This window comes from Bubalus kerabau, chromosome X, assembly GCF_029407905.1.
Source record: "Bubalus kerabau isolate K-KA32 ecotype Philippines breed swamp buffalo chromosome X, PCC_UOA_SB_1v2, whole genome shotgun sequence".
NCBI lineage: Eukaryota > Metazoa > Chordata > Mammalia > Artiodactyla > Bovidae > Bubalus > Bubalus kerabau.
Window position 1 is genome coordinate 90,063,026 of NC_073647.1, and position 72,089 is coordinate 90,135,114.

General features: G+C 40.2%; 1 protein-coding gene and 2 long non-coding RNA genes across 5 annotated transcripts; 1 reads left to right on the forward strand and 2 right to left on the reverse strand.

Moving 5' to 3' along the window:
• Nucleotides 1–9,423: 9,423 nt before the first annotated feature.
• On the reverse strand, nucleotides 9,424–13,871 carry PBDC1 (polysaccharide biosynthesis domain containing 1). Of its 3 annotated transcripts, XM_055563528.1 has the most exons (6): nucleotides 13,677–13,868; nucleotides 13,521–13,586; nucleotides 12,231–12,290; nucleotides 11,344–11,484; nucleotides 10,273–10,384; nucleotides 9,424–9,962 (listed from the first exon to the last, which is right to left on the reverse strand). In XM_055563528.1, the coding sequence occupies exons 1-6, from the start codon at nucleotides 13,704–13,706 to the stop codon at nucleotides 9,712–9,714; spliced, it is 660 nt and encodes a 219-aa protein (XP_055419503.1). In that variant the 5' UTR covers nucleotides 13,707–13,868; the 3' UTR covers nucleotides 9,424–9,711. The 3 variants fall into 3 exon arrangements, with proteins under 3 accessions (XP_055419503.1, XP_055419504.1, XP_055419505.1); XM_055563529.1 differs by lacking the exon at nucleotides 12,231–12,290 and having other exon boundaries at nucleotides 13,677–13,871; XM_055563530.1 differs by lacking the exon at nucleotides 13,521–13,586 and having other exon boundaries at nucleotides 13,654–13,851.
• Nucleotides 13,872–15,315: 1,444 nt separating this feature from the next.
• Nucleotides 15,316–24,056, reverse strand: LOC129638826 (uncharacterized). Its single transcript, XR_008708043.1, has 3 exons — nucleotides 19,359–24,056; nucleotides 18,499–18,743; nucleotides 15,316–15,426 (listed from the first exon to the last, which is right to left on the reverse strand). It is a non-coding gene; the product is annotated as an uncharacterized LOC129638826 (long non-coding RNA).
• Nucleotides 24,057–25,613: 1,557 nt separating this feature from the next.
• On the forward strand, nucleotides 25,614–37,090 carry LOC129639576 (uncharacterized). Its single transcript, XR_008708478.1, has 3 exons — nucleotides 25,614–30,311; nucleotides 30,927–31,171; nucleotides 35,915–37,090. It is a non-coding gene; the product is annotated as an uncharacterized LOC129639576 (long non-coding RNA).
• The last annotated feature ends 34,999 nt before the right edge of the window (nucleotides 37,091–72,089 follow it).

Consider the following 72,089-nt stretch of genomic DNA (forward strand, 5'->3'; position numbering starts at 1 on the left):
AACTAGGAAATCAAGAGATAGCTGAAGTAACAGAGTAACAGGCAAGTTTGGCCTTGGAGTACAGAATGAAGCAGGGCAAAGGCTAATAGAGTTTTGCCAAGAGAACGCACTGGTCATAGAAAACACCCTCTTCCTACAACACAAGAAAGGCTCTACACATGGACATCATGTGTCATCTACATGTGTCATGTGTCATCTACATATGGTCAATACCGAAGTCGGGTTGATTATATTCTTTGCAGCTGAAGATGGAGAAGCTCTATACAGTCAGCAGAAACAACATCAGGAGCTGACTATGGCTCAGATCATGAACTCCTTATTGCAAAATTAAGACATAAATTGAACAAAGTACGGAAAACCACTAGGCCATTCAGTTATGACCTAAATCAAATCCTTTATGATTATACAGAAGAAGTGACAAATAGATTTAAGGGATTAGATCTGATAGACGAGACTGCCAGAAGAATTACTGAAGGAGGTTCATGGCTTTCTATATGAGGTGGTGATCAAAACCATCCCCAAGAAAAAGAAATGCAAAAAGGCAAAATGGTTTTCTGAGGAGGCCTTGCAAATAGCTGAGAAAAGAGAAGCAAAAGGCAAAGGAGATAAGGAAAGACATACCCATCTGAATGCAGAGCTCCAAAGAACAGCAAGGAAAGATTAGCCCTCCTAAATAATCAATGCAAAGAAACAGAGGAAAACAATAGAATGGGAAAGACTAGAGAGCTCTTAAAGAAAAGAAACATTTCATGCAAAGATGGGTACAATACAGGACAAAAGATGTATGGACATAAAGTAAGCAGAAGATATTAAGAGGAGGTGGCAAGAATACACAGAACTATACCAAAAAGATCTTCATGACCCAGATAACCACAATGGTGTGATCACTAACCTAGAGCCAGACATGCTGGAATGCAAAGTCAACGTTTGTAGGAAGCATAACTACAAATAAAGCTAGTGGAAGTGAAGGAATTCCAGCTATTTCAAATCCTAACCAAAATATGATGCTGTAAAACTGCTTCACTCAATATGGCAGCGAATTTGGAAAACTCAGCAGTGGCCACAGGACTGGAAAAGGTCAGTTTTTATTCCAATCCCAAAGAAAGGCAATGCCAAAGAACGTTCAAACTGTGGCACAATTGCACTCATCTCACATGCTAGCAAAGTAATGCTCAAAATTCTCCAAGCAAGGCTTCAACAGTACATGAACCAAGAACTTCCAGGTGTTCAAGCTGGATTTAGAAAAGGCAGAGGAGCCAGAGATTAAATTGCCAGCATTTGTTGAATCATAGAAAAAGCAAGAGAGTTCCAGAAAAAAAAAAAATCTACTTCTGCCTTATTGACTATGCCAAAGCCTTTGACTGTGTGGATCACAACAAACTGGAAAATTCTTCAAGAGATGGGAATACTAGACCACTTGACCTGCCTCCTGAGAAGTCTGTATGCAGATCAAGACTGGTGCCAAACTGGGAAAGGAGTACATCAAGGCTGTATATTGTCACCCTGCTTATTTAACTTATATGCAGAGTACATCATGCGATATGCCAGGCTGGATGAAGCACAAGCTGGAATCAAGATTGCTGGGAGAAATATCAATAAACTCAGATATGCAGATGACACCACCCTTATGGCAGAAAGTGAAGAGGAACTAAAGAGCCTCTTAATAATTAAAAGAGGGGAGTGAAAAAGCTGGCTTTAAAACTCAAAGTTTAGAAAACTAATATCATAGCATCTGGTCCCATCACCTTATGGCAAATAGATGGGGAAACCATGGAAACAGTAAGAGACTTTATTTTATTGAACTCCAAAATCACTGCAGGTGGTGACTGCAGCCATGAAATTAAAAGACACTTGCTCCTTTGAAGAAAAGCTATGACAAATCTAGACAGTGCATTAGAAAGCAGAGACATTACTTTGTTGACAAAGGTCCGTATAGTCAAAGGTATAGTTTTTTCAGTAGTCATGTATGGATGTGAGTGTTGGACCATAAAGAAAGCTGAGTGCCAAAGAACTGATGCTTTTGAACTGTGGTGCTGAAGAAGACTCTTGAGAGTCCCTTGGACTGCAAGGATATCAAACCAGTCAATCCTAAAGGAAATCAGTCCTGTATATTCATGGGAAGGACTGACGCTGAGGCTGAAGCTCCAGTACTTTGGCCACCTGATGCAAAGAGCTGATTCATTGGAAAAGACCCTGATGCTGGCAAAGATTGAAGGGAGGAGGAGAAGGGAACAACGGAGGATTAGATGTTTGGATGGCATCACCAGCTTGATGGACATGAGTTTAAGCAAGTTCCGGGAGATGGTGAACAGGGAAGCCTGGTGTGCTGCAGTCCATGGGGTCAAAAATAGTTGGACATGACTGAGCAACTGAACTGAATATAGTGCATAATTTAATCTTCCATAATCAGTTTTCACCATATAACTAGCCAGGAATTAAAATAAACTTCCAATATCTAGCCACTAGGATCTAATTCTAAAATCCTTAACCTGGGACTCAAAATCTCCCCATGCCTAAATTTCCTAATGTGTAAAATAGGGTTGATAATGCCTATATGATAGGAATAAGATGTATGTAAAGAATCTAGCTCAGTATCTAGGGCTTATTATTAGTTCCTGCAGTGTGAATTAAACATGTTTTCAATCTTTTCTAATTCTTTTGTACATACATATAGCCTATAATCAACCTACACTAATGGCTATTCCTTAAATATACAGTAAAGGACTTTTTTCTGGATCGCTATCATTTGAATATGCATTCACAAATTTTTTCTGTAATTGAATATCAGTTGAAAATCTTATTGTCATTGAGATTATATAATAACATATTTACTTTTAGAAATACACACTAAAATATACAGGGGTGTAGTGATAATGTCTGATGCTTGTTTTCATTGCTTTAATAAAGCAAAAAGGATAAATGAAGCAGATGTAGCAAAATCTTGGTAACTATTTAATTTGGATGAGAGATATATAGGGGTTTATTATACTATTATTTCTACTATTGTGTATGTTTAAAATTTTCATGACAAAAAAATTTAAATAAATATTTCATAGGTGAATTTGAGTATACCAGGTAAGCAAATGCCAGAGTTCATGATCTCATTCACAATTAAGCAAAAACTTATTTCAATGGTGGGGAGTTACAGGGAGCAGAAGGCAGAATTCTTTTATCTTCTGTAAACCAAAGGAGAGCATGTAAGCCTTAGTGACTGTGAAGGAGAAAAATGACCTTAAGATTGACAAAAATTTTAGGAGACTTGCTTTCTTTAATAAAAAGTCAAGAACATGTAAATTTTAAATTACAGTGATTTTGATTTTAAATATAATCCAAATTCTCGGAATTGTATAAGATTGGCCAGATACAGTTTAGTGTAAACAGAAAGGGCTTTATTTTGGGGGCCACAAAATCACTGCAGATGATGGTGACTGTAGCCATGAAATAAAAAGATGCTTACTCCTTGAAAGAAAAGTTATGACTAACCTAGACAGCATATTAAAAAGCAGAGACATTACTTTGCCAACAAAGGTTCATCTAGTCAAGGCTATGGTTTTTCCAGTAGTCATGTATGGATGTGAGAGTTGGACAATAAAGAAAGCTGAGCGCCAAAGAATTGATGATTTTGAAGTGGAGTATTGGAGAAAACTCTTGAGAGTCCCTTGGACTGCAAGGAGATCTAACCAGTCCATCCTAAAGGAAATCAGTCCTGGTTGTTCATTGGAAGGACTGATATTGAAGCTGAAACTCCAATACTTTGGCCACCTGATGTGAAGAACTGACTCATTTGAAAAGACCCTGATGCTGGGAAAGGTTGAAGGCAAGAGAAGGGGACAACAGAGGATGAGATGGTTGGATGGCATCACCGACTCAATGGACATGAGTTTGAGTAAACTTCGGGAGTTGGTGATAGACAGGGAGGCCTGGTGTGCTGCAGTCCATGGCGTTGCAAAGAGTCAGACACGACTGAGCAACTGAACTGAACTGAAACAGAAAGGACATAATAAGAATCCTAAATCATAGAGAAGCAGAGAGATTATTTTAAAGCTGTTTTCTAGAAAGAAGTGTCTTGTGAAGGTATATAGGACAATGGAAACATTATGGAATTATGTCATGTACAGTGTTCTTAGTATAACAGGAAGGATGATGTTAATAAACAATCTTTACATACATAGAGGATTTTTCAACCAGGTAAAGCACATCCTGTAGTGTCTTTTTATTTTTTCACAGAAAAAGGAGATTTTTGAATTAGATTTCTGAGATATCTTCCACTTGCAAAGGTTTATCCTCTAAGTTAAGGCATTTTCAATTTTATTTACAATGTAAAAACCAAACAGTAATATATATTAGAGTGTCTAGTGAGGTAGCCTGATAAAACTTATTTCAGGAAGACAGAATAAAGCCTGAAAAAGAAAAAAAATTACAAAAAACTACAAAGTACTTGAGGAAAATGTCAGCCAAACTCAGTTCATAGGAAAGGTTAAGAAATTAAAATATAATTTTGAAATTGAAGATTACAGATATAGTAATTATGCCATCATGGCTTTTAAATATCTCAGTTGCATATATCAAAAGGAACCTCTTAGATGGAAAAGAGAAATTTAAAACGTATTGAAGAGTTTAAACTAGTTCGGTGCATCACTTCACAATTCAATGCTTATTGTTGTTGAATGCTTCAATTCCTCATCCATATTAACTGTCTATTCTAGCAAGAAGCTTATTCTAGGATAGGAATTTGGATTTTAGATGAGATTAATAATCAAAAGATGCAGATCTGAGTCCCAACATCACTACTTACGTGACAGAGGGAAAATTATGACTCAATCTTGTTTTCCATTAATAAAATAAAAACATAAATACTGACTTCTGTTAAAATTTATATTGAGGAATTTAGAGAAACCCTAAGTAGAGCAGGGAAAAGCTAGCCAGTCATACATATGGTCATCATGTGACCGCTGTGCAATTCAGGAGGCCAACAATGTGTTGACATTCATAATGCTTCCACCGTTCTAGAGGTAGAATGTAGGCATAGAAAAATGACCATTAACATATCATACATACAGGCCTTAATTTTGAATTATCAGTTAAGATATTCACCATTTATCTGAAAAAAAAAAAACAACATATAAAAGCAACTGTGGAGTATAAATGTGGAGTAGTGAGAGTCATCTACACTGGTGCAAACAAAAAGCTATATTATCTGTAGAAAATTTTAAAATGGTAATAAACCAACAAAAACTGATCAGCTTTAATTATCACCATGATCTGGCAACTTTAAACAATGTCAATGATAAAAACACACCTCTCCAGAAACACATTTCTTGGTCCTACTGTTGAGTTTGTATATATATGGTGGTGGTTTAGTCACTAATCTGTGTCCAATTCTTGCAACTCCATGGACTGTAGCCCACCAGGCTCCTCTGTCCATGGGAATTTCCAGGCAAGAATACTGGAGTGGGTTGCCATTTTCTTCTCCAGGGTATCTTCCCGACCCAAGAATTGAACCCAGCTCACCTGCATTGCAGGCAGATTCTTTACCAACTGAGCTATGAGGGAAGCACTTTCAAAAGTGAAGTGACAATACTGTAAAGTTAAAAAATAAAATAAAAAAATAAAAAAAAAAGAAATTACAATTTCCTGAAGGCATAATAACAGAAATAACGGAGAAATGGAATAGAAAATTTTTAATCACAATATTTACTGTATAGCAACAGAGAATATTAAAAGGGGCTTTGAAAAAAAAAAAGTGAAGTGAAAGTGTTAGTTGCTCAGTCATGTCTGACTCTTTGCAACCCCATGGACTGTAGCCTGCTAGGCTCCTCTATCCATGGAATTCTCCAGGCAAGAAAGAATACTGGAGTGGGTAACTGTTCCGTTCTCCAGGGGATCTTCCTGACCCAGGGATTAAACCCAGGTCTCCTGCATTTCAGACAGATTCTTTACCATGTGAGCCACCTTGGAAGCCATATATATATATATATATATATATATATATGTATAAAATGATATATGCTCATTTGATACATATATATACACACATATATATCACTAATAAGCATTGTATTGTACACAGAATCTAATTTAGAGAACTCCCAGTTATACCAATAGCACCTGACACACAACACACACAGACTCAATTACAGGAGTTCCTTTGGAGAATAAGTTCAAAACAGTTTAGAATTATTGAGGCTCACTTTGGGTGCAGTTCACTTCTCCAATCTTCTGGTACAACATATCCATATCCTTGTTTACAGTTTCAAAATAATGATAGTGCAGTAAATGTCTCCACTTTTGGAGCAGGGTTCACTATGCATATTAGTTTTATACTGCTGCTGTAACAAATCACAAACTTAATGGCTTAAAAGTTTTAAATGGCTTCAGTATTCCCCTCTGTAAATGCAAAAATTTGTCTCTTTCCCTGCCTCCAAAAGATATCATGGAGATAAATAACTGGATTGGTACCAGAATCTGAATAAATAATAAATCTGATGTTTAAATATAATGTCAAGACTGGCCTCATATCACCTTCCAAATAATTCAGAGCGAGAACTCAAATCTCAAACTTCCTGGCCTCTGCAATGTTACCACCTACTAATAGGCTCCCCCTTCTTCCAGTTTCCAGTAACAATAACACTTCCTTTTGATCCCTCACCAGCAGCATCTTTAAAGTTCATATTTCTACTGAAAGTCTGTACAAGGCAATTTAGGCTACACAGTATTCTTCCAGCTTCCATCCAGTGCCTGATTCCAAAGTCATTCCCACACTTTAGGTACTTATTACAGCAGCAGTCCACTTTTATTACCAAAGTCTATGTAGTTTTCTACTGCTCTATAACAAATTAACACATAATTAGTGGCTTAAGACAATACCTATTATTACCTCACTAGTCCTGCAGATTAAGAGTCCAGGTATGACATAACTGGGTCCTCACAGGGCTGAAATCATGGTGTCAACCAGCACTACAATTTCGTCTGTGGCTTGAGTTCTTCTCCCAAACTTAACCAGTTGTTGACAAAATTCAGTTCCTTTCAAGTCTAGGAGTAACATCCCATTTTTCTTGCTGTCTCTCAGCCTGGAGGCATTCTCAGCTCCCAGATGTCACCCTCAACACTTTGCCACCTGATGCCCTTCTGTCACGTATCTGTTTGCTTCTTCAAGGTCAACAGAATATCTGCTGCTGTTTCTTGTCTCCTTTAATGTCTCACCTGATTATGCCAGACTCACTCAGAATATTACCCTTTTGATCAATTCAAAATCAAAAATAAACAATTCAATCAAAAAGTGGGCCAAAGAACTAAACAGACATTTCTTCAAAGAAGACATACAGATGGCTAAGAAACATATGAAAAGATTCTCAACATCATTCATTATCAGAGAAATGCAAATCAAAACCACAATGATGTTCCATCTCACGCTGGTCAGAATGGCTGCCATCAAAAAGTTTACAAACAATAAATGCTGGAGTGTGTAGATAAAAGGGTACCTTCTTACACTCTTGGTGGGAATGCAAACTAGTACAGTCACTATGGTGAACAGTGTGGAGATTCCTTAAAAAACTGGAAATAGAACTGCCATATGACCCAGCAATCCCACTGTTGGGCATACACATTGGGGAAACCAGAATTGAAAGAGACATGTGTACCCCAATGTTCATTGCAACACTATTTACAATAGCTAGGACATGGACGCAACCTAGATGTCCATCGGTAGACAAACAGATAAGGAAGTTGTGGTACATACAATGGAATATTACTCAGCTATAAAAAAGAATGCATTTGAGTTAGTTCTAATGAGGTGGATGAAACTGAAGCCTATTATACAAAGTGAAGTCAGAAAGAGAAACACCAATACAGTATATTAGCGCACATATATGGAATTTAGAAAAATAGTAATGACGACCCTATACGCGAGACAGCAAAAGAGACACAGATGTAAAGAACAGACTTTTGAACTCTCTGGGAGAAGGCGAGGGTGGGATGATTTGAGAGAACAGCATTGAAACATGTATATTACCATATGTAAAACAGACGACCAGTCCAAGTTTGATGCATGAAGCAGGGCACTCAAAGCCAGTGCTCTGGGACAACCCAGAGGGATAGAGTAGGAGGTGGGAGGGGTGTTCAAGATAGGGGGACACATGTGCACCCATGGCTGATTCATGCCAATGTATGGCAAAAACCACCACAATACTGTAATTAGCCTCCAATTAGAATAAATTAATTTTAAAAAATCAAATGGTTAGCACAAAGTGTTCTGTGTTATTTCCCTTCTTCTTACCACCTTTTATAACCTAGTTTATAGACAGATGCCTCTTGTTTTAAAGCAATGTGACTTTCAACAGTATGTTTCATATTCTCTGTAAAATCAAAGAGAAAGTTTAATAAAGTAAAGCATGTTCTTAATCTCAAAAAGTTCACCTAGTATGTTATATTAACACTCTACCTTTTTAAAAATATATTCTATAAAATGAAAACTTTAACAGATGTTTAAAAAACTTTTAAGAACTGGCCCAAGAGAATTCGTGGAGAAACCTATTTGCTTTGTGCACAATTGTTTCTGCTGGCTGCGTGCATCTTTAGTGTAGCTCTTACCTAAGGGATAACTCATTCATTTTAACTTTTGTCTTCTGTGTCCACTGAGGGAAAAAAAGTCTCATTCACCCTCCTCTGCTCTGGTATATCTTTTCTTGCATGATCACGCTGTGGCTAGACTTTTAAGAGTATTTACTGTACGCACTATAAACACTGCAGCTTCCTCTAACTAGTTTTAGCAAACAAAGTCAGTATGTCTATGGGGACATGCACAAATCTCTACATTTCTAAAGATAACTAAAAACATGCACTCTTAAAAGTCATTAGATGAGAAGGAACTTCCCCCCATCCATACAAAATCACTTGGTCTATTTTTGAAGTCTGACAAAATACCATTTAGAAATATGTTCATTTTGTATTTAATGTATATGCGCTATTGTCCATAGTATTATAAAAGGAAAGCCACTCTACTAAGCTTTGTATTTCATTATTAATTTCTGCTGTATTTCAGGTAACAACTTGGTTACAAAAGAAAAGCAGGTATTAAAGCCGGTCTAGTCTCTTGCTCCTCGAACGTGAACTGCGCTGTGTTTCCCTGTCTGACAGATTCAGGCTGCTGCTATTATCCCTGTAGAGTATTTATCAAATCTTTTGAGAAATATAGCAAATAAAATCAGAAAGCTACTCAAACAGCAACAGTCAATTTTATGTAAGAATTTCTAATCCAAAACCATGTGCAACTTTACAGGTTTGAATGAACTTCACTACAGGAAGTAGTGAGAAGCCCTGAGAAATAAACATAAATCATTATATATAAGACATGACAGAGATTATGCACTAAAAAAATCGTGTCAAATAATTTTCAATACCTTTTAAAAGTCAGTCACAGATATATAGTCATAAGAACCAAAAGAAATTTATTTACAAAATTCCTTACTTGACTGGTGGTGTGAACCAACAAACCATTAACTAAGACCCCACCAATAGTCTTCAAGCCAGTTCACACAAGAGAACAACCACTGCAGTTTCTGATAATTAGGCCAGAAAGATGTTCTTTTGCAGGTCCTTCCACTAAAAAAGGAGATATTAATACATTTGACCATAGGGACCTATGCAAGTAGCAACATGATACTTGCAGACTCACTTGAATCATAGCTTCTAGAGTGCTGTTCCCTAACTACCTTACATAGTTGTTTCACTACTTTTGCTGATTTCTTTGCAGGCTTCTTTCTCTTTTTCTTCTCTTTCGTTGGTTTTCTCTTTTTCTCCTTCTCTGTTGGCTCCTTTTTCTTCTTCTCCTCTGCTGTTGGCTCCTTTGTCTCCTCCACTGCTGGCTTCTTTCTCTTCTTTTTCCTTAATACCAGTATAAACTGCTTTGTTATAACCTTCTCGATTCCGAGCAATTTCAATGGCAAAAAATTGTATCCTGGGTGCTGAAAGGTGAATAGAATTGATTATTGTCCTAGTCTTAGTTAATTCTCTAAACCTAGTGGAAACTGACAAAGTTGAACTAACATACAAGGCATTCAAGTATAGTCATAAGATTCAGAGATGTGGAATTCTAATCCTATACTAAATGAAGCTGAAAATACTTAATCTATCTCCAGTTACTCAAGATACAGTAATATGATCTTTAAAGTTATAACAAAATGATTCCCAAACCATCCATCTCATTGATTCATCAGTAAAACCAGACCCCTCACTTTCCTTAATCAGAAACAATCCCAGAGGCAAGAAACTCACCAAAGATGGTGTTTTCTTCAGTGTAGCCCTGTGAACAGTTCAGTCGCAGCAAAGTACCATAGTTGAAGTCTTCCACAATCCCATCGAACTTCAAGCAGAATGGCCTCCACTTCTATAAAGGCAAAAAAGATATCTTAGCTAAAAATGCAGGAGGCTGGTGAAGTCAGGCCAGGAGAGTGGCTTCCATTTCCCCAGTAAGGAAAATAACCACAGTGAAAGAGACTAGAATTGAGCTGATTGCTAGTTTCACTAGCTATGAGTTTCTGTGCTATCTTTGGCATCTTTAAATTGGCATTTTCCAACATGAGCAATATTTAAATCTGATAAAATACTTAAATTCTTGTCTAGAGAAGAGAATTAAACTTTAATTTCTTAAGTATATTCTCTGTTTTAAGTTATTGGCTAGTTCAGCCCAAAATGGTTACTCATTCCCACTGAAGCACAAATAAGACAAAGAAGGCAGGAATTAGGCCCAAAGTCACAAAGTTAAATTTTAAGAAAGAAGTCCATTCAACAAAGGCAATTTTCCAAAGATCAGTAACAGCCTGCTTAGAGTTAAAAGTTTTCATTCTTCATAAGCCAAGAGCCTACTCTCAAGGAAAACCATTTCCTAAGTATAAGCATTTTAGTGCTCTGTAAAAGTAGAAGATAATCAAGTAAGCAATGCAAAACACAAGTTTTCCAATTATCCACAGCTTGTGATATGATCTTAAATCCAGAGGACTCAAACACCTCTCTGTACTCTATTTGCCAACCTTCTATCTAAGCCTTCTGGTTAAACTACTCACATAAAAAAATTCATTCCTTCTCCTCTGAAAGAGCTAGGTGTGTAGTAACAAAAGGTCCAAACCAAAGTGGAAAAAAAACCATATTCAGTGAACATGAAAAATCCATAAACCAGAAAAACATTCATTTAATAACATATTAGTTTATTAAACTACATAAAAGCCCTGCTTCTTTACATATTTGCCTTAAAACAACCCACCCCCAAGTCTAAAGGTATAAAAATGTATTCATGATCAATAATTGTTGATCAGATGCTAGGCAATATTTAAAAGAGAGGATTCTTACCTCTTTAGCTGATTCTGATTTGAGCTCTTCTGGATCCAGTATATCTATCTTGAGATTCTTAAAATTTTCTCGAAACTCAGAATAGATTTGGTCATCCACTTTGGTGAGTTTCAGGAACTGTGGGTCAACTGATGAAATCAGCTGCCAGAGAGTAAGACAACATACAGATGCCAGTCTCTAATTCGCTATATTTCTGTCCCTTCTTCCCCCAAAATTCCTCATGGTTCTCAGGGCAGGAGAGTTCATTAGAATATATAGACAGTCTAGGTTTCAGATGAAATCATGACATAATTCTAAAGAGCCATAATATACTACAGTCCCTTCCACCAATTTAAACTACTTTGCTCCTAGTAATGCCTGGTTATTACCCTCTGTGGGTTGTTTATTAAGTCAAGAAACATTTATTTAGTGCCTACTAGGGGCCAGAAAAGCTTCCCTGGTGGCTCAGTGGTAAAGAAGTTGTCTGCAATGCAGACCATGGTTTGATCCCTGGGCTGGAAAGATCCCCTGGATCCGGAGAGCATGGCAACCCACTCCAGTACTCTTGCCTGGAGAATTCCATGGACAGAGGAGCCTGGTGGGCTATAGCCCATGGGGTCACACAGAGTCGGACACGACTTAAGCAATTAAGCAGCAGCAGCAGCTGCAGCATGGGTCAGACATCCTTTTGCTTGTTAGCAACAGAACACTGGGCAAAGAAGCACAACTCCTCACTGTCAAAGCAAAATTCACTTCCATACCCCTGTTCTCTGTAGATAATATTTTAGAGTAATAAAAATTATCTCCAAAACACAAGTATTTAACTTACTGAGAATGGTGCTTAGCAGAGCATTATACACTGAAATTACATATTTAATTCTGCTTCATAAAGAACATAGACAACTCACTTTGTAGTAGATTTCAGCATGCTGCATTGCTCTCATGGCCCAAGCCATTTCAATATCAGGCTGCAAAGGAGTGAAGAACGCCAGGTCAGAACTCACCTAATCTTGCTACTAAAGAACAAATTTAAAAAGTCTGTGGATGTCTAGTTAATGTTCAAGAGGGCTACCAAGTTTGGTGTTACTATCAAAGGTTAAAAACTGGACTAGTGAGTCTGGAAAATATAATAATCCTTTTGTCCTTATGACAACCAAAAGAAAACCTGCACAGCCTAATAAACAAAATGAGCCACTGGCTGTCTTCCCAGCAGTTAGTGAAAGTATAGAAGACTACATAAAGCAGCAGATAAATCATCTCAGGACTGAGTTAAATCATTTTAAAACTGAAATACCACACACACCACTAAGGACAAAGTAAGATAACAGAAGTGAGGTTACTCTTCACATTTAAGACTGTAGCATGTCATAACCCATCATTTGTGTTTATCAGATAGCCAATTCCCTATCCTACAATACTTAGAAATTAATCAGTATCATGAAGCAGGCTAGATTATAAAAAGCCTTACAAAGCACCTGTTTCATTGGAATCTCTTACACCAAATAGACGAATTTATTTCATTGACTCCAGAAAAAAAAAAAAAAAACTGCATTTTTACCTCCATGCCTTAGACCATGCCCTTTTCCTGACTGCCAATCCATGCCTTTGTCCATCTACACTTTGGAGATCCAATTCAATAACCACTTCCTCAGCGGTCTTCCTCTACTGTCTGGGTCCTTAGGGTTTCTTCTTTGGCTAAACTCCTTCGGATCTTATACCCTGATCCGCCAATCTACCAGCATACATCACATTATTATTAAAGCGTTATCGTTATTTCTATGTCCGTGTGTCTTATAACTCAAAATACATCATGGGCTTTCTCCTTAGGATCTAAACCAGAGACCAGTGAACTTTACTGCACAATGGAACTACCCTGGGACCTTTAAAAAACTGATTCCTGACTCTCTCCTCCGAGATATTGTGATTTAACTAGGATGGATTGCAACCTGAACACTGGGATATTTAAAAGATTCCCAAGTAACTCTAAAGTGCGGTACAGTTTGGAAACTACCCCTATTCGCATTAGGCCTGCTTCTGGGGACCGAAAAGATTAGAATTAATTGAAAGGCGCAGTTTCTGTCAGGCACAGGAAGAGTCTACGGAAGATAATTGGGTAGGGGGTTACAATTCAGTCGCGAGCCCTACAGACTAACCCAGGATAGCTGGGTTAGTGGAAGCTGTGGGTGAGTCATACTCACATCGTTGCCATAAGACTCGGCTGGGAGAGAAAGAGCATGTGCCACTGACACCAGTTCCCCGGAAACCTAGGAAAGGAAAAAGAGATAGGGAAGGAACGTTCGAGGTTCGACCCAGCTCGGCTTCCCCACTCACCCGACAACAGAGCAACGTCTCACCAACTCCTCAGGTCCACCGGTGGCCTCCATGTTGCAGCCCACAAAGCGTGGTCCCACTTCTCCGAAAACGACTTTTGCCGTACTCCTTCCTCGGTTTTCAGTTGGTTAAAAATGCAGGGCGGGCAAGAGCGACTTTCATCCGGCTGCGCCTGCGCCTGCGCCTGCGCCTGCGCCACACCCTCCCTCGCCTAGAGGCGATACTTCCAGGCCCCTCCTCGCTCGCCCTGCTCAGGAACAAAGGTGTGGCTTAGATGGCTGCTGGAGCACTAGGAGGTGGTTCAAATGTAAATTTCGCATCCCCGCTGCACTATCCTGCTGTTATTCAAATTTACATTCTCCATTTGTGCTTACACCCCTTTTCGTTGGGGACAGACACACTTCGCAATACCCCCATCAGCAACTAAGTTACAAAGAAGCTGCTGCTGCTGCTGCTAAGTCACTTCAGTCGTGTCCGACTCTGCGACCCCGTAGACGGGAGCCCACCAGGCTCCCCCGTCCCTGGAATTCTCCAGGCAAGAACACTGGAGTGGGTTGCCATTTCCTTCTCCAATGCATGAAAGTGAAAAGTGAAAGTGAAGTCGCTCAGTCGTGTCCGACCCTCAGCGACCCCATGGACTGCAGCCTTCCAGGCTCCTCCATCCATGGGATTTTCCAGGCAAGAGTACTGGAGTGGGGTGCCATTGCCTTCTCCTACAAAGAAGCATGATACTAGGAAATGGAGTAGGTAGTAGGTCAAGGAAGAATTATGCTGGTAAGATGCTACATTCACAGCGAAGGTTTTGTTTTCTTCCACTGGGGTCTAACTCTCCCAAGAATTAGTCACCTTGGATCATGGGCCTGTCATCCACCATAATTTGGGGAGAGCAGAGGGGCTTTGTATGCCGAATATTAGAGAGTTGAGACTCTACCCTAAAAACAATGATAAGCTACTGAAGGCCTTTAACTAAAACCAGCTTCATGATCAAACTTAAATCATAAGAAGGTCAATGAAGGTATGGAAGGTAAATTTGAGGAAGGCAAAACTGGAGGCAGACTAACTTGAAGGCATTGGGTGCTTAAAAACCTAAGCTGAGGCACTGACAGTTGAGATGGACGTTGAGAATTAATAAGGGAAACAGAATCTATAGGGCTTTTTGACTAACTGGATATGGAGGATAAAGAAGAATTAGGATTCCAGCATGACTCATAGGTTTCAGAATACAATTAGGGAATAAATGTCATTGAGTTAGAAAACACAGGAGGAGGGATGATGAGTTTAATGAAGAACCTATAGAACATTAGGGTAGAGTTGACTAGTCAGAGGGAGATCTGATCAGAGATATAAATCTGATAGTTGATACTTCAGATTTAATTGAGCTGTCCCAGGGAAACTATGAAGAACTGTAAAGACGCAAAGAGAAGGAGGCCAACAACAAAACTATTTAGGAAGAAGAAAGGACAGCAAAAAAAGAGAGAGAGACAGTTATCAGTGAGACACAGGAAAGAACGGAGGGAGAGTCTCACAGAAGCCAACGGTAAGAGAACTCTCAGGAGGAAGTGGTAAACAGTGTCCACTACCCTGGGTTGAGTACCCTCAGCCCAGAAATTTTGGAAGGTCCTTGAAAACCTTAGCAAGAACGGTTTCAGTGGAGTGGTGAGGACAGAAGTCAGAGGGCAGTGGGTTGAGAAAGGAGTGGGAGTTAAAGAAGACTTGACAATGATCATACAAGGTTCTTCCAGACTAGAAAGAGACATGAGGTCCAAGGAATTTCTAAACTTGTGGTAAAAAAAGAAAAAAGAAAAAACAGAACATGAAAATCTACGTTGGTATCCAACAGATCTCCAGAACTTTTTCGTATTGCAAAACTGAGACTCTATACCCATTAAACAACAATTCCCCATTTTCCTCGACCCCTAGCCCCTGGTTACCACCATACTTTCTTTTTTTCTATGTCTTTGACTACTTTAGATACCTCATATAAGTGGACTCATATAGCATTTCTTTTGGTGACTGGCTTATTTCACTTAGTATAATGTCCTCAAAATTCATCCATGTTGTTGCCAATGTGACAGTATTTCCCTCCTTTTTAAAAGGCTGAATAACATTCCACTTTATGTATACCACACACTTTCTCTATCCATTTTTCTGTCAGTGAACATATGGGTTGCTTCCTTATGTATTGTGAACAGTGTCACTATGAGCATGGGTGTGCAAAATATCACTTCCAAACTCTGCTTTCAATTCTTTTGGATTTATTTCCAAAAGTGGGATTGCTGGATCATGTGATAATTATAATCTAAACTTTTTGAGGAAACTCAAGGACTTTAAAAATTATGATGTTAGTTTTAAAGAGACTTAAGTGTACTGTGGAATTAGTCTTATACAAAAAAGGGTCCTGGAAGGTGAGATAGGTGTATCTCCAGGTACATAGAATGAAGACAGGCAGCATAAACAGGAAATTGGTGTGATCCCACCAGATGCTTTCTGTTTTCTCTATGAAGCATGAGAGAGCAACTGAGAGCAAGAGGCATTGTGAGAGCAATAGTCTGGTCTTGAGAAGTCCTGCACAGCAACTCATGAGAGGGAGAAGAAAGCTAACAAGGAGATGGAGGGAAGTTATAAGGGACCAGCTAAAACTAGAGGACATGATTCTGCAAGGGTAACAGTCTGTATGTAACCCAGGGGTCTGAATGTAAGATGGGTCATTCACATGGATGCTAAATGCTAGTGAATGTGGAGGCCTGACCAGGACATCAATAGACAACAAGAAAATGGAGGGATAGGCTCAAGATGATGGCCAAATCAATGCATAACAAGTGCATATGGGTAGAATTCCAAGAACCACAACTAACCTTTTGCCTGAGGAAGCACTTAGGTAATTTGCTTTATCTAATATTTTGGGCAGAGTCATAATCTCTAAATCTTTCAAATCTATTAAAATATACAGTAACAAAAAAATTTTTAAACAGTAAAGAAAAAAAAAGATGTATATAGTATGGGCATATTTTGTTTTTTGTTTGTTAGGACTGTTTTTTTCCTAAATGAGGGAAACTCTCACTATTCAAGTACTCACAGCTTTAGATACTTGCAATGTGGGAGACTTGGGTTCAATCCCTGGGTTGGGAAGATCCCCTGGAGAAGGGAAAGGCTACCCAATCCAGTATTCTGGCCTGGAGAAGTCCATGGACTGTATAGTCTATGGGATCACAAAGAGTTGGACATGACTGAATGACTTTCACTTTCAGAGACTAGGAACTGGGTCCTCACAAGATTGGAAAAGCCAACTGCTTCCATACTGCCAAAGAGCAGAAAATAAAACTGCCACCCAGAGGCCTTTCCGACTGCCAGGCAAAGAAACCAGCCCAGGCAGAGGTTATAAGAATAAGCACTGGGTTTGTGCCCATACCTGTTGTTTCAGATGGACTCAAAGTAGCTGGATATTAAAATAAGAGAAAGAGGAATATGCTAGGAAGGGCATAAAGGGGGAGAGGTGGTGGACTTCAAGAACCATATCCAGGAGAGAAAGACCTTTGGTGTGGAGTAACAAAACTGGAGATGGAAGTCCACTGGGATGATTCCCTCTTTTTTCTGGAAGGGAATCACTGAGCTGAATTTCAGCTTCCTTCTAAGACAGTTGATGCAGACATGCCATACGTGGACCTGAAGGCATTGCTGATCCTGACTATGCTGCTGAGGGATAACAAAGGTGTGGAGAAGATGAAAGCTATAACTGCTGGAGCTAAGGTGCCATAGGGTAGAGGAAGGCATCTCACATTATTGAGTATAAGTTTGTCCAACTCTTTTTGCGACCCCTTGGACTGTAGCCTGCCAGGCAGTGGGTTGCCATTTTTTTTTCTCCAGGAAATCTTCCCAACCCAGGGATCAAACTTGTGTCCCTTGCATCTCCTGCATTGGCAGGCAGATTCTTTACCACTAGTGTCACCTTGGAAGACATAATGGACTCTTAATTTACCTTGAATGAAATGAAAGCTGTTGGTTTTGAGCAGACGCATTATATGACCTGATCATACATTTTAATAGCATTATTCTGGTTGTTGAATTGATTATAGATGGGGGGTTTGGTGGAGCAGTGGGGAGGGTGAAGCAGTGGGGAGGAAAGAAGTCCAGTAACCTAGGAGGAAAACTGATAGTGGTTTGGAACAGGATGGTGGCAGTAGAGGTGGTGACAAGTGGTCAGATTCTGGATATATTCTGAAAAACCAGCTCATAAGATTTCCTGACAGGATAAAAATGAGAGGTGCATGGAAGAGCAGAGTGAAAGATCACTCTCAAGTCCATGGCACAAAAAACTGGGAGGGGAGAATTGCCATTACCTTCGGATGGGAAATACTGCCAGTGGAGAAGGTTTATAGAGGAAGATGGGGGACTTTGATTTTGGACTCTTGGATTTGGATTGACTCTTAACACAATTTTCTCAGTGAAACACTGAGAATAGGCCACAAGTTAAGAGTGAGGATGGAAGAAACAGTGTAGGAGGTTTGAAGAGAGAAAATAGGTTGTAAAATAACAGGGTGGGCAGGGATGGGGGCATGAGAGAAATGAGCAGTTTGAAGATTTGGACTAAAAATCTGGTGGAAAGATGTTTTAGGTTAAATAGAGACACAGGGAGTTTCAAGATCGGACAATGCGCATTCTCTATGATCCAGGTACCTGAGTCCACAGGTGGAGGGGCAGCCTTTCCTACCAGTGCCCCACCGGGTGACAGATTAAATCTGGGATCACATAACTACTGTTCAGTCTACCCTCTGCCTCAGTGAAGTACACCAGGCAATGCCTTCCTTCATTCTACCCCCAGATGGAGATACTCTGCCTCCATTTTACCTGAGTTCCATTTGCCAGGAAGGCTGGACATTCTACAGTAGTTCTGAGCCTCTCCTGAGAGCTCCTGGCATCATACGGAGATTTACACAGATGCTTCTGTCTGCCCACGCCGCTGTGAGCTACAGCGGTGGCCAGTCTGAGTTTCCTGTAGCTTTCCTCTTCCTTGAGTTCCATACAGCACCATGCTTTCTAATCACGATTCCCATCAGCACTTCCTGAAGCAGAGTTCCATATAGGCACCGCACCTTAATGAGATAATTTGAGTACCCAGTAATTAGTGGGATGCATCCTGGTAGGGGTGACTACAAGAGCTGTATTTTGGGGGTACTGGTTGCCCCACATATTCCACAAAGGCCATACAGAGGAACCTACAAAATGAAAATTTTAGAAACACTTTGGCCAGGAGGGCTGGGGATTGAAGGAGCAGCATCTCACACCTCTGGACCTTTCTGGCCCCAAATAAGGATGTGCTGCAGGCACAATACCTCCTCTGGGTGTACGTGTTACTCGTCGTCTTCTCCATGAAGTTCAGGAAGATAAAAATGGCCATGGAGGTGCCCGGGCACCCTCTCCATTCAACAAAGCCCTCTACCCCCACCCAATCAATGGTCAGATACGATGTTTTCTCCTTATCTTCATTTGCCATAAATATAAGGAATACACCCCAAATATCTTACATAGTGAACAGATAGCTTCCTGGCAAAAAGTCCTATATGTCAAAAATAAATAAATAAATAAAAACCAGTAATGTGTGCTCTTTAGCAGTAGTTTAGCCATTCAGCAATACAGTCTTTTACAAATACACATTTTTAGGCCACCTCCCCCCACCCCACACCACCCCCCCCCACACACACACACACCAAATTTAGAGAAGCACATTGACGTTAATTGGTAGTTTAGTAATATGATCACCCAGGTAAGTCATTCAGAAGAAGGCAGTCTCCTCCGATATTTCTGAAAATTGTTTTCAGTTATTTAAGGCGATCATATGCTGCTGCTCCCCTTGGTCATTTAGCACATCTCATTCAGGCAAGGGGAGAAGGCAATGGCACCCCACTCCAGTACTCTTGCCTGGAAAATCCCATGGACAGAGGAGCCTCATAGGTTGCAGTCCCTGGGATCGCTGCGAGTCGGACACGACTGAGCGGCTTCGCTTTCACTTTTCACTTTCATGCACTGGAGAAGGAAATGGCAACCCACTCCAGTGTTCTTGCCTGGAGAATCCCAGGGACGGGGGAGCCTGGTGGGCTGCCGTCTATGGGGTCGCACAGAGTCGGACACGACTGAAGTGACTCAGCAGCAGCAGCAACAGCAGCAGCAGCAGCAGCAACATTCAGGCAAGGAATACCGTGAAATTGTCCCTTGGCTCTCCTTTCACTCAAGAAAGAGAACTTCCAAGTTAAATCTGTCATTTCTGAAATGGTACTCAGGAAGAGGGAATGGAGTCTGACTCTTGATTTCTCTCTTCATCACCATTATGTTCAGGCAAACATTTGAAAAAGATAAGCAGGCTCAGGGCAACTTAGAATTGTATAGCCTCTCAGCTTTCAGAAATCGAGAATTTAAAGGCACTAAAACTGCATTCAATCAATAGCCCTGCTCACTGAAGGCACACAGAAGTGCAGTATAGCATAGAGCCTTGGTGCTCAAAGTATGGTCCACAGACCAGCCCATGAACCAAATTCTGCATGCAATTTGTGAGCACAGTGAAGTCTGAAAAGTTCAGCTCTAGTGATTGGTTAAGAGCTGGGGCACTGACTAGAGCAGTGGTTCTCCAACTTGAGTGTACATCAGAGTCACCTGGAAGGTGTTTTAAACCACAGGTGACTGGGCCTTGACCCCAGAGTTTCTGATTCAGTAGGTGAAGGATAGGGCCTGAGGACTTGCATTTCGAACAAGTTCCCAGGCAATACTGATACTATTATTGTTCTGGGGACAACACTTTCAGAAAAAAACTGGACTAGAGACAAAGCTGGATGGAAACTATGGCTGTATTTGTTTAACCTCACATGAATCTCTTAAACTAAGCCTTAGTTTCTTCCTGCGTAAAGTGGAAATAGGGTACCAGTGTTCCGTGTTACTGTGAAGATTAAATGAGGAACTAGGGAGAGGGCCTTTGGCACAGGGCCTGCCACGTGATAAAACTCAAACAGATGTAGCCAATTATTGTTATTATTATTCAAAGCATACCACGGCAGACATTTCGCCCTCCTCTAACATCCCTTTTCCCCTGTCTCTCCAGGGAATTCTGTCCCCAAAATAACGTAGCTAAATTATACGCAGAGTATGGACAATCCTCGGATAAAGCTCGGTGCTCAGAACATAGAGGACAAATCCTGTCATGGCCTGTATCAGAAGAAAAAGGCTGGGGCTGATCTTAGAAAGAAGTGAAGATCACAGTCACCTGCAACCTGCCATCCAACACAATAGGGCAAAGTCTCGCCGCTACCCTGGCCTAGACCAGCTGGCGTCCTTGATGTTCCCACTCGACACAAGCTGGTAGGTGCCCTCTAACAGGGCATCAGGGACTCTTCTCAGTATCTGTCTTACACTACAGCAATCAGTCCCAACCTCTCCCCTGCACCCCCACAACACTGAGGCTCTTCACTCTGTTTTGTCTATTTAGAGTTCTTTTGCTTCAGATTTTTCCCAGGGTGAGACCCTGTTTTTCCAACTTCCCTTCACTGTGTACCTCACACCTACGAAAGGAGAACCACAGCTAGTGATGGGTCTGTAGCCTTTTAACTCCCTGTTTTCCTCCAGACCCAGGATAACTGAGGGGATCCTACTGTTGTCTACCACAGAATATGCATGCATGCATTCATTCATTCTTTCATTCAATTTATCATGCTGCTGTCAACACGGTTTCACCTTCTACTAAACTTTAGTGTGTGTGTTAGTCGCTCAGTCGTGTCCGACTCTTTGCGACCCCATGGATTGGAGCCCTTTAGGATTCCCTAAAATATCAAAGTTGTGAACACTACGTAGGATCTACTATGTACTATGGGCCCATTCCAAACTCCTCCCTGTAATTAAAATTCCACTGGCATTCCACCCATAGTAATGCAGGTCTGTGACAAACTCTTCCATTACAGCAAAACAAAGCCCCAATAGCGACCTAATCTGGAAAGACAAGATCCCAGGACCCATAGAGAAAGGAGACCAGAAAGGAGGGCAGGCCACAAAGAGGAAGCGAGTCAGGCTTCCCCACCCTCTGTACTCTTGGGCCTTCTGTGGAAAGAGGCTTTTAAGCTAGGTGCTCAAGGCCCGAAAAGCAGCTGTTGTCCAGTCTAGTGCCAGCACTTCCTGGTCCTGATCCATTCAGCCCTTCTATCAGAACTTCCTATTCTGATTCTACTTTTGAGAGTCTAGGAGCTACTGCAGGCAATGAAGCAGCAAACATTTCTATCTTTTTTTGTGTTGATCTAAGCCTCTGTATCAATAAGGCGTGAAGCAATGTAAAACCAGGAAGAAGCTTTTATCCTTATCAATATCATCAAAGGCCATACAGGACTATTCCTAATGTCCTCACCTGTCATCTCCTTGAAGAAGCTGAATCTGACCACCCAGTGAAAATGGGTACATATCCACCACGTTTCTCTCCAACATATCACCCCGTTTTATTTTCTTACTGTCACTTATCACTATCTGAAATCGACTCGGTTGTTTATTTATGTTCTGTCTCCACTCCCTAGAAGGAGTGGTCCCTGAGCACAGGACTCTTGTGATCTTCAGTGTCTTGGATCCCCAGAGTCTAAAACTGTGTCTGGTACGTAACTGGTGCTCAGTGAATATTTGCTTTATGAATGAACGGACGCACGGACAGCTGGGTGAATGATGCCCTCTTAAAAGGGGCTCCGGGGCTACTTGGCTTTCTCTTTCTCTCCCTCAAACACTCAAGCCCCGATCCACAAACTAAAGGGCCAGCAGAAACTTCCCACTAAATAGCTTGAAGGTCTAGGGCACACAGCTGACTTGGGAAGTCCGTACAGCGCTGATGCGCATGTCCACACGCCACTGATACGCGTCCATCTTCGCGTTACTCTTCTCGATGACTCTTAGAATGGGTCTGAAAACTAACGCCATCCCCATGCTCGCTCTCAATCCTCCCGGAAATGTTCGCCACCCCAGGGAACATAAGAAACTATCCACAAAATTAATTCAGATAGGAAAGAGCGGACCCGAATTCTGTACCACCGTAAGACAAACCGCCACACTTCCCATCAGCCATTGGCGCTGCCCACCCGGAAGGCCGCTCAGGAACTTCCTGTTGCTGTTGCTATGGCTTCGGGGGCGGGTCTTCAGGAGGCCGCTCTCAGTTCGGGTCAGTCGCTCAGTCCTGTTCAGTCGCTGAGTCCTGTGTGACTCTTTGGGACCCCATGGACTGCAGCACGCCAGGCTTCCCTGTCCATCACCAACCCCCCGGAGCTTACTCAAACTCATGTCCATCCAGTCGGTGATGCCATCCAACCATCTCATCCTCTGTCGTCCCCTTCTCCCGCCTTCAATCTTTCCCAGCATCAGGGTCTTTTCCAGTGAGTCAGTTCTTCGCATCAGGTGTCCAGAGTATTGGAGTTTCAGCTTCGGCATCATTCCTTCCAAAGAATATTCAGGACTGATTTCCTTTGGATTGGCTGATTGGATCTCCTTGCAGTCCAAGGGACTCTCAAGAGTCTTCTCCAACATCACAATTCAAAAACATCAGTTCTTCGGCCCTCAGCTTTCTTTATAGTCCAACTCTCACATCCATACGTGACTACTGGAAAAACCGTACCTTTGACTAGACGGACCTTTGTTGGCAAAGCAATGTCTCTGCTTTTTAATATGAGGCCGCTCTCCTGCCTCTCAATTGCATATCCACTTCCCTGGTGCCCCACCCCCACGCCCTACCCGGAGCAGTTTTGTGGACTCAGCGCCCTAGCTACAGTCGCTTTCCCCTCCCGGTTTATCTCGCTCAGGTCCTTTAGTGGGTCTAAGAGCAGAGTGGGCCGCAAGGGACTCTCTTCCTAGGCCGTCTTCATCGCTCAGTGAAACTACGGCCGCTTGATGGCAGTATAACGCTTTAATTGCGTGTCACTCCGCTCTTCCCCCGCCCTTCGTGTTTGAAAAAAAGTGCTCTTCGGACTCAGAACAAAAATTCTATCTCCACAGAGACGGGGCTGTTTTAGGGCGGCCTTGTTGCTCCCATTTCCTTCTTTAAATCTCTGTGGCAATCCGATGGGCAGAAGTGTAACAGTAAAATATTTTTTAATGTGAGTTTCTTTGATTATTAGCCCGCTTTTGAAAACTTTCTCGCCTGTGCTCCGCCCCCACCTCCCGCCCCCCTTTTAAGCCGTCGTGTTGAGTCTCCTGTAGGGCTTATTTTAGCTTTCTTTTGTTCATTAAATGAATTTCAAGAAGCTGAGCATATAACAGTTGAAAGGTCAGAAAGTATGAAGGTAAACAACACCTTAGTATTTTTGTGTTTTGTCCTTTATAACTGGTAGCATTTTTAAAATGTATTTCCCTACTCTAACAAACAACGTTTGAGTTTCATCTTATTTCACACTCTCAAGATCATACAGTATTGACCATTTTGTACCCTGATATTTTAAAAGCCCCAAAATATACGCTTTAAGCTTTCTCCTCTTTTCTCTATTTCCTTAGGAAAATTCCTGAAAGTGCAACACAAGTGTTTTTCTTTTTCAGTGTTTGACAGGGTTTACCACACCATTGAAAAGATTGAGTGTTACTTGAATTTATTCTTGGAATTGTTTTTAACTAAAGTCCCTGTTTGACGATGATGATGGTATTTTAAAATTGTGGTATAATTAACATGTAACAAATATACATGCTTTTCTGCTGCTACTGCTAAGTCACTTCAGTCGTGTCCGACTCTGTGTGACCCCATAGACAGCAGCCCACCAGGCTCCCCCGTCCCTGGGATTCTCCAGGCAAGAACACTGGAGTGATAGGGGTCAAATCTATTGCATTAAGGAAGAAAGCCGGAGCTCAATCTGAGTATGACAGGGAGCTGGGGTGGTTTAGAACAGATAATCAGAGAAAGGGTGTCAGTTGGCTGGAAAACTACAGAAAGGAGGCACTGAGGGCAGAATGTTTCTTGCTAAACTTGTCGAACAGTATTCTTGCTAAGCAGGACTAAGGAGTTAGACACTATGGTAGGTTTGAAGAACTGGATCAGAAATGGGAATTTTTTCACTAATTTTTCAATTAACAAAATTTTATTTTTAATTTTCATTTAATTTTCCTTTGCTCTTGCCAGGGTGGAGGCCTGATCATGGGTCATTATGACAAAGCCTACCTCCTTCATCAATCTTTAATCCATGAGGCCTCCACCCTGGCCTTCCATTTCCAAGATTCCTGCAAAGTTTTAAATTTTACTGAGAATTTTTCTACTCCGATCCAGTTATAAAAGACAATGCAAAGGAAAATTAAATGAAAATTAAAAATAAAATTTTGTTAATTGAAAAATTAGTGAAAAAATTCCCATTTCTGATCCAGTTCTTCAAACCTACCATAGTGTCTAACTCCTTAGCCCTGCTTAGCAAGAATACTGTTCGACAAGTTTAGCAAGAAACATTCTGCCCTCAGTGCCTCCTTTCTGTAGTTTTCCAGCCAACTGACACCCTTTCTCTGATTATCTGTTCTAAACCACCCCAGCTCCCTGTCATACTCAGATTGAGCTCCGGCTTTCTTCCTTAATGCAATAGATTTGACCCCTATCACTCCAGTGTTCTTGCCTGGAGAATCCCAGGGACGGGGGAGCCTGGTGGGCTGCTGTCTATGGGGTCACACAGAGTCGGACACGACTGAAGTGACTTAGCAGTAGCAGCAGAAAAGCATGTATATTTGTTACATGTTAATTATACCACAATTTTAAAATACCATCATCATCGTCAAACAGGGACTTTAGTTAAAAACAATTCCAAGAATAAATTCAAGTAACACTCAATCTTTTCAATGGTGTGGTAAACCCTGTCAAACACTGAAAAAGAAAAACACTTGTGTTGCACTTTCAGGAATTTTCCTAAGGAAATAGAGAAAAGAGGAGAAAGCTTAAAGCGTATATTTTGGGGCTTTTAAAATATCAGGGTACAAAATGGTCAATACTGTATGATCTTGAGAGTGTGAAATAAGATGAAACTCAAACGTTGTTTGTTAGAGTAGGGAAATACATTTTAAAAATGCTACCAGTTATAAAGGACAAAACACAAAAATACTAAGGTGTTGTTTACCTTCATACTTTCTGACCTTTCAACTGTTATATGCTCAGCTTCTTGAAATTCATTTAATGAACAAAAGAAAGCTAAAATAAGCCCTACAGGAGACTCAACACGACGGCTTAAAAGGGGGGCGGGAGGTGGGGGCGGAGCACAGGCGAGAAAGTTTTCAAAAGCGGGCTAATAATCAAAGAAACTCACATTAAAAAATATTTTACTGTTACACTTCTGCCCATCGGATTGCCACAGAGATTTAAAGAAGGAAATGGGAGCAACAAGGCCGCCCTAAAACAGCCCCGTCTCTGTGGAGATAGAATTTTTGTTCTGAGTCCGAAGAGCACTTTTTTTCAAACACGAAGGGCGGGGGAAGAGCGGAGTGACACGCAATTAAAGCGTTATACTGCCATCAAGCGGCCGTAGTTTCACTGAGCGATGAAGACGGCCTAGGAAGAGAGTCCCTTGCGGCCCACTCTGCTCTTAGACCCACTAAAGGACCTGAGCGAGATAAACCGGGAGGGGAAAGCGACTGTAGCTAGGGCGCTGAGTCCACAAAACTGCTCCGGGTAGGGCGTGGGGGTGGGGCACCAGGGAAGTGGATATGCAATTGAGAGGCAGGAGAGCGGCCTCATATTAAAAAGCAGAGACATTGCTTTGCCAACAAAGGTCCGTCTAGTCAAAGGTACGGTTTTTCCAGTAGTCACGTATGGATGTGAGAGTTGGACTATAAAGAAAGCTGAGGGCCGAAGAACTGATGTTTTTGAATTGTGATGTTGGAGAAGACTCTTGAGAGTCCCTTGGACTGCAAGGAGATCCAATCAGCCAATCCAAAGGAAATCAGTCCTGAATATTCTTTGGAAGGAATGATGCCGAAGCTGAAACTCCAATACTCTGGACACCTGATGCGAAGAACTGACTCACTGGAAAAGACCCTGATGCTGGGAAAGATTGAAGGCGGGAGAAGGGGACGACAGAGGATGAGATGGTTGGATGGCATCACCGACTGGATGGACATGAGTTTGAGTAAGCTCCGGGGGGTTGGTGATGGACAGGGAAGCCTGGCGTGCTGCAGTCCATGGGGTCCCAAAGAGTCACACAGGACTCAGCGACTGAACAGGACTGAGCGACTGACCCGAACTGAGAGCGGCCTCCTGAAGACCCGCCCCCGAAGCCATAGCAACAGCAACAGGAAGTTCCTGAGCGGCCTTCCGGGTGGGCAGCGCCAATGGCTGATGGGAAGTGTGGCGGTTTGTCTTACGGTGGTACAGAATTCGGGTCCGCTCTTTCCTATCTGAATTAATTTTGTGGATAGTTTCTTATGTTCCCTGGGGTGGCGAACATTTCCGGGAGGATTGAGAGCGAGCATGGGGATGGCGTTAGTTTTCAGACCCATTCTAAGAGTCATCGAGAAGAGTAACGCGAAGATGGACGCGTATCAGTGGCGTGTGGACATGCGCATCAGCGCTGTACGGACTTCCCAAGTCAGCTGTGTGCCCTAGACCTTCAAGCTATTTAGTGGGAAGTTTCTGCTGGCCCTTTAGTTTGTGGATCGGGGCTTGAGTGTTTGAGGGAGAGAAAGAGAAAGCCAAGTAGCCCCGGAGCCCCTTTTAAGAGGGCATCATTCACCCAGCTGTCCGTGCGTCCGTTCATTCATAAAGCAAATATTCACTGAGCACCAGTTACGTACCAGACACAGTTTTAGACTCTGGGGATCCAAGACACTGAAGATCACAAGAGTCCTGTGCTCAGGGACCACTCCTTCTAGGGAGTGGAGACAGAACATAAATAAACAACCGAGTCGATTTCAGATAGTGATAAGTGACAGTAAGAAAATAAAACGGGGTGATATGTTGGAGAGAAACGTGGTGGATATGTACCCATTTTCACTGGGTGGTCAGATTCAGCTTCTTCAAGGAGATGACAGGTGAGGACATTAGGAATAGTCCTGTATGGCCTTTGATGATATTGATAAGGATAAAAGCTTCTTCCTGGTTTTACATTGCTTCACGCCTTATTGATACAGAGGCTTAGATCAACACAAAAAAAGATAGAAATGTTTGCTGCTTCATTGCCTGCAGTAGCTCCTAGACTCTCAAAAGTAGAATCAGAATAGGAAGTTCTGATAGAAGGGCTGAATGGATCAGGACCAGGAAGTGCTGGCACTAGACTGGACAACAGCTGCTTTTCGGGCCTTGAGCACCTAGCTTAAAAGCCTCTTTCCACAGAAGGCCCAAGAGTACAGAGGGTGGGGAAGCCTGACTCGCTTCCTCTTTGTGGCCTGCCCTCCTTTCTGGTCTCCTTTCTCTATGGGTCCTGGGATCTTGTCTTTCCAGATTAGGTCGCTATTGGGGCTTTGTTTTGCTGTAATGGAAGAGTTTGTCACAGACCTGCATTACTATGGGTGGAATGCCAGTGGAATTTTAATTACAGGGAGGAGTTTGGAATGGGCCCATAGTACATAGTAGATCCTACGTAGTGTTCACAACTTTGATATTTTAGGGAATCCTAAAGGGCTCCAATCCATGGGGTCGCAAAGAGTCGGACACGACTGAGCGACTAACACACACACTAAAGTTTAGTAGAAGGTGAAACCGTGTTGACAGCAGCATGATAAATTGAATGAAAGAATGAATGAATGCATGCATGCATATTCTGTGGTAGACAACAGTAGGATCCCCTCAGTTATCCTGGGTCTGGAGGAAAACAGGGAGTTAAAAGGCTACAGACCCATCACTAGCTGTGGTTCTCCTTTCGTAGGTGTGAGGTACACAGTGAAGGGAAGTTGGAAAAACAGGGTCTCACCCTGGGAAAAATCTGAAGCAAAAGAACTCTAAATAGACAAAACAGAGTGAAGAGCCTCAGTGTTGTGGGGGTGCAGGGGAGAGGTTGGGACTGATTGCTGTAGTGTAAGACAGATACTGAGAAGAGTCCCTGATGCCCTGTTAGAGGGCACCTACCAGCTTGTGTCGAGTGGGAACATCAAGGACGCCAGCTGGTCTAGGCCAGGGTAGCGGCGAGACTTTGCCCTATTGTGTTGGATGGCAGGTTGCAGGTGACTGTGATCTTCACTTCTTTCTAAGATCAGCCCCAGCCTTTTTCTTCTGATACAGGCCATGACAGGATTTGTCCTCTATGTTCTGAGCACCGAGCTTTATCCGAGGATTGTCCATACTCTGCGTATAATTTAGCTACGTTATTTTGGGGACAGAATTCCCTGGAGAGACAGGGGAAAAGGGATGTTAGAGGAGGGCGAAATGTCTGCCGTGGTATGCTTTGAATAATAATAACAATAATTGGCTACATCTGTTTGAGTTTTATCACGTGGCAGGCCCTGTGCCAAAGGCCCTCTCCCTAGTTCCTCATTTAATCTTCACAGTAACACGGAACACTGGTACCCTATTTCCACTTTACGCAGGAAGAAACTAAGGCTTAGTTTAAGAGATTCATGTGAGGTTAAACAAATACAGCCATAGTTTCCATCCAGCTTTGTCTCTAGTCCAGTTTTTTTCTGAAAGTGTTGTCCCCAGAACAATAATAGTATCAGTATTGCCTGGGAACTTGTTCGAAATGCAAGTCCTCAGGCCCTATCCTTCACCTACTGAATCAGAAACTCTGGGGTCAAGGCCCAGTCACCTGTGGTTTAAAACACCTTCCAGGTGACTCTGATGTACACTCAAGTTGGAGAACCACTGCTCTAGTCAGTGCCCCAGCTCTTAACCAATCACTAGAGCTGAACTTTTCAGACTTCACTGTGCTCACAAATTGCATGCAGAATTTGGTTCATGGGCTGGTCTGTGGACCATACTTTGAGCACCAAGGCTCTATGCTATACTGCACTTCTGTGTGCCTTCAGTGAGCAGGGCTATTGATTGAATGCAGTTTTAGTGCCTTTAAATTCTCGATTTCTGAAAGCTGAGAGGCTATACAATTCTAAGTTGCCCTGAGCCTGCTTATCTTTTTCAAATGTTTGCCTGAACATAATGGTGATGAAGAGAGAAATCAAGAGTCAGACTCCATTCCCTCTTCCTGAGTACCATTTCAGAAATGACAGATTTAACTTGGAAGTTCTCTTTCTTGAGTGAAAGGAGAGCCAAGGGACAATTTCACGGTATTCCTTGCCTGAATGTTGCTGCTGCTGCTGCTGCTGTTGCTGCTGCTGCTGAGTCACTTCAGTCGTGTCCGACTCTGTGCGACCCCATAGACGGCAGCCCACCAGGCTCCCCCGTCCCTGGGATTCTCCAGGCAAGAACACTGGAGTGGGTTGCCATTTCCTTCTCCAGTGCATGAAAGTGAAAAGTGAAAGCGAAGCCGCTCAGTCGTGTCCGACTCGCAGCGATCCCAGGGACTGCAACCTATGAGGCTCCTCTGTCCATGGGATTTTCCAGGCAAGAGTACTGGAGTGGGGTGCCATTGCCTTCTCCCCTTGCCTGAATGAGATGTGCTAAATGACCAAGGGGAGCAGCAGCATATGATCGCCTTAAATAACTGAAAACAATTTTCAGAAATATCGGAGGAGACTGCCTTCTTCTGAATGACTTACCTGGGTGATCATATTACTAAACTACCAATTAACGTCAATGTGCTTCTCTAAATTTGGTGTGTGTGTGTGTGGGGGGGGGTGGTGTGGGGTGGGGGGAGGTGGCCTAAAAATGTGTATTTGTAAAAGACTGTATTGCTGAATGGCTAAACTACTGCTAAAGAGCACACATTACTGGTTTTTATTTATTTATTTATTTTTGACATATAGGACTTTTTGCCAGGAAGCTATCTGTTCACTATGTAAGATATTTGGGGTGTATTCCTTATATTTATGGCAAATGAAGATAAGGAGAAAACATCGTATCTGACCATTGATTGGGTGGGGGTAGAGGGCTTTGTTGAATGGAGAGGGTGCCCGGGCACCTCCATGGCCATTTTTATCTTCCTGAACTTCATGGAGAAGACGACGAGTAACACGTACACCCAGAGGAGGTATTGTGCCTGCAGCACATCCTTATTTGGGGCCAGAAAGGTCCAGAAGTGTGAGATGCTGCTCCTTCAATCCCCAGCCCTCCTGGCCAAAGTGTTTCTAAAATTTTCATTTTGTAGGTTCCTCTGTATGGCCTTTGTGGAATATGTGGGGCAACCAGTACCCCCAAAATACAGCTCTTGTAGTCACCCCTACCAGGATGCATCCCACTAATTACTGGGTACTCAAATTATCTCATTAAGGTGCAGTGCCTATATGGAACTCTGCTTCAGGGAGTGCTGATGGGAATCGTGATTAGAAAGCATGATGCTGTATGGAACTCAAGGAAGAGGAAAGCTACAGGAAACTCAGACTGGCCACCGCTGTAGCTCACAGCGGCGTGGGCAGACAGAAGCATCTGTGTAAATCTCCGTATGATGCCAGGAGCTCTCAGGAGAGGCTCAGAACTACTGTAGAATGTCCAGCCTTCCTGGCAAATGGAACTCAGGTAAAATGGAGGCAGAGTATCTCCATCTGGGGGTAGAATGAAGGAAGGCATTGCCTGGTGTACTTCACTGAGGCAGAGGGTAGACTGAACAGTAGTTATGTGATCCCAGATTTAATCTGTCACCCGGTGGGGCACTGGTAGGAAAGGCTGCCCCTCCACCTGTGGACTCAGGTACCTGGATCATAGAGAATGCGCATTGTCCGATCTTGAAACTCCCCGTGTCTCTATTTAACCTAAAACATCTTTCCACCAGATTTTTAGTCCAAATCTTCAAACTGCTCATTTCTCTCATGCCCCCATCCCTGCCCACCCTGTTATTTTACAACCTATTTTCTCTCTTCAAACCTCCTACACTGCTTCTTCCATCCTCACTCTTAGATGGTTGCCTATTTTTGAGGAACTAGATTATTTCTTCTAAATTGTTCAAAATTTTAGTGCAAATTATCTATACTGTCAAGGGAATGCAAAGCTTATTTTGTAGTTAAAGTGGTAAAAGCAGAATTTAATCAGGCTATTGCAGTTTGGGAAAAGAGACCTCTGTGTAGAATTGGACACCATTCTGAATACAAGGAAAGGTGAGGATTTATAACTAAGGAGCAGGGTGGAGGGGTCAGTGGATGGAAAATTACTAAGAGGAAATATCAGGGATGAGGAATGATTCAGGAAGATCTGCTGGAGAAGGGATAGCCTACCCACTCCAGTATTCTTGGGTTTCATTTGTGGCTCAGCTGTTAAGAATCCACCTGCAATATGAGAGACCTGGGTTCGATCCCTGTGTTGGGAAGATTCCCCTGGAGAAGGGAAAGGCTACCCATCTGAATATTCTGGCCTAAAGAATTCCATGGACTCTATAGTCCATGGGGTCTCAAAGAGTTGGACACCACTGAACTTTCACTTTCACTGGCTAAATTGACTTCATAGGATTTTTGCTAAAGGTAGCCTGAAAGGGTTAGTCATTTAGTTGTTTCCAACTCTTGGCATCCCTATGGACTGTAGTCTGCCAGGCTCCTATGTCAGTAGAATTCTCCAGGCAAGAATACTGGAGTGGGTTGCCATGCCCTCCTCCAGGGCATCTTCCCAACCCAAGGATTGAACCTGGGTGTCCAACATTGCAGGTGGATTCTTTATCATCTGAGCCACCATAGGAAGCCCTAAGGTAGCCAAGAGGGATTAGATATCACCTGAGGGATGGTGAGGGATGAAGAATTTAATCAGATATCAAGAGTGATAGATATCTAGAGTGGGGATTTTTGTTAAACTGACTTTAAATGGTTGGATTCTTACTACAATTGGACAATGCGAAGATAAACATGGAAGTCCAAAAATCAAGGCCTAGTTGAAAAGAGGATTCAGAAGAGCTTGACTAAAGACTAAAGTTTGGTCAAGGAGAGACTCTTTGTTAATACTCGATTTACTTTTAATGGTTATAATATCTGTAATGATAGTTCCTATTTTATGCCTTATAATGGCAATTTATGTTGTCTCTTTTTATCTTTGTCAGTCTTGCTAGAGGTTTATAGATTCTAATGAGCTTTCCTAAATACATATTTTTAAAATTTGATTTTCTTTATTATTTTTCTGCTTTAATTTTATTAATTTTTGTTTTATTTCCTTCTTTCTGCTTGCTTTGTTTTTGTTTTGCTCTTCTATTTTCCAGTTTCTTGAAGTAGAAATTTAGATTATGGATTTAAGATCTGTTTTCTTTTCTACTGGAGAAGGCAATGGCACCCCACTCCAGTACTCTTGCCTGGAAAATCCCATGGATGGAGGAGCCTGGTGGGCTGCAGTCCATGGGGTCGCTAGGAGTCGGACACAACTGAGCGACTTCACTTTCACTTTTCACTTTCATGCATTGGAGAAGGAAATGGCAACCCACTCCAGTGTTCTTGCCTGGAGAATGCCAGGGCCGGGGGAGCCTGGTGGGCTGCCGTCTATGGGGTCACACAGAGTCGGACACAACTGAAGCGACTTAGCAGCAGTAAGCATTTAGTGCTATTAATTTCCCATTCAGCACAGCTTTAGCTGCAGTCTACATATTGTGTTATGTTGCATTTATATTTTTATTCAGTTCTACATATTTTTATTTCTTTTCAGATTTCCAATTTGACCCATTGATTTTTTTGTTAATGTTTTTTCTATTTCCCAAGTATTTAAAGGCTTTGTATTTCTGTTGTTTTCTAGTTTTATTACATTATTGTCAGACTACCTACTCCATATGATTTCAATTCTTTAAAAATTTTTGTGGTTTGTTTTATAGCCAGCCTAAGAGGTGGTCTGTAGTCCCTGTACTCCAGTGTATCTGTTCCTATTCATTTCAATCCCCTCTATGCATTAATTTGATCATTCAGCATAGGTGAAATAGGTGTAAGTCTTCCCACTTCTTCATTTCCAATTTATTTCTGTAGCTATGGAGAAGCCAGAATTTCAAGAGGAACATCATGTTTCTTCTGCTTCTTACTTATTTTTAATTGGAGGATGATTGCTTTACAATATTGTGTTGGTTTCTGTCATATAATAACCCATCCGCCATAAATATAAATGTATCCCTTCCCTCTTGAGCCTCCTTCCCATCCGCCTCCCAATCCTACCCCTCTAGGCTGTCATAGAACACCAGGCTGAGCTCCCTGTGCTATACAGCAACTTCCCATTAGCTATCTCTTTTACACATGGTAATGCATTTGTGTCAGTGCACTCTCTCAATTCATCCCACCCTCTCTTTTCCCTGCTGTGCCGCAAGTCCATTATCTACATCTGCATCTCTATTCCTGCCCTGCAAGTAGGTTCATCAGTATCATTATTTTCTAGATTTCATATTTATGTGTTAATATATGATATTTGTTTTTCTCTTTCTGACTTACTGCACTCTGTATAACAGGTTCTAGGTTCATCCACCTCAGTTTAACTGACTCAAAGTCATTTCTTTTTATGGCTGAGTAATATTCCACTGTATATATGTACCAAAACTTCTTTATTCATACATCTGTCAATGGACATCTATGTTGCTTCCATGCCCTGGCTATTGTAAATAGTGCTTTCTGCTTCTTATTTATTTGAGTATGTCTGCTGCAGTGGATTTTATGTCAAGGAAATAGCTTCTTAGCTGTTTTTCTGTAGGTGAGAGCAGAGTGTCACAAAAAGAAGCAATCTCTCCTTTTCACTCATTGTGTTAAAAAAAAAAAGTGGGCACATTTCTGCTGCCTTGAATTCTGGGATACCCCCTTGAAAACAGGTACATGAAATGATGCTTAACATTATCAACCATTACTTTGAAATGCAAATCAAATCAAATTTGCAAATGCAAATCAAAGCCATATTGAGACATCAACCTGCATCTATTGAGATGGTCATTATAAAAAAATCAAGAGGACTTCCCTGGTGGTCCAGTGATTAAGAAATCATTTGCCAATGTAGGGGGACATGGGTTCAGCCCCTGGTCTGGGAATATTCACATGTCTCAGAGCACCTAAGCCCATGTATCACAACTACTTAGCCTGTACACTGCAACTGCTGAAGCCCATGCACCCTAGAGAGGCCACTACAATAAGAAATCTGCACATCAAAACTAGAGAGTAGCCCCCACTTGCTGCAACTAGAGAAAGCCCATGTTCAGCAAGGAACAGCCAGCACAGTCATAAATAAATTTTTGAAAAGGGCCTAAAAATATCAAGAGATAATGAGTACTGTTGAAAATGTGGAGAAAAGGGAACCCTAGTGCCTTGCTGGTGGAAATGTAAATTGGAAGAACCACTATGGAAAACAGTATGAAGTTTCCTCAAAAAAATAAAAATAGAACTAGTGTACGATACAACAATCCTACCCTTGTGTATATATATGAATGAATGAAATCAGTATTTCAAAGAGGTTATCTGCACCCTCACATTCATTACAGCATTATTCATAAGAGATAAGACATAGAAATAATCTAAGTGTCTATAGACAGATGAATTGATTTTTAAAATTTGATATATATACAATGGAGTATTAAGTTCCATAAAAAGGAAGGAAGTCCTACTGAATAGAAAGGAAGGGAGTAGAACACAACCTGTAAAAGAATCGCATAGCCATCCATAGGACATGACAAAGACTAGTTAGAACCAACTGTGTCCAAGATGGCAGAAGATTTGACTTCTAGTAGACCTTGAACCCGGAGAAGGCAATGGCAACCCATTCCAGTACTCTTGCCTGGAAAATCCCATGGATGGAGGAGACTAGTAGGCTGCAGTCCATGGAGTCGCTAAGAGTTGGACATGACTGAGTGACTTCACTTTCACTTTTCACTTTCATGCATTGGAGAAGGAAATGGCAACCCACTCCAGTGTTCTTGCCTGGAGAATCCCAGGGACGGGGGAGCCTGATGGGCTGCCATCTATAGGGTCGCACAGGGTCAGACAGACTGAAGCAACTTAGCAGCAGCAGCAGGAGACCTTGAACCTAATTATGCGCTCATTGTAATACATTAACATATTAAGGACACACCCATAAGCTCCATGACAGTTCTGAGACCAGCCATAAAAGGCCAAAACGTGGGTGGTGGCCCAATTCCTGGAAATCCCCACTCCTTCCCTGAAATAGTTGGTCCTACTCATTAGCCTATGAAATTATCTAACCCCTGAAAACTAACCATGTCATATTTGGAGGCTCTCTCCTCTTCTGAGATGGCCCAACCTCTGCCTGTGAAATGTGTTTCTCTCTAAATAAATCTACTTCTTATCAATAACCTTCTTTCTCACTGAATTCTTTCAGTGACAAGACATCAAAACCCTCAAATTCACCAGGAACATTACCATTTGTGACAACATGGATGGACCTTGAAGGCATTATGATAAATGGAATAAGTCATACAGAGGAAGACAAATACTGTTTACTCTCACTTGTATGGGGAATTTTTTTTTAGAAAAGTAAAACTCATAAAAACAGAGTGAATGAATGATGGTTTCCAGAGACTGGAAACTGGAAAAAAGGAGACATGTTGAATAAAAAGTACAAATTTTCATTTAAAATGAGTAAGTTTGGGGAATCTAATACTTAGTGTGATGACTATGACAATTCTGTGTTATATACTTGAAAGTTGTGAGGAGAGAAGATCATAAATACTCCCGCCACAAAAAATACAGTAATTATGTGAGGAGATAGATATTAACCAACTTTATCACAGTAATCATTTTGCAATACATATGGTATCGAATCATCACCTGTACACCTTAATCTTTCACAGTGTTATATGTCAGTTATATCTTAGCAAAGTTGGTAAAAAAAAAAGGTCTGTCTAGTATGTCCTATATCTGGGCTTCCTCAGGAATGATTTTGTCAATTCATTTTGTCCCTTTGAATAGGCCATGTTCTTCTGTTTCTCTGTGTGCTCTTTGATTTTTTAGTTGAAAGTTCGGTATTTACAAATAAAATTTTCTCTCTTCCTTAGAGCTTTCATTATTATTGTTTAAGGTTGCAGTTGTCTGTTTTGAGAGTTTCAAACTATTTTGGTAAAGACTATTCATTGTCATATATGACCACTGTAGTCTTTGTTCTGTTAGCTCATGTTCCATTAATGTTTTGATGAGAATTTTTTCCTTAATATATATATTTTATTGAAGTATATTTAGCTTACAATGTTCCACATGCAAAGCAATGTGATGCAGTTATACACATAAACATATATTATTTTTCAGATTATTTTTCATTATAGGTTATTATAAGATATTGGCTAAAGTTCCCAGTGCTATACAGTAAACCTTTGCTACTTGTTGCATGTCTATTTTATTAAATTAGAAATCTAACATTCTATTCATACTAAGGGCTTCCCTGGTGGCTCAGATAGTAAAGAATCCACTTGAAATATGGGAGATGTGAGTTTGATCCCTGGGTTGGGAAGATCCCCTGGAGAAGGGAATGGCTACTCACTCCAGTGGAGAATTACATGGACAGAGGAACCTGGCATGCTTTAGTCCATGGGGTTGCAGAGAGTTGGACACCACTGAGTGACTTTCACTATTCATACTAAGTCAAACAAATGGAATCAAAATGTCATAAATTTTTAGTTAGGCAAAAGTTTGTAAGTTTTCTAAAATGTATATATTATATAATTTATATATATGTATACAAAACTTTTTCTACTATGCTAGATAAAGGCTTGAGAAAGAACATCAAAGAAAAAAAAAGAGATGGAGAAATTGGAAAACACAAACTAAATGAAGTGGGAGCAATGAATATGAAATGGAACAAGTGAAACAAACTAGATAAAATTAAAAGGTCATCAAATAGTAAAGTTGTTTTTAAACATGGCTGCTCATTAGAAGCATATCTGGAGTTTGGAGAAGAAAAGCAATACCTGGGCATTTGTATTTTTCAAAAAATTGCAAGATAATTCTGATATGCATCTGGATTTTAAAAAGGGATAACAGGTTTTTATATTAAATGGTACTATTAGTGATATAGAATTCTATTATTTTCTGTTGATCAATCATGATACAATGGTATTGAGTAATAGTTCAGTTCAGTTGCTCAGTCATGTCCACTTCTTTGTGACCCTATGGACAGCAGCATGCTAGGCTTCCCTGTCCATCACCAATTCCCAGAGCTTGCTCAAGTCAGTGATGCCATCCAACCATCTCATCCTCTACCATCCCCTTCTCTTGCTGTCTTCAATCTTGCCCAGCATCAGGGTCTTTTCTAATGAGTCAATTCTTCACATCAGATGGGCAAAGTATTGGAGCTTCAGCTTCAGCATCAGTCCTTCTAATGAATGCTGCTGCTAAGTCACTTCAGTCATGTCCGACTCTGTGCGACCCCATAGACAGCAGCCCACCAGGCTCCCCCGTCCCTTGGATTCTCCAGGCAAGAACACTGGAGTGGGTTGCCATTTCCTTCTCCAATGCATGAAAGTGAAAAGTGAAAATGAAGTCACTCAGTCATATCCGACTCTTGGCGACCCCATGGACTACAGCCTACCAGGCGCCTCCATCCATGGGATTTTCCAGGCAAGAGTACTGGAGTGGGGTGCCATTGCCTTCTCCATATTCAGGACAAATTTCCTTTACAATTGACTGGTTTGATCTCCTTGCTGTCCAAGGGACTCTCAAGACTCTTCTCCAACACCACAGTACAAAAGCATCAATTCTTCAGTGCTCAGCTTTCTTTATGGTCCAACTCTCACATCCATACATGACTATTGGAAAAACCATAGCTTTGACTATACGGACCTTTTCCGGCAAAATAATGTCTCTACTTTTTAATACACTGTCTCAGTTCAGTTCAGTTCAGTTCAGTCACTCAGTCGTGTCTGACTCTTTGTGACCCCATGAATCACAGCATGCCAGGCCTCCCTGTCCATCACCAACTCCTGGAGTTCACTCAGACTCACGTCCATCGAGTCAGTGATGCCATCCAGCCATCTCATCCTCTGTCGTCCCCTTCTCCTCCTGCCCCCAATCCCTCCCAGCATCAGAGTCTTTTCCAATGAGTCAACTCTTCGCATGAGGTGGCCAAAGTATTGGAGTTTCAGCTTCAGCATCATTCCTTCCAAAGAAATCCCAGGGCTGATCTCCTTAAGGATGGACTGGTTGAAAAAAAAAAAAAAAGGATGGACTGGTTGGATCTCCTTGCAGTCCAAGGGACTCTCAAGAGTCTTCTCCAACACCACAGTTCAAAAGCATCAATTCTTCTAGGTTTGTCATAGCTTTTCTTCCAAAGAGCAAGCATCTTTTAATTTCATGGAGTAATAGTTACATAATCACAATAGTGAAAGATGTTTATAAGTTTTCACAATCAATAGCCAGACAGAAAAAAAAGATAATCACAATTCCAAGATATATTGGGAATATGATTAACCTAACAATATAAAATAATTGCATACAATTTGGAGGGTAAAAGAGTGATGTAGTAAGTGGACATACACATGTTTTCATCCACCCAGCCAATTTATATCTTTTGGTTGGTGCATTTAATCCATTTACTTTTAAGATAATTATTGACATGTATGATCCTATTACCATATTCTTAATTATTTTGGGTTTATTTTGTGTAGGTCTTTTCCTTGTCTTGTGTTTCCTGCCTAGAGAAGTTCCTTTAGTATTTGTTGTAAAACTGGTTTGGTGGTGCTAAATTCTCTTAAATTTTACTTGTCTGGAAAGCTTTTGATTTCTCTATCAACTCAGAATAAGAGTTTTGCTGCTAAAGTATTCTTGGTTGTAGGTTCTTCCCTTTTATCACTTCAAATATATTATGCCATTCGGTTCTGGCTTGTAGTTTCTTTTGAGAAATCAGCTGATAACCTGATGGGAGTTACCTTTTATGTTATTACTTGTCTTTCCCTTGTTGCTTTTAATATCTTATCTTTGTCTTTAATTTTTGTCAGTTTGTTTACTGTGTGTCTCATTGTGTTCCTCCTTGGGTTTATCCTGTCTGGGACTCTGTGCTTCCTAGACTTGGTTGACTATTTCCTTTCCCATGTTAGGGAACTTTTCAGCTGTTAACTCTTCAAATATTTTCTAAGGTCATTTATCTCTTTCTTCTCCTTCTAGGACCCCTATCATGTGAATATTGATGTATTTAATGTTGTCCCAGAGGTCTCTTAGGCTGTCTTTATTTTTTCATTCTTTTTTTTCTATATTCTGTTGCACAGCAGTTATCTCCACCATTCTGTCCTCCAGGTTATTTATCTGTTCTTCTGCCTCAGTTATTCTGCTATTGATTTCTTCTAGTGTATTATTCATCTCTGTTGTTTGTTCTTTAGTTCTTGCAGGACTTTGGGAAATATTTCTTGCATCTTCTCCATTGTTTCTGAAGATCCTGGATCATTTTCACTATCATTTTTCTGAATTATTTTTCTGAAAGGTTGCCTGTATCCACTTCATTTAGTTGTTTTTCTGAGGTTTTATTTTGTCCCTTTATCTGGGACACAACCCTCTGTTTTTTCATTCTAATTAATGTTCGGTAGTGTGGTTTTCATTCTAGCCACTGCGAGTTGTTTTTCTTCTTGCTTCTTTTGTCTGCCCTCTGATTAAGAAGGCTAAAAGGCTTGTGTAAACTTCCTGATGGGAGGGACTGGCTGTGGGGAAAACTGTGTCTTGCTATGGTGGGCAGGGCCTTGCTCAGTAAAGCTTTAATTCAGTTATCTGCTGATGGGTAAGGATGGGCTCCCTCCCTTGTTTGGCTTTAGGTGATACAGCTCTTGGCTCTATGGTAGGTTTAATGGAGGGCTTATGCCAAGGAGGACCTTTCAGGACTTCTGCTGTCAGTGCCCCTGACCCTGTGGTGAGACCCTGCTGACCCACGCCTGCACAGGAGACACTCCAACACTAGCAGGTAGTTTTGGCTCAGTTTCCTGTGGAGTCACTGCTCCTTTCCTCTGGGTCTTTGTGCACACAAGATTTTGTTTCTGCTCCCCAAGACTGGGAGTCTATGTTTCCCCCAGGCCTGTGGAATGCCTATGATTAAATCCCTCTGGCCTTCAAGGTCAGATTCCCTGGGAATTCCAAGTCTCTTTGTCAGATCCCCAGGCTGGGAAGCCTGACATGGGGTTCAGAATGTTCACAACAGTAGGAGAACTTCTTTGGTATTATTGTTCTCCAGTTTGTGGATCACCCACCCATCAGGTATGCGATTTGATTTTATTGTGATTGTGCCCCTCCTACCATCTTGCTGTGGCTTCTTCTTTGCCTTTGGACATGTGGTATCCTTTTTTGGTCAGTTCCAGCATTCTCCTGTAGATGGTTGTTCAACAGCTATTTGCAACTTTGGTGCTGTCACAGGAGGAGATGAGCACATGTCCTTCTAGTCCTCTGTCTTGAACTGGAAGCCAAAGAGCAGACTTTATTTATTCACAGGGCAATCTTCACCGCACTGGTCTTCCATGCTCCAATCCTCCACAGGGCAATGCATTGAAAGCAAATTGTCCCCTGAATATGAAGGACTGCCCTGAAAAGAGAGAGAACCAGAAATTTATTTACTTATTTTTAATAGGAGGATGATCGCTTTACAATATTGTGTTAGTTTCTGCCATACATCAACATGAATCAACCATAGGCATACATATATATCCTCCATCTTGAACCTCCCTTTCACCTCCCACCTCATTCTAGACTCTAGGTAGTCACAGAGCACCAGGTTTAAGCTCCTGGGATCATAGAGCAAATTCCCACTGGCTATCTATTTTACATGTGGTAATGCATAAGTTCTGGAGAAGGCAATGGCACCCCAGTCCAGTACTCTCGCCTGGAAAATCCCATGGATGGAGGAGCCTGGTGGGCTGCAGTCCATGGGGTCACTAAGAGTTGGACATGACTGAGCGACTTCACTTTCACTTTTCACTTTCATGATTGGAGAAGGAAATGGCAACCCACTTCAGTGTTCTTGCCTGGAGAATCCCAGGGACAGAGGACCCTGTTGGGCTGCCGTCTATGGGGTAGCACAGAGTCGGACACAACTGACATCACTTAGCAGCAGCAGCAGCAGCAATGCGTAAGTTCCAATGCTGCTCACTCGTTCTTCCCAACTCCTCCCCCCACTGCATCCTCAAGTCTGTTCTCTATGTCTGTGTCTCCATTGCTGCCCTGCAAATAGGTTCATCAGTGCCAACTTTCTAGATTCCATATATATGTGTTAATATACGATATTTGTTTTTTCTCTTTTTGACTTACTTCATTGTATATAATAGGCTCTAGGTTCATCCACCTCATTAGAACTCAGTCAAATGTGTTCCTTTTAATCACTGAGTAAAAATCCATTGTGTATATGTACCATAACTTCTTTACCCATTCATCTTTCCATGTCCCAGCTATTGTAAATAGTGCTGAAATGAACATTGAGTTACATGTGTCTTTTTCAGTTACAGTTTCCTCAGGGTATATGCCCAGTAGTGGGATATGCCATCCCACTGGGTCATATGGTAGCTTTATTCCTAGTGTTTTAAGGAATCTCCATGCTGTTCTCCATAGTAGCTGTATCAAATTACATTCCCATCAACAATGCAAGAGGGTTCCATTTTACCCACACCCTCTCCAGCATTTATTGTTCGTAGGTATTTTAGTAATGGCCATTCTGACCAAAATGAGGTGATACCTCCTTGTAGTTTTGATTTGCATTTCTCTAATAATGTGCAATGCTAAGCATCTTTTCATGTATTTGTTAGCCATCTGTATGTCTTCTTTGGAAAAAGTCTGTTTACATTTTCTGCCCACTTTTTGATTGGGTTGTTTGTGTTTCTGGTGCTAAGCTGTATGGCTGCTTGTATATTTTGGAGATTAATCCTTTGTAAGTTATTTCATTTCCTATTACTTTCTTCCATTCTGAGAGTTGTATTTCACGTTGTTTATAGTTTCTTTTGATATGCAAAAGCTTTTAAGTTTCATTAGGTATCATTTGTTTATTTTTGTTTTTATTTCCATTAACCTAGGAGGTGGATCATAGAGGATCTTGCTGTGATTTATGTCAAGGGGTGTGCTGCTTATGTTTTCTTCTAAGAACTTCATAGTTTTTGGCCTTACATTTAATTCTTTAATTCATTTTGAGTTTATTTTTGTGTATGGTTTTAGGAGGTGTTCTAGTTTCATTCTTTTACATGCAGCTGTCCAGTTTTCCCAGCTGTCTGAAGAGGCTGTCTTTTCTCCATTGCATATACTTGCCTCCTTTGTCAAAGATAAGGTGCTCATAGGTATGTGGGTTTATCCCTGGGCTTTCTATCTTGTTCCATTGGTCTATATTTCTGGTTTTGTACCAGTACCATACTGTCTTGGTGACTGCAGCTTTGTAGTACAGTCTGAAGTCGGGAAGATTGATTTCTCTAGCTCCATTTTTCTTTCTCAAGATTGTTTTGACTATTCAGGTTCTTTTTTAATTTCATAAAAATTGTGAAATTATTTGTTCTAGTTCTGTGAAAAATATGATTGGCAGTTTGATAGGGATTACATTGAATCTGTAGATTGCTTTGGGTAGGATAGTCATTTTCACAATATTGATTCTTCCAAACCAAGAACATGGTATATCTCTCCATCTGTTTGTGTTGTCTTTGATTTCTTTCATCAGTATCTTATCATTTTCTGCATACAGATCTTTTGTTTCTTTAGGAAGATTTATTCCAAGGTATTTTATTCTTTCTGTTGCAATGGTGAATGAGGTACTTTCCTTAATTTCTCTTTCTGATTTTTCTTGGTTAGTATATAGGAATTCAAGGGATTTCTCTGTATTAATTTTATATCCTGTGACTTTACTATATTCATCAATTAGCTCTAGTAATTTTCTGGTGGCATCTTTAGAGTTTTCTATGTAAAGAATCATGTCGTCTGAAAACAGTGAGAACTTTACTTCTTTTCCCACCTAGATTCATTTTATTTCTTTTTCTTCTCTTACTGCTGTGCCTTGGACTTCCAAAACTATGTTGAATAATAGTGGTTAATGTGGGCAACCTTCCCTTTTTCCTGATTATAGGGGAAATGTTTTCAGTTTTTCACCATTAAGAATAATGTTTGCTGTAGATTTGTCATATGTAGCCTTTATTATGTTGATGTATGTTCCTTCTGTACCTACTTTCTGGAGAGTATTTATCATAAATGGATGTTAAATTTTGTCAAAAGCTTTCTCTGCATCTATTTAGATGATCAGGTGGCTTTTATCCTTCAGTTTATAAATGTGGTGTATCACATTGATTGATTTGGGTATATTGAAGAATCCTTGCATCCCTGTGATAAAGCCCATTTGATCATGATGTATGATCTTTTAAAATATATTGTTGATTCTGTTTGCTAGAATTTTGTTGGTGATTTTTGTATCTATGTTTATAAGTGATATTGGCCTGATATTTTCTTTTTTTTGTAACATTTTTGGTTTTGGTATCAGGGTGATGGTGAACTCAGAATGAGTTTTGGAGTTTTCCTTCCTGTGAAATTTTCTGAAAGAGTTTGAGCAGGAGAGGTGTTAGCTCTTCTCTAAACTTCTGGTAGAATTCACCTGTGTAGCCATCCGGTCCTGGTCTTTCATTTGTTGAAATATTTTTTATTACAGTTTCAATTTCCAAACTTATGATTGGTCTGTTCATTTTTTCTATTTCTTCTTGGTTCAGTTTTGGAAGGTTATACTTTTCTAAGAATTTGTCCATTTCTTCCAAGTTGTCTATTTTATTAGAATATAGCTGCTCATAGTAGGCTCATGATCCTTTGCATTTCTGTATTGTCTGTTGTAACTTCTTTTTCATTTCTAATTTGATTGATTTGAGTCATCCCTTTTTTTCCAGATGAGTCTAATCGTTTGTCAATTGTTTATTTTCTGAAAGAGCCAACTTTTAGTTTTATTGATCTTTGCTATTTTTTCCTTTATTTCTTTCTCACTTACCTCTGCCCTGATCTTTATCATTTCTTTCCTTATACTAACTTTGGAATTTTTAGTTCTTCATTTCCTAATTCTTTAGGTGTAATGTTAGGTTGTTTAAGATTTTTCTTGTTTCCTGAGGTAAGATTGTATTGCTACAAATTTCTCAGCACTGGTATTATTGATCTTATAGGTTTCAAGTTGTCATTTTTCCTTTGTCACTTGTTTCTAGATTTTTTTTTTAATTTCCTTTTTAATTTCTTCAGTAATCTCTTGGTTATTTAGAATCATATTGTTTAGGTTCCACGTGTTTGTGTTTTTTATATTTTGCTTTTTCCTGTAGTTGATATCTAATCTTATAGCACTGTTATCAGAAAAGATTCTTGAAATGACTGCAACTTTTAAAAATTTACCAAGGCTTGATTTATGACTCCAGATATTATCTTCCCTGGAGAATGTTCCATGTACACTTGAGAAACAAGTGAAATCTACTGTTTTGGGATGAAATGCCCTGTAGATAGCATTTAGGCTCAACTTTTGCAATGTGTCATTTAAAGCTTGTGTTTCCTTATTCATTTTCTCTCTGGATGATCTGTCCATTGGTGTGTGTGGGGTTTTAATGTCCCCCACTATTATTGTCCTACTGTTGATTTCCCCTTTAATAGTTGTTAGCATTTGCCTTGAGGTGCTCCTTTGTTGGGTGCATATATATTTTTAATTGTTATATATTCATCTTGGATTCACCATTATATAGTGTCCTACCTTGTCTCTTGTAATGGTCCTTATTTTCAAGTCTATTTTTTTCTGATATGAGTATTGCTACCCTCTCTACATTTTGATTTCCAATTGCATGCAGTATTTTTTCCAGCCCCTCACTTTCAGTCTGTATTTGTCCATAGGTCTGAGGTGGATCTCTTGTAGACAGCATATATAGGGTTCTTGTTTTTGTATCCATTCAGCCAATCTGTATCTTTGTGTTGGAGCAGTTAATCCACTTACATTTAAGATAATTATTGATATGTATGATTCTATTACCATTTACTTTATCATTTAAGGTTTGTTTTTATAGGCCTTTTCTTTCTCTTGTGTTTCCTGTCTAGAAATTCCTTTAGCATTTGTTGTAAAGCTGGTTTAGTGAAGTGAAAGTCACTCAGTCACGTCCAACTCTTTGTAACCCCACAGACTATACTGTCCACAGATTTCTCCAGGACAGAATACTGGAGTATTCAGGGTATCTGCTCCCTTCTTCAGGGGATCTTCCCAACCCAGGGCTCAAACCCAGGTCTCCCACATTGCAGGTGGATTCTTTACCAGATGAGCCACCATGGAAGCCCCAAAATTCTGGAGTGGGTAGCCTATCCCTCTTCCAGTGGATCTTCCAAACTCAGGAATCAAACCAGGGTCTTCTACATTGCAGGCAGATTCTTTACCAGCTGAGCTACCAGGGAAGCCCTGTTGTGGTGGTGCTGAATTCTCTTAACTTTTGCTTACCTGTAAAGCTTTTGGTTTCTCCTTTGAATCTGAATGAAATCAGTGCTGGATAGAGCAATCTTGGCTATGGTTTTTTTTTTCTTTTCATCACTTTAAGTATATCATGCCACTGCCTTCTGGTCTGCATAGTTTCTGTTGAAAGATCAACTGTTATCCTTATGGGGATTCCCTTGTATGTTATTTGTTCATTTTCCCTTGCTGCTTTTAATAATTTTCATTATTTTGATTAATATGTGTTTTGGCATGTTTATCCTGTGTGAGAGTCTCTGGGCTTCCTGGACTTGGGTAGTTATTTCCTTTCCCATGTTGGGGAAGTTTTCATCTATAATCTCCTCAAATATATTCTCAAATGTTTTCTCGTCTTCTCTTCTTCTCCTTTTCTATGACCCCTATAGTTCAAATGTTGTTGCACTTAATTGTTGGGGTCCTTTAATGGACCGGGACCTGGTGGTCTGGAGTCAACCATAAGAAAGTGAAAGAGAGAGAGCCAGAGGGAGGGAGGGAGAGAGAGGGAGAGAAAGAAAGAAAGAAAGAAAGACACGAGGACCCAAGCTCTGATGGAGCAAAGGTGCTTTAATAATTTTTCTATACGTGTATATAGGCTGTGGTACAAGAAGTTTCTTATGACAATGATAAAGATCAGAAAACCAAACGTACAGCAACCGTTATCAAGGGAACAAGGGATTAATAATGGTCACAAGGTCAGGAGACGATCCATATCTCAAGAAAGGGGATCAAGACTAAGCAGTTTTGTCATAAAGAGAATGTTTACTAAAGGAGATTCAAGCCTGTCTCACACAATGACCTCAGTTCCTGGGAGCAGCGTGCTGCTCCGCTTGAAAAGAAACAAAGGACTTGTGAGAAACAGCACGTAGGAATCCTCCTGTTAAACACTCTCCAACACTTAATGTTGTTCTAGAGGTCTCTGAGGCTGTCCTCATTTCTTTTTATTCTTTTTTATTTATTCTGCTCTGCTTCCGTTATTTTCACCATTCTATCTTGCAGCTCTACCTCAACTATTCTGCTATTGTTTCCCTCTAATGTATTTTTAATCTCAATTATTTTGCTGTTCATTGATGATTTTCAATTCTTTACTTCTTCTAGGTCCTTATTAAACATTTCTTGTATCTTCTCAGTCTGTGCCTCCTATCTATCTGTGCATCCATTTTATTTTCAAGTTTTTGGATCATCTTTACTATTATTACTTTGAATTCTTTTTTCAGGCAAACTGTCTATTTCCTCTTCATTTGTTTGGTCTTGTGGGTTTTTACCATGTTCCTTCAACTGCTGTATGTTTTTCTCTCTTTTCATTTTGTTTAATTTACTGTATTTGGAGTCTCCTTTCTGCAGGCTGGAAGGTCTTAGTTCCTCTTAATTGTGGAGCCTGCTCACCATGGGTGGGTTGTATCTGTGCCTTGTGAAGGTTTCCTGGTTGAGGGGACTTATGCCTGTGTTCTTGTGGATGGACTTGGATTGTGTCTCTCTGAAGGGCAGTGCCATGTCCAGTAATTTGTTTTGGGGTGTCAATAGGCTTGGTATTGCTTTGGGCAGCCAGTCTGCTAATTGGCTGGGTTGTGTTCTTGTTGTGTTAAAGGTTTGGTTTGAGGCATCCAGCACTGGCGTTTGCCAGCCTTTGAGTGGAGCTTGGTCTTATTGTTCAGATAGAGACCTTTGGGAGAGCTCTTGTCAATTAATGTTTCATGGAGTTGGGAGTTCTCTGGTGGTCCAAAGTCTTGGACTTGGGTTTCCCACCTTAGGGGTTCAATCTTGACCCTTTATTGTAGCACAAAACCTTCACAGGTCACACAGCATAGAAGACAAAACCCCAAGACTAATGGTGAAATCAACACTCAACAGCCCAGAAGAGCCAAAGAAACTGACTCACAAAGAGAAATGAAGAGGAGAAAAAAAAAAAAAAAAAAAACAGAGAAAAGAAAAAAAAAAATAAAAACAAGAGTCAAAAAAGAGGAGAGTCATCAAGCTAATAGACAAACTGGTAAGTGAAAATGGATACTAAAAACTAGACTAGAAAAAATACATATTCAAAAACACAGGGGAAAATGTAATATAATGAATGTATACTGTAAAAGTAGGTAAAGAAATTTATTTAAAAATAAGATAGTTTAAAAAAAGGAAAAATTAGGTTATAAAAAATTAAAGGAATAATAAAGAAAAAGGTTAGAACAATTTGAAAAAGAATAAAAGGAAAAAAAGAGAAAAATATAGAGAGAGTGATAGTAAGAAGAATGGGCTTCCCTGGTGTCTCAGAGGGTAAAGAATTTGCCTGCAATGCAGGAGATCCGGGTTCAATGCCTGGGTCGGGAAGATTCCCTGGAGAAGGGAATATCTACTCACTCTAGTATTCTTGCCTGGAGAATTCCATGGACAGAGGAGTCTGGTGGGCTTCAGTCCACCGGGTTGCAATTTGTAAGTCCTTCATTTACCTCTCCACACCATGTGCTCCAGTCAATCTGCCTACTCAGAAATTTCTCCAATATTTCTAGGAAGGTCTCTGGACCTGTTGTGGGTAGTGTGGGGTCAGGCCAGACTCTGATCTGGCCTTACTTCAGTTTGTACTTGTTCCCAAAATCCACACTTGCCCATAAATTCACAATCTCAGGCTAATTCCAAGGACTTAATCCACTACCTGAGGCTGCAGAAGTGATATCCCCTCCTCTCTGCTCACACAGCCCCGCTGTTGGTCTGCTTTGGTTTTGACCCTGCCTCTACTTGTAGACCTCCCTCTTGTGTCTGTTCTCTGCCCAGACAAGAGAGGGTGGAAGTAGCAGCTTATTGAGGCTCACTTACTGAGTTGAGCTGGGGAGAGGGAGAGGTATGGCAGACACAGTTGGTATGTGTGGGGAGTATCTGCTGCAGCAGAATCTTTTGGGAAGTTACCACAGTCTGAGGCAGGTTGTGTGCTTCCCCAGGGGAGTTGGCCCTGGGTTGTTGGTCCCTCAGCAGAGTCAAGCTGCTCAGGCTCTCAGGAAGGTGTGGGCAGTGACTTGTGCCCGCTCACAGCTTGGTGATAGCTGTGACTCCTGGCGTTGAGCCCATAGTAGGCTCCTGCCCTCCACCTCTGATACCCACACCAGCCGTGGCAGCAGTCACGTGGTCATGTACCCTCTCTAGTATCCCAAACTGCAATTGCATCTAGTTTTGCCTTTGGCATTTGCACCAGCTTTTCTACCTCTGGAGTCACAGGCCGCAGTCAGCTTGTGCCAACTACAGCACTCAGGAAGGCCGGGTCCTGCATTCTGGGAGTGCTCGGAGTTAGAGCGTTCTCACGGCAATGATCTCTTGCCTCTCTGGCAGGCCCAGGCTTTTCTGTGGACCCCCTCAGCTGCGTTGTACTGGCCCCCTCATGGCAGCCAACCCCAGTCCTCTCCCTGGGGTTTGACCTCCAAAGCCTGAGCCTGAGCACCCAGCATCCACTCACAATGGTGGCCATGTAAACGAATTCTTGGCTGGAAAGTGCTGTTTAGCAATGATCTTGTGGTGAATTCTCTGCTTTTCCTTCCAAGCACCTGTTGCTATGTTCCCCTCTGGGGTTCTGAAGCTTTCCTCTGACTGTGCCTGTGAGAGGTTTCTGAGTGTGTGGAAACTTTTCCTCCTTCATGAGTCCCTCCCCTGGGTGCATTTCCCTGTCCTGAAATCCTTTGTCTCTCTTTTTAAAAACTTTACCTTTTGTCCTACATCATTCTGAGGAGATTGGCTTGCCTTTTTTGGAAGTCTGGGGTCTTCTGCCAGCATTCAGGTGTTCTGTAGGAGTTGTTCTATATGCACATGAAGTTTTCATGTATTTGGGGGCAGTGTGATCTCCCCATCTTATTCCTCCACAATCTTGAAAGTACCCTCCCCCCAGGGCTTTATTATGAATGTACTTTACAGAAATTTTTTGAATTCCAGGAGCTCATCAAGTTGTTGCAGATTGGTTCTTTGCTTGAGCACTCCTTAAAGACATAGCTGGGCTTTCTCAGAGCCAAGTGTTCAGTCCAAGCAAAAAATAAAGTTTTCTAAGTTCATTTCTGAGCATGTGCCCTGCATGTGACTTTCTAAATGCCTACATATATATGGCTGCCTTTGAGTGTCCTAATTTTACAGAGTTTCACTTCAACTTTTCTTTCAGGCTTTGTTGTTATTCAGTTGCTAAAGTCATGTTCGACTCTTTGCAACCTCATGGACCTGAAGCACACCAGGCTCCTCTGTCCTCCACTAAATCCTAGAGTTTGCTTAAATGCATGTCCACTGAGTCAATGATGCTGTCTAAACATCTCATCCACTGCCACCCCCTTCCCCTTTTGCCTTCTATTTTTCTCAGCATCAGGGTCTTGTCCAAAGAGTCAGCTCAGCATCAGGTGGTCAAAGCATTGAAGCTTCAGCTTTAGCATTAGTCCTTCCAACGAATATTCAGGGTTGATTTCCTTTAGCAATGACTTTCCATTTAGCATCACCTTGCAGTCCAAGGCGATCTCATGGTGATCTCAAGATCCAAGACTCTCAAGAGTCTTCTCCAGCACCACAGTTCAAAAACATCAAATCATTGGTGTTCAACCTTCTTTATGGTCCAACTTTCACATCCATACATGACTACTGGAAAAACCATAGCTTTGACTAGACGGACCTTTGTTGGCCAAGTGATGTCTCTGCTTTTTAATATGCTCTCTAGGTTTGTCCTTGCTTTCTTTCTAAGGAGCAAGCATCTTTGAATTTCATGTCTGTAGTCCTTGTCTGGAGTGATATTTGAGCTCAAGAAGATAAAATATGTCACTATTCCTACGTTTCCCCCTTCTATTTGCCATGAAGTAATGGGACTGGATGCCATGATCTTAGATTTTTAAATGTTGAGTTTCAAGCCAGTTCTTTCACTCTCCTCTTTCACTTTCATCAGGAGGTTCTGTAGTTCCTCTTCCCTTTCTGACATTACAGTGGTACCATCTGCATATCTGAGATTGTTGATATTTCTTCTAGCAATTATAACTCCAGCTTGCGATTCATGCAGCTCAGGATTTCATGTGATGCACTCTGCATATAAGTTAAATAAGCAGGGTGACAATATACAGCCTTATGGTACTCCTTTCCTAATTTGGAACCAGTCAGTTATTCTATGTCCAGTTCTAACTGTTGCTTCTTGACCTATATACATATTTCTTAGGAGACAGGTAAGGTGGTCTGGTATTCCCATCTCTTTAAGAATTTTCCACAGTTGTTGTGAACCACATAGTCAAAAGGCTTTAACTTAGTCAATGAAGCAGAAAGTGAAAGTGAAAGTGAAGTTGCTCAGTCGTGTCCGACTCTGCGACCCCATGGACCATAGCCCACCAGGTTCCTCCATCCATGGGATTCTCCAGGCAAGAATACTGGAGTGGGTTGCCATTTCCTTCTCCAGAGGATCTTCCTGACCCAGGGATCGAACCCAGGTCTCCCGCATTGCAGGCAGATGCTTTAACCTCTGAGACACCAGGGAAGCCCCAATGAAGCAGAAGTAGATATTTTTCTGGAACTCCCTTGCTTTCTCCACAATTCAACAAATGTTAGCAATTTGACATCTGGGTCCTCTGCCTCTTCAAAAACCCAGGTTGTACATCTGGAAGTTCTTGGTTCATGTACTGTTGAAGCCTCGCTTGAAGGATTTTGAGCATAAACTTGCTAAATGTGAAATGAGCACAATTGTGCAGCAGTTTGAATATTCTTTGGGATTGGAATGAAAACTGACCACCTTTTCCCATCCTGTAGCCACTGCTGAGTTTTCCAAATTTGCTGACATATTGAGTGCAACACTTTCACAGCATCATCTTTTAGCATTTTAAGAGGTCAGGAATTCCGTCATGTCCATAGTAATGTTTTGTTCATAGTAATGCTTCCTGAGGCCCACTTGACTTCACACTCCAGGATGTCTGGCTCTAGGTGAGTGACCACACCATCTTGGTTATCTGGGTCATTAAGACCTTTCTGTGTGGTTCTTCTGTATATTCTTGCCACGTCTTCTTAATCTCTTCTGCTTCTGTTAGGTCCTTACAATATCTGTTCTTTATTGTGCCCATCCTTGTGCGAAACATTCCCTTGATATTTCCAATTTTCTTGTAGAGATCTCTAGTCTTTCCCATTCTATTATTTTCTTCTATTTCTTTGTGTTGCTCATTTATGCAGACCTCTTATCTCTTCTTTCTATTCTCTGGAACTCTACATTCAGTTAGGTATATCTTTCCCTTTCTCCCTTGCTTTTCTCTTCTCTTCTTTCCTCAGCTATTTAAGCCTCCTCAGACAACCAGTTTTCCTTTTTACATTTCTTACTTTTTGAATGGTTTTGGTCACTGCCTCCTGTAAAACGTTATGAACCTCCATCCATAGTTCTTCAGGCACTCTGTCTACCAGATCCAGTCCCTTGTATCTATTCATCATCTCGACTGTAATTTGATTTAGGTCATACCTGAATGGTTTAGTGATTTTCCTTACTTTCTTCAATTTAAGCTTGAATTTTGCAATAAGGAAAAAACAACAGACATGAGTTTGAGTAAACTCCAGGAATTGGTGATGGACAGGGAGGCCTGGCATGCTGCAGTCCATGGGGTTGCAAAGAGTCAGACACGAATGAGCGTCTGAACTGAACTCAACTTTGCAATAAGGATCTTGTGATCTGAGCCACAGTCAGCTCCAGGTCTTGTTTTTACTGACTGTATAGAGCTTCTCCATCTTTGCCTGCAAGAACATAATCTGATTTTGGTATTGACCATCTGGTGATGTCTATGTGTAGAGTAGTCTCTTGGGTTTTTGGAAAATGGAGTTTGCTATGACCAGCATGTTCTCTTGACAAAACTCTGTTAGCCTTTGCACTGCTTCATTTTGTACTCCAAGGCCAAACTTGCCTGTGACTCCAGGTATCTCTTGACTTTCTACTTTTTCATTCCAGTCCTCTATGATGAAAAGAATATCTTTTTTTTGGGGGGGGGGGTGCTAGTTCTAGAAGTTCTTGTAGGTCTTCATAGAATCGTTCAGCTTCTTTGGCATCAGTGGTTGGTGCATAGACTTGGATTAGTGTGATGTTGAATGGTTTTCCTTGGAAACGAACTGAGTTCATTGTGTTGTTTTTGAGAGTGCACCCCAATCCTGCATTTCAGAGTCTTTTCGTGATTATGAGGACTACTCCATTTCTTCTAAGAGATTCTTTCCCACAGTAGTAGATATAATCATCATCTGAATTAAATTTGTCCATTTATGTCCATTTTACTTCACTGATTCCTAAGATGTTGATGTTCAATCTTGCCATTTCCTGCTTGACTATGTCCAATTTACCTTGATTCATGGACCTAACATTCCAAGTTCCCCTGCAGTATTATTCTTTAGAGCATTGGACTTTAGTTTCACCACCAGTGAAAGTAAAGTGAAAGTGAAAGTCACTCAACCATATCCAACTCTTTGTGACCCCATGGACTATACAGTCCATGGAATTCTCCAGTCCAGAATACTGGAGTGGGTAACTGTTCCCTTCTCCAGGGAATCTTCCCAACCCAGGGATTGAACCCTGTTCTCCTGCATTGCAGGCAGATTCTTTGCCAACTGAACTATTGGGGAACCAGACACAGCCACAAATAAGTGTCATTTATGGTTTCAGGATTTAGTTTATTTAGTTAGTTTATTTCTCTACCCATAATCTACTGCCCCAGGTGAGTGTGATTCTGCGTTGCCTTGGAGTTTTTATGAGCAGCATCTGCCATTTTTCACTACTCAGCTCCATTACTCTACATGCTCGACTTTTGTACAGTGAGCTCTCTCCATCTCCTTGACTTAACAAAAATCCAGTTCTTCCTAAGTATACCTGAATTACAGCACGTTCAGTCATCAGGTTAAACATCTTTACAAAGGCTTTCATATCTGTGAGTGAAGTCAACTGAAAAAACGATGTTGTTAATTTTGTTAGCTTCCTGAAGATGGCAGCAGAACTCTATAAAATAAAACTTTATATACTTCCTCCCTGCCCTTGCCCCCTTCACCTTGCTCCAAACTTGGAGCAAAGTAGATATTCTTTTATGCATTGTTGCTTCCATTGATTATAATCTTTAAAATAATTGTTTCTCCATGTGATAAGTGGAAATTTGCACCTCAGAATTGTTTTAATATGCATTTCTTTGATAAGTAGGAAAGCTAAACATATTGCTATGTTTCACAGCATTTCTAATTTTTCTTTTTTGAATTATATTCATATCCTTTACCATAAATTTACATTGAGATATTATTTTATAGCTGCTATTTTTCTCAATGGTTGCTGCATTTTCCCAATCATTTTTCTGTGGAAAAATAATGATGTGTGCAACTGAACATCCATATTTTCACACCACCAGAAACAATTTTAATGTTTAGATACATTTTTACCAGCTTTTCCCCATCTGTGTAGTTATTTGTATTTTCATATTTAAAATCATTTTGATTTTTTAAACAATTTTAATTTTTAAAATTTTTATTTTATTTTATTTGTGTTTATTTTTTTATTTTTGGCTGTGCTGGGTGTTCGGTGATACACGGGCTTTTTCTCTAGTTGCAGTGAGTGGGAGCTACTCTTTAGTTACAATGTGAGGGCTTCTCATTGCGATGGCTTCTCTTGTTGCAGTTCATGGACTCTAGGGTGTGTGGGTTACAGTAATTGTGGCTCCTGGGCTCTAGAGCATTGGATCAGTAGTTATGGCGCATGCGCTTTAGTTGCCCTGGGGCAAGTGGACTCTTCCCAGACCAGAGACTGAACTCTCTGGTTTGACAGGGGGATTCTTTACCATTGAGCTACCAGGGAAGCCCCTCATTTTGCTTCATAACCTGTTTTTTTCATGTAAGTATTTAGTGACCATTCCCCATAACATTAATAATTCTTGCATAAGTGTTTTTTTAAAAGCTTTGTTTATAATTAAAAAAAACGATACTTGAGCACTGTTGAAAACTTGGTAAAAATCAGTGAGAAAAATCATTTAAAATCTCTCATACTGGAGATAATCATTGTTAAACTTTTGGTGTATTTTCCCAACACTTGCATTTTCCTATGCAAGTGTTACACATTTTCACTCCATTGAGATCATATGCTTATATACAGTTTTCATTAATGTACAGTTTTACATGAGTATTATTTCATTCTATATTTTACATGCCGCTAGAACTTTTCAAAAATGTTATTTTAGTGTCTATGTATTAAATCCTCTGTTTAATCACTTTAATATTCTACTGCCATACAATATTTAAAATATCCCTGCTATTAGAAAATATACAGTAATAGATTTTTGAGTGCAAAAATCTGCATTTCTGATTTTTATTAAAGAGCACAAGGAGTGGATTACTGAGTAAAATATTATGACCATTTTATAAAATATTGTTGTAGTTTACATTTATGTCAAAGGCTCTTTCCTTGAGTAACGGATACCACTGCTCTTGTTCTATTTACTCTTTTTTAAGGTAAAAAAAAATGGAGAAGGCAATGGCACCCCACTCCAGTACTTTGCCTGGAAAATCCCATGGATGGAGGAGCCTGGTAGGCTGCAGTCCATGGGGTCGCAAAGAGTCGGACAGGACTGAGCGACTTCACTTTCACTTTTCACTTTCATGCATTGGAGAAGGAAATGGCAACCCACTCCAATGTTCTTGCCTGGAGAATCCCAGGGACGGGGGAGCCTGGTGGCTGCTGTCTATGAGGTCACAAAGAGTCGGACACGACTGAAGTGACTTAGCAGCAGCAGCAAGGTAAAAAAATGGTACCCTAATATTGTTTTAATTTTAATTTAAAATTTATTAGCAGATTTTTTCAAGTTTATTATTAATATGATTTCCTTCTTTGTGAATTATTGTTCACATCCTATGCTGCTGATAAACCTTAGCACAACCTCTGGAGGACAATTTGTCAATTCATTTCAAAATTACAAATGCATATATCCTTTAATGATCAGTTTCATTCATAGGAATTTATTCCATATATATACATATATATCTAAAAATGACGTGTCCAACTTATTTATTGGAGAATTTTTTAAATATAAAATATTAGGAAATGAATTTTAAGTGAGAAAATGTATAGATCTTTGTGTTCTACTATTCATTTAATAAAGGGGAGAGGTTAATGCACACTTATGTATATATTTGAATATTCATATGCTATATGTGGGAAAGAACACACAGAGACTAATACAAGTTGAATGAAGTCCCTTTCCCTTTTATGTTTTATTTGAAGACTATTTTATGGGGTGTGTATCATGGAAAAAGCAAGAGAGTTCCAGAAAATTGACTATGCCAAAGCCTTTGACTGTGTGGATCGCAATAAACTGTGGAAACTTCTGAAAGAGATGGGACTACCAGACCACCTGACCTGCCTCTTGAGAAACCTATATGCAAGTCAGGAAGCAACAGTTAGAACTGGAGATGGAACAACAGACTGGTTCCAAATAGGAAAAGGAGTATGTCAAGGCTGTATATTGTCACCCTGCTTATTTCACTTATATGCAGAGTACATCATGAGGAATGCTGGACTGGAAGAACCACAAGCTGGAATCAAGATTTCTGGGAGAAATATCAATAACCTCAGATATGCAGATGACACCACCCTTATGGCAGAAAGTGAAGAGGAACTCAAAAGCCTCTTGATGAAAGTGAAAGTGGAGAGTGAAAAAGTTGGCTTAAAGCTCAACTTTCTGAAAACAAAGATCATGGCATCTGGTCCCATCACTTCATGGCATATAAATGGGGAAACAGTGTCAGACTTTATTTTGGGGGGCTCCAAAATCACTGCAGATGGTGACTGAAGCCATGAAATTAAAAGATGCTTACTCCTTGGAAGGAAAGTTATGACCAACCTAGATAGCATATTCAAAAGCAGAGACATTACTTTGCCAACAAAGGTCTGTCTAGTCAAGACTATAGTTTTTCCTGTGGTTATGTATGGATGTGAGAGCTGGACTGTGAAGAAGGCTGAGCACCGAAGAATTGATGCTTTTGAACTGTGGTGTTGGAGAAGACTCTTGAGAGTCCCTTGGACTGCAAGGAGATCCAACCAGTCCGTTCTGAAGGAGATCAGCCCTGGAATTGCTTTGGAAGGAATGATGCTAACGCTGAAACTCCAGTACTTTGGCCACCTCATGCGAAGAGTTGACTCATTGGAAAAGACTCTGATGCTGGGAGGGATTGGGGGCAGGAGGAGAAGGGGACAACAGAGGATGAGATGGGTGGATGGCATCACTGACTCGATGGACGTGAGTCTGAGTGAGCTCCGGGAGTTGGTGATGGACAGGGAGGCCTGGCGTGCTGCGATTCATGGGGTCGCAAAGAGTCAGACACGAATGAGCGACTGAACTGAACTGAACTGATGATGTGTAATAGGTAATTGGAAAAAGATTGGGAATCTGAGGGTGAGTAATGGGAAAGATGTAGCTCTAAATCAAAAAGGCAACTAGGAAGGCAGACATAAAAGACCATGTGTTATATTATTACATTATGTTGTTGCTCTTGTTTAATCACTCAGTTGTGACTGGCTCTTTAGTGACCCCATGCACTGTAGCTTGCCAAGCTCGTCTGTCTGTGGGATTACCCAGGAAAGAATACTGGAGTGGGTTGCCATTTCCTCCTCCAGGGGATCTTTCCAACCTAGGGATCAAATCCACATATCCTGCATTCGCAGGAGGATTCTTTACCACTGAGCCACCAGGGAAGCCACTGTTACCTTATAGATGTTCATAAAAGGCAAATCTACAGAGACATAGTAGAAACACAAAGCAGTTTACTTGGGGCTGAGAATGGAAACATGGAATGGCTGAAAATGAGCACTAGGAATTCTTCTGGGACAGTGGAAATGTTCTAAAACTTGACAGCAGTTACAAAGCTAAAAGTTATTGAATTGTACACTTAAAGTGGGTGAATTTGATGATATGTAAGTTACACTTCACTAAATCTGTTAAAAATAAATAAAGCTGTCTAAGAAAATATTTTTTAAAAGCAGTCTGGACTGTTCAAAAATGTTAAAGAAAGATCCAGTTCTGAGAGCAGCAGTGGCACCAAGGATATCTATCAGTAAAATTAACCTCATGATTCACAGAGCAGTCTTAGAGATTTTGGAAAGACTTTCAGTGGTCCAGGCAGCTTCTCTAATGATCAACTTCACACTCGTGATCTTGCTTACAAATATCCCCGTATCCAGAAGTTACACTTAATAATTAGAGGAACAGGTTGCAGTAGTGATAGCATGTACTTAGATTTGTGTCTGCTATAAAGTAAGTGTTAAGTAAAGTAAGCTATTCTTATTATTTCTATCCATACTATTAAACCAGTCTCCTTAATCAATCTTTTTATGTCAAGTCTAATTCTTTCAAACCATCTTCTTACCTGCAACTTGAAATATACCTGAAGGACTTATCACTGCAGCAGATCATACAAGAGCTGGATTTATCCCTGGAGAATCTGTTGTCTGGATCACCAGGGTAGTCTGGTGAAATACTTGGAGAACCTGCTTCTTACCACTCAGGAAGTTTATAACCACCTCTCAGTTGCTTAGTGACAAACATCATTCATCTTGAACAAAAGTAGGGACTGACAATGTTGAATTTTACCTGAGCCCTGTGCTTTTAGAAAACAGAGAAAATTGAGAAATAATCCACTCTTTTGTGCTCCAAGAAACAGCTTACTACAGAGAACCACTCTTTTTCTTATAACTTAGATAAGACATATGATACACACCTTTTTTTTTAAACCTATATAACAAAGCTAAACACAGACCCTCCAAATATTTATTCTTTGCCTCATAAATAATTAACTGATTGAAACCACCGACCAATCTTGACAATATAAATGGTACCTTGACTTGATCAATCTTTAGTTAAGCGTCCCTCCTTCCTTCAGGTCTTTTGACTTTGACTTTCCCTCAGCCTGAACATTCTTCATGGCCCCTTAATGGCATCAATTGACCTCAGGTAAAAACATTTCACAAAACTGTTTAATCTGGCTACTCTTTCATCCCACTTCCCCAAGCCCAATTCTTTCTAGCTTTGGTCTCTTTCTCCTATAAAAGAGGATCTGTTTTATTCCTAACCTTTGAAATACTTATAGATTTCACGGGCAGAAGTTCTTCCTATTGAAATAATTCCTTTCCCTCTCTCTTCCTCAAATCCATTGGAATAAAGTCTCTTCTAATCTAAATCCAGATTTGCTTTTTTTTTTCCTGAAAGGTTTAATGACGTTTAGATAATATCCAAGCTCCCCTGGTGGCTCAGTCAGTAAAGAATTCACCTGCAATGGCAGGAGACTGCCTGCAGTGGAGGAAACCCAGGTTCAATCCCTGGGTCCAGAAGATCCTTTGGAGAAGGAAATGGCATCCCACACCAGTATTCCTGCCTGCCTCTGTTCCACGGACAGAGGAACCTGGTGGGCTACAGTCCATGGGGTCACAAGAGCTGGACATGACTTAGTGCCTAAACCACCATCACCATCAACAAACATGCCAATAGGGACCAATAATGACTAATTCCTTTTTCTGATTTCTTATCCAACTACCCATATCCCCAGGATTTTACTTGAGTAGTTTAAAAGAAAACTGCTACCAGAAAGAGAAATTAAGAAAACAATCACATTTACAGTCTCATCAAAAACAGTAACATACCTAGGAACAAATCTAACTAATAAGATTAAAGACTTGTACTCCAAAAACTATAAGACACTGGTGAAAGAAACAGAAGAGACAAAACAGATGGAAAGATATACCATGTTCTTGGATTAGAAAAATCAATATTGTTAAAATGACTTTACTACCCAAGGCAATATACAGATTCAGTGCAGTGTCTATCAAAATATCAAGGGCATTTTCCACAGAACAAGAACAAATAATTCTAAAATTTGTATGGAAACACAAAAGACCTCAAAGAGCCAAAAAATCTTGAGAAAGAAGACCAAAGCTGGAGGAATCATGCTCCCTGACCTCAGACTATACTACAAAGCTATATTAATCAAAACAGTATGGTTGTTGTTGTTATTATTCAGTTGCTAAGTCATGTCCAACTATTTGGGACCTCATGGACTGCAGCACACCAGGCTTCCCTGTCCTTTTCTACCTCTTGAAGTTTGCTCAAACTCATGTCCGTTGACCCAGTGATGCCATCCAACCATCTCATCCTCTATCACCCCCTTCTCCTCCTGCACTTAATATTTTCCAGCATCAGATCTTTTCCAGTGAGTCAGCTCTTCAAATCAGGTGGCCAAAGAATTGGAGTTTCAGCTTCAGCATCAGTCCTTCCAATGAATATTAGGGTTGATTTCCTTAAGGATTGACTGATTTGTTCTCCTTGCTGTTCAAGGGTCTATCAAGAGTCTTCTCCAACACCACAGTTTGAAAGCATCAGTTCTTTGGCTCTCAGGCTTGTTTATGGTCAAACAATATGGTACTGGTACAAAAACAGACACACAAGTCAATGCAACAGGATAGAAAGCCCAGAAATAAACTCATGCACTTATGGTCAATTAATCTACAACAAAGGAGACAAGAATATACAATGGAGGAAAGACAGTCTCTTCAGTAAGTGATGCAGGGAAAACTGGAAAGCTGTATATTAAAGAATAAAATCAGAACATTCTCTAACACCATATACAAAAATAAACTCAAAATGAATTGAAAACTTAAATGTAAGATTGGATACTATAAAACTCCTAGAGGAAAACACAGGCAGAACACTCTTTGACATAAATCCTAGTAACATTTTTTTTGATTCATCTCCTAAAGTAAATATAAAGAAAAATAAACAAATGGGGCCTAAATAAACTTACAAGCTTTTCCACAGCAAAGGAAACCATCAATAAAACAGAAAGACTGCATGAAAGAAAATATTTGCAAATGATATGACCAATAAGGAATTAATATCAAACATATATAAACATCTCATACAATTCAACATCAAACAAGCAATTTAATGAAAAATGGGCAGAAGAACTGAATAGACATTTTTCTAAAGAGTAAATGCAGATGGCCCATAGGCCCATGAAAAGATGCTCAAAATAGCTAGTCATCAGGGAAATGCAAATCTAAAGCACAATTAGATATTACCTCACACCTGTCCAAACAGCTATCATCAAAAAGAACACAAGTAACAAATATTAGCAAGGATGTGGAGAAAAGGGAATTCTGTTACAGTGTTGGTGGGAATATAAGTAGGTGCAGCCACTGTGGAAAATAGTATGGAGTTTCTCAAAAAGATAAAAACAATTACCATATGACTCAGCAATCCCATGCCTGGGTAAATATCTGAAAAAAAAATACAGTAATTCAAAAAGATACATGTAACTCAATGTTGCAGCACTACTTACAGTTGCCAACATATGGAAATAACCTATGTGTCTATCAACAGTTAAATGGCTAAAGAAGATGTGATATATATATACAATTGAACACTAATCAGCCATAAAACGAATGAAATTTTACCATTTGCTCTAACATGGATGGGAGAAGACAATGGCACCCCACTCCAGTACTCTTGCCTGGAAAATCCCATGGATGGAGGATCCTAGTAGGCTGCAGTCCATGGGGTCGCTAAGAGTTGGACACAACTGAGCGACTTCCCTTTCACTTTTCACTTTCATGCATTGGAGAAGGAAATGGCAACCCACTCCAGTGTTCTTGCCTGGAGAATCCCAGGGACAGGGGAGCCTGGTGGGCTGCCGTCTATGGGGTCACAAAGTCGGAGATGACTGTAGTGACTTAGCAGCAGCCAACATGGATGAACTTGGAATGCATTATGCTAAGTGAAGTAAGTCAGACCAAGACAGATGAATACCATGTGATATTACTTATATATGGAATCTAAAATATACAACAAACTAAAATATATAACAAAAAAGAAACAGACACATAGATATAGACAACAAGCTACTGGTTACCAGTGAGGAGGTGGGGAGGGACAATATAGAGGTGGTAGAGAGCAGGAGGTACAAACTATTGATTTTAAGATAGGTTACAATGATGTATTGTACAACATGGGGGATATAGCCAATATTTTGTAATAACTGTAAATGCTCTGTAGCCTTTAAAATTTGTAAAAAATAAAATCATAATATGTTCAAGGCAAGGGATATGGTGGTAAATAAAATGAACAACAGTCCAATTTTCATTGAGTTTATATTCTAAATGAGAAAAACCGGGAGAAAACATTTAAGCAGGTGACAAATTTTTCAGTAGTAGTAAATGTTATGAGTAATAAAATATAACTAGGAGTAAGAGGGATGGGGAAAGCTGGGGTGAGGGTGTACTTAAGATAGCATGCCTCTCAAGAGACAACATTTAGGAGAGGTCATATGGCAAAATAAAGGCAATCAGTGGAAGATCTGGGAGCCCAGAGACCAGCCAGAACTTGGGCAAATACAAAAGTGCTAACACATGAAGATAGTTTGGAGAGGTGAAGGAGAAATGTAGGTCATTGTGGCCATAGAGTCTTGGGCAAAGGAAAAAGTGAGATGAAAAGTTGAAAAGTTCAGAGAATGCTATTCAAGTCTCAACTGGTTGCTTACTAGTTGTGTGGAATCAAAACATCTTATTTGCTCTCCAGAACTTATTCATCTTCTAACTTCAAGTTTGTAGTGCACAGCATTGTAATTGTGGTCAATGATACTGTGTTATATACTTCAAACTTGCTAAGAGACTAGATCTTAAATGTCCTCAACACAAAAAAAGAAACAATGATTATGTGATAGAGGTGTTAGCTAACACTGGGGTAGTAATCATGTTGCAATATATAAATGTATTCAATCAACACATTGTATACCTTAAACGTACATAATGTTCAATGTCAATTATAGTGATTGGCATAGCATGGGTGCTCAGTCCTGTCCAACTCTTTGTGACCCCATGGACTGAAGCCAGCCAGGCTCCTCTTTGCATGGAATTTTTCCAAGCAAAAATACTGAAGTGGGTTGCTATTTCCTCCTCCAGGGAATCTTCCTGACCCAGGGATCAAACCCGGGTCTGCTGCATATCCTGCATTGGCAAGCAGATTCTTTATGACTGAGCCACCTGAGAAGCCCTTAATTATATCATAAATAAATAAAAGATTCTGGGAATGAAAGATGAAAAAAGTAAAATAAATCATAATACCATGTGGGAATAAAAAAAAGAGAGAGATACATATAAATGGAATGGAATAGAGAGCCCAGAAATGAACCCATCCTTATAGGTACAATTAATCTACAACAAAGGGGACAAGATTATATGATAGAGAAAAGACAGTCTCTTCAATAAGTGGTTCTGGGAAAACTGCACAGCTACATTGGAAAGAATAAAATTAGAACATTCTCTAACAACATACACAAAAGATAAACTCAAAATCAATTAAAGATGTAAATGGAAACTATAAAATTAGAAGAAAAACAAAACAAATATAAAAGAGCAGTATGCTCTTTGCCATTTATCTCAGCAATGTTTTTTGATATGTCTCCTCCAGCAAACGGAAAAAAAGCAAGAGTTAACAAATGGGACTAATCAAACTAAATAGCTTTAGCACAGTGAAAGAAACTATCAAAAGAAGCTAAAAGTCCACTGCTAAATGGGATAATAACTGTAAGCAACACACCTGATAAGGGGTTAATATGAAAATATACAAAAAATTCATATAACTCAAAATAAAAACCCAAACAACCTGATTTAAAAAATGAGCAGAGGGCCTGAACAGGCCTTTTCCCAAAGAAGACACTGAGATAACCAACAGGCACATGAAAAGATGCTCAACATCACTAATCATCAGAGAAATGCAAATCAAAGCTGAAATGAGATATCACCTTACACCTGTCAGAATGTAAAAAAGATCCCAAATAACAAATGTTGGCAAAAACAGGAAGGTAGGGGAACCCTTTTACACTCTTGGTGAGAATGTAAATTAGTGCAGCCACTATGGATGCTCCTCAAAAAATTAAAAATCGAACTACCATATGATCCAACAATTCTACTCTTGAGTATGTATTCAAAGACAACGAAAACACTAATTTGAAGACATATGCACCCCAAAATGTTCATAGCAGGATTATTTACAATAGTCGATATATAGAAGCAACCTAAGTGTCCATCAGCTGATGAAAGGATAAAAAAACGGTGTATATACACAATGGAATATTACTGAGCCACAAAAAGAAATTCTGCCATTTACAACAATGTGGATCTGCATAGAGAATATTATGCTTAGTGAAATAAGTTAGAGAAAGACAAATACTGTATGATACTACTTAGACTCACAAACACAGAGAAAAAAACAAGTGGCTACCAGTGAAGAGAGGGAAGTGAGGAGGGGCAAGATAGGGGTATAGGATTAAGAGTTACAAACTACTATGTATAAAATAGATAAGCAACAAGGATATATTGTACAATGTATGAAAATATAGCCATTATCTGTTGTAACTTTAAATGGAATATAATCTATAAAAATATTGAATCACTTTGCTGCACACCTGAAACTAATATTGTAAATCAACTATACTTCAGTTTTTAAAAACCTGGTCTATAAATAAAGTTTATCCAAAAAGAGAGAAAAATAAAATATGTAAAAAGTACACTGGAAGGTGCCAATGAAGCCTGGACTGACATGTCTGAAACTAAGACCCTTATAAATAGGGATCTTTCCATCCCTACTGATATGTTTTCCAAAGTCACTTCCTGCAATTATTATTGGTCTTGAGTATATGAAGCCTTGTCCTTACCTTGGAAATATCTCTATTAAAAGGCCTTTTCCCCCCCGACATGTACACTACTTATATAAAATTTGTAACTAATGAGAACCTACTGTATAGCACAAGGAACTCTACTCAGTGCTCTGTGGTGATCTAAATGGGAAATGAATCTGGGAAAGAGTGGATATATGTATAACTGATTCACTTTGCTGAATAGCAGAAACTAACACAACATTGTAAAGCGACTATACTCCAATGAATTTTTTAAAAAAGGCTTTTACCCCAATTAAGTCTCTATTTTCCCAGAGACAGATTATGGAACAGAAATTTAAAACAGACTTCTAATCAAGAGAAATTATTAAAGTATTATTTCAGCCTCCTCAAGCTTTCCATGTTGTCCCCTCCCACCTCAGATTCCCTCTTATTTTAATTTAGTGAGCAGAATGTCTGGTTGCATCACCATAGCAACCAGCAGCAAGGGTCAATTAAGCTATAATTGTGTCATTAAACACCTGAGTTGATTATAGAGCCAAGAATATTGGATGGAGGACAGAAGCTGACAGGAAAGACAGTAGGACTCAATTGGAGAGATGTGAAGCAGCTGAGTAGCTGGGGGCTGCAAAACTTTTCCCACCTCCAGTCCATGGGATCCATCAGCTTGTTTGTGGACAACATATAATGTGCCCTGAACAACCAGGCCAGAGGGAGGGGAAAGAAAGTGCAGTGGTGGGGGGAGGGAGTGGTCACCTCTCTCCCATCTACCCTTCTCACACACACAGGTGTGAGCTTATTTTCTCAATGGCTTATTTCTAGAGCTGTATGCACAGTGCCTGGATTTCCAGATGGCTCAGTGGGTAAATCTGAATGCAGAGTTCCAAAGAATAGTAAGGAGAGATTAGAAAGCCTTCCTCAGTGATCAATGCAAAAAAATCGAGGAAAACAGCAGAATGGGAAAGACTAGAGATCTCTTCAAGAAAATTAGAGATACCAAGGGAACAGTTCATGCAAAGATGGGCACAATAAAGGAATGTGCCCATACAGAAATGGTATGGACCTAACCGAAGCAGAAGATATTAAGAAAAGGTGGCAAGAATACACAGAAGAACTAAATGACCCATGATGGCATGATCACTCATCAAGAGCCAGACATCCTAGAATGAAAAGTCAAATAGGCCTTAGGAAGCATCACTATGAGCAAAGCTAGTGCCTCCATGGATGGAATTAAAGTTGAGCTATTTCAAATCTTAAAAGATGATGCTGTGAAAGTGCTACATGCAATATGCCAGCAAATTTGGAAAACTCAGCAGTGGCCACAGGACTGGAAAAGGTCAGTTTTTATTCCAATTCCAAAGAAAGGCGATACCAAAGAATGTTCAGACTACTGCACAATCACACTCATCTCACACACTGCAAAGTAATGCTCAAAATTCTCCAAGCCAGGCTTCAAAAGTACATGAAGCATGAACTCCCAGATGTTCAAGCTGGATTTAGAAAAGGCAGAGGAACCAGAGGTCAAATTGCCAACATCTGCTGAATCATTGAAAAAGCAAGAGAGTTCCAGAAAAACATCTACTTCTACTTTATTGACTACACCAAAGCCTTTGACTATGTGGTTCACACAAACTGTGGAAAATTCTTAAAGAGATGGGAATACCAGACCGCTTCACCTGCCTCCTGAGAAATCTGTATGCAGGTCAAGAAACAACAGTTAGAACTGGGCATGGGCCAACAGACTATTTCCGTTCCAAATAGGAAAAGGAGTATGTCAAGGCTGTATATTGTCACCCTGTTTATTTAACTTATTTAACTTATATGCAGAATACATCATGAGAAATGCCAGGTTGGATGAAGCACAAGGTGGAATCAAGATTTCCGGGAGAAATATCAATAACCTCAGATATACATATGACACCACCCTTATGGCAGAAAGCAAAGAAAAACTAATGAGCCTCTTGATGAAAGTGAAAGAGGAGAGTGAAAAAGGTGGCTTAAAATTCAACATTCAGAAAACTAAGATTCTGCACCTGATCCCATCACTTCATGGCAAATAGATGGGGAAACAGTGGAAACAGTGAGAGTTTGTTTTCTTGGGCTCCAAAATCACTGCAGATGGTGACTACAGCCATGAAATAAAAAGACGCTTGCTCCTTGGAAGAAAAACTATGACCAACCTAGACACCATATTAAAAAGCAGAGACATTACTTTGCCAACAAAGGTCCATCTAGTCAAAGCTATGGTTTTTCCAGTAGTCAGGTATGGATGTGAGAGCTGGACTATAAAGAAAGCTGAGTGCAGAAGAATTGATGCTTTTGAACTGTGGTGTTGGAGAAGAGTCTTGAGAGTCCCTTGGACTCCAAGGAGATCCAAACAGTCCATCGTAAAGGAAATTAGTCCTGAATATTCATTGAAAGGACTGATGCTGAAGCTGAAACTCCAATACCCTGGCCACCTGATGTGAAGAACTGACTCATTGAAAAAGATTCTGATGCAGGGAAAGATTGAAGGCATGAGGAGAAGGGGCCAACAAAGGATGAGATGGTTGGATGGCATCACCGACTTGATGGACATGAGTTTGAGTAAGCTCTGGGAGTTGGTGATGGACAGGGAGGCCTGGCGTGCTGCAGTCCATGGGGTTGTAAAGAGTCAGACACGACTGAGTGACTGAACTGAACCTGAACTGAACAGTGGATAAAAGAATCGGTCTGCAATGCAGGAGATGCAGGAAATGTGGGTTCCAACCCTGGGTGGGGAAGATCCCCTGTAGGAGGGCATGGCTACACACTTCAGTATTCTTGCCTGGAGAATCCCATGGATGGAGGAACCTGGTGGGTTGCAGTCCATAGGGTCAAAAAGAGTGGGACACGACTGAGTGACTGAGCATGGAGGCATGCATGCTCAGTGCCTAGAGAAATGTCTGGCTCACAGTAAGTGCTCTTAACTGCTGACTGGCAATCCTACTTGACAGATCCTGATATAATCAACTGAATCCTGAGATTGACTCATAACTCTATCAGTAACAAAGCTTATGATCTAAGACTTGGTCTTACCTACCCTAGGATTTAATTTCCCGTTATTTACAATGTAAAATCTTTACAGTCCTGACTGAATAGCCTAAGATTCTAAGATCCTGTAAATGAAGACCATGCTCTCTCATGATCCTTTTTACCTTGCCAAAATCCATATTTTTTGACAAAATGCTGGGCCCTAATTAAGTGAAGCAATTTATGATAAATAACTGAGTGAAACTAGGAGACTATAGAAATATGATATAGTGTTGTTGCTAAGTCATGTCCAACTCTTTGCCACCTCATAGACTGGCTCCTCCACTATACCTCAGAGTTTGCTCAAATGCATATCCATTGAGTCAGTGATTCTATCTAACCATCTCATGCTCTGCCTTCTCCTTCTCCGTTTGCCTTCAGTTTTTTCCAGCATCAGGTTTTGTCCAATGAGTCAGCTCTTTGCATTAGGTGGCTAAAGCATTGGAGCTTCAGCTTCAGCATCAGTCTTTGCAATAAATATTCAGGGTTGATTTCCTTTAGCATTGACTGCTTTGATCTCCTTGCACCATGGTTGAAAAGCATCAATTATTTGGTGCTAAGCCTTCTTTATGGTCCAACTTTTACATCCGTACATGACTACTGGAAAAGCCATAGCTTTTTAATAGTCTGTCTAGGTTTCTCATTGCTTTCCTTCCAAGGAGCAAGCACCTTTGAATTTCATGTCTGTAGTCTTTGTCCACAGACTGATTTTGGAGCCTAAGAAAATAAAGTCTGTCACTGTTCCCACTTTTTCGCCTTCCATTTGCCATGAAGTACTGGGACAGGATGCCATGATCTTAGCTTTTTTAAATGTTGAATTTCAAGCCAGCTCTTTCCTCTTTCACTTTCATCAAGAGATTCTTTAGTTCCTCCTCACTTTTTGCCATTACAGTGGTATCATGTGCATATCTGAGACTGTTCATATTTCTCTCAGCAACTGTGTATCCAGCTTGTGATTCACCCAGCCCAGGATTTCACATGATGCACTCTGCATATAAGTTAAATAAGCAGGGTAACAATACACAGCCTTGTGGTACTCCTTTCCTAATTTGGGTCCAGTCAGTTGTTCTATGTCCAGTTTTAACTGTTGCTTCTTGACCTACATACAGATGTCTCAAGAGACAGATAAAGTGGTCTGGTATTCCCATCTTTTTAAGAATTTTCCACAGTTTGTTGTGATCTACATAGTCAAAGGCTTTAGCATAGTCAATGAAGCAGAAGTATATGTTATTTCTGGAACTCCTTTGCTTTCTCCATGATTCAATGAATGTTTACAATTTTATGCCTTGTTCTTCTGCCTCTTCAAAATCCAGGTTGTATATCTGGAAGTTCTTGGTTCGCAAGCTGTTGAAGCCTAGCTTGAAGGATTTTGAACATTACCTTGCTAGCATGTGAATTGAGTGTGATTGTGTGGTAGTTTAGACATTCTTTGGCATTGCCCTTCTTTGGAATTGGAATGAACACTGAGCTTTTCCAGTCCTTTTGAGTTTTCTAAATTTGCTGACATATTGAGTGCAGCACTTTACCAACATCATCTTTTAGGATTTTAAGTAGATCAGCTGGAATTCCATTACAGCCACTTTGTCCATAGTAATGCTTCCTATGGCCTACTTGACTTCACACTCCAGGATGTCTGGCTCTAGATTAGTGACACACCATTGCAATTTTCTGGATCATTAAGACATTTTTTGTACAGTTCTGTGTATTCTTGCTACCTATTCTTAATCTCTTCTGCTTCTGTTAGGTCTTTACTGTTTCTGTTCTTTTTTGTGCCCATCTTGATATTATGTGGGTAGAGTTAACTGGAATGCAAATGCAAGATGAAGTTTTAATTTCTCTCATCCATGTGTAGCAGCTTCATACAATTCCTTCAAGTGGGAATAAAGAGAAATATAATTCACATACCATAGAAATCACCTGTTTAAAATGCACAATTCAATGGTTTTGAGTATACTCACAGAATTGTACAACCATCATAACAATAGAATATTTTATCACTTCAATAAAAAGCCATGTATCTTTTAGCAGTCACTGCTTATTTTCTCTTAATTCATTCAGGCATAAGAAAACACATATACATTTACTAAAGAATTTGCTTATTCCAGACATTTCATGTAAATGAAATCATACAATATGTGATTTTTTTTGACTGGTTTCTTTCACATAGTGTAACATTTTCAACATTCTAGTAAATGTCAAGTGGTATCTCACTGTGGTTTTGATTTTTTTTTCCTTAATGAAAAATAATATACAGAGTCCTTTTGTGTGCTTATTGGCCATTTGCTTATCTTCCTTAGAGAAATATCTGTTCAGATCCTTAGTTCATTTATTAATTGGATATTTGATATTTTAGAATTGGATTGTAAGAGTTCTTCATGCATTCTACATTCAAGTCCCTTATAAGATACATGGATTGCAAATAATTTATCTAGTTCTAGGGGTTGTATTTTCAAATTGTGGGTTTACTTTGAAGTAGAATCATTTTAATTTTAATGATGCTCATTTATGTGTTTTTTAAAATGTTTTCTGAGCATTTGGTATCATATCAAAGAAACCATGGCCTGTGTAAATTTAGTCTTATGTTTTATTATAAAAGTTTTATAACTTTAGAAATTATGTTTAAATTTTGGATTCATTTTGAGTTATTTTTGTAGATGGTATATATTTTATATACAGTAAGGGTCTATTATATTCTTTTATATGTGGATATCAAGTTTTCCTAACATTATTTGTTTAAATGGAGAAACAATTGAATCATTTTGGCATTTGTTGAAAATCATTGACCATTCATGCAAGGGCTTATTTCTGGGCTCTCTATAATATTTCATAGGCCCTCTATAATATTTCATGGGGCTATATGTCTGTCTATACCACACTATTTTGATGACAGCGACTTTGTAGTAAGTAAGTTGTGAAATCAGGAAATGTGAGACTTCGAAGTTTGTTGTAGTATTTTTTTTTCTTTAAATTGAAGCATAATTTACATACAGTAAAACTTCCTCTTTTTAGTGTATAATCCTACTAGTGTGGAAAACACATGAATTTACATCATCACCACAGTAATCAAGATACAGAACATTTGCATGTATTGTGTTTTAGTTGCTAAGTCATGTCTGACTCTTGTGACCCCATGGACTGTAGCCTGCCAGGCTCCTCTGTCCATGGGCTTCTCTAGGCAAGAATACTGGAGTGGGTTGACATTTCCTTCTCTATGTTCTAGTCTTTTTTTCCAGATGAAATTGTTCCATATAATAGCTGTTCATTTGGTGTTACTATGGGAGGAGATGAGTTCAGAATCTTAATATATCACCATCTTGAACCACAGCCCCTATTCTATTCTTTTTGATGCTATTCTAAATCAAACACTTTTCTTATCTTCCTTTTCAGATTTTTCATTGTTAGGGTATAAAAATACCAGTGATTTTTGTATGTTGATTTTTTCATCCTGTAGTTTTACTGAATTTATTAGTCATAATAGTTTTTCTTATATGGAAAATCTTTAGAAATTTTTACATATAAGATCATGTCATCTGCAATAGTAAATAGCATTAATTCTTTCTTTCCAATTCAGATACCTTTTATTTCATTTTTGTTTTTTGATTTTTTAAAAATTTATTAATTTATTTTAATTGGAGGATAATTACTTTACAATATTGTGATGGTTTTTGCCATACATCAACATGAGTCAGCCACAGGTATACATATGTAGTTCCCCCATCCTGAAGCCCCCTCCCACCTCCCTCCCCATCCTATCCCTCTGGGTTTTCCCAAAGCACCAACTTTGGGTGCCCTGCTTCATGCATCTAACTCGCACTTATCATCTATTTTACATATGGTCATTTACATGTTCCAATGCTATTCTCTCAAATCATTCCACCCTCACCTTCTCCCACTGAGTCCAAAAGTCTGTTTTTTACGTCTGTGTCTCTTTTGCTGCCCTGCATGTAGCATCGTTGGTACCATCTTTCTAAATTCCATTACTTTGCCAACAAAGGTCCATCTAGTCAAGGCTATGGTTTTTCCGGTAGTCAAGTATGGATGTGAGAGTTGGACTATAAAGAAAGCTGAGCACTGAAGAATTGATGCCTTTGATTTGTGGTGTTGGAGAAGACTCTTGAGAGTCCCTTGGACTGCAGAGAGATCCAACCAGTCCATCCTAAAGATCAGTCCTGAGTGTTCACTGGAAGGACTGATGTTGAAGCTGAAACTCCAATACTTTGGCCACCTGATGTGAAGAACTGACTCATTTGAAAAGACCCTGATGCTGGGAGAGATTGAGGGCAGGAGAAGAAGGGGACGATAGAGGATGAGATGGTTGGATGGCACCACTGATTCCATGGACATGAGTCTGCGTAAACTCCAGGAGTTGGAGATGGACAGGGAGGCCAGGTGTCCTGCGGGTCATGGGATCGCAAAGAGCTGGACACGACTGAGTGAGTGT

Excerpts from the sequence above, each read along its gene's own strand:
- PBDC1 (XM_055563528.1), bottom strand. The coding sequence starts at position 13,706 with ATGGAGGCCACCGGTGGACCTGAGGAGTTG. Across the intron at positions 13,587-13,676 it reads CCGGTGGACCTGAGGAGTTG|GTTTCCGGGGAACTGGTGTC; the intron begins GTGAGACGTTGC and ends TTCCTTTCCTAG. Across the intron at positions 11,485-12,230 it reads ATGCTGAAATCTACTACAAA|CTGATTTCATCAGTTGACCC; the intron begins GTGAGTTGTCTA and ends ACTCTCTGGCAG.